The sequence below is a fragment of the Erythrolamprus reginae genome, chromosome 3 (genome assembly GCF_031021105.1).
Source record: "Erythrolamprus reginae isolate rEryReg1 chromosome 3, rEryReg1.hap1, whole genome shotgun sequence".
NCBI classification, from domain to species: Eukaryota; Metazoa; Chordata; class Lepidosauria; order Squamata; family Dipsadidae; genus Erythrolamprus; species Erythrolamprus reginae.
The window spans coordinates 226340887-226393794 of record NC_091952.1 but is presented as its reverse complement, the minus strand read 5'-3'; the positions used below and the strand labels follow the sequence as shown (position 1 = coordinate 226393794).

Sequence of the window (52908 nt, the reverse complement as noted above, 5' to 3'; positions counted from 1 at the left end):
TGAAGTCCTAGTGATTTTCCGGGAGGAGGAATCCTCTTATTACTGTCGATCCTATCTTAGAATATTGCAGTTGCGAGATCTATTTTCATCCAGCTATGATCAGGTGGCTGTTTTTCCATAAGCAATTTCACAAAGCAGGACAGCAGTGGGCACTCATACCTATCCTAACCCAGTGATTTTAACTACACATTCAAACTGTTTATGCTACTAATAATGTTAACAATCACAAGTACATTTGTTGATAATACAGTAGTCCCTCACCTATCGCTTGTGTTACGTTCCAGACCTGGCCGTGATAGGTGAAATCCGCGATGGGGAATTTATTGACTGATAGTACTTATTTAAGTATTTATATTGTAATTGTTTGGTAAGTTTTCATTGTTTTAAGTATTTATAAACCCTTCCCACACAGTATTTATTTTAGATACAGTATTTAAATACAGTATTTACAATTTTAGATATATTTTTTTTGGTGAAAAACTTGCCGATCGAGTTCGGCGGGCTGTTTAAATCTGCCGATCGACTTCCTCAGAAACCCGCGATGAAGTGAAGCCGCAGTAGGTGAAGCGCGGTATAGCGAGGGACTACTGTAGTCTTTTAAGTGTTACCTGACCAGTTCGTAGAAACAGTGCCTTTCCAGTTTATCTAACCACCTTAATTGAATTAAGTTATATAAGTGATGAATGCAAGTAGACTATGTGCAATTAAATATAATAAACAATATTATATTGTTTATCATAATCATGCTATAAAAGTACACTTCAAAGCGTTCTACTTAAAACTGAGAGATTTAATTAGTTCAAGCGTACCATTCAATTAATAAAAACTTGGATTGGAGATCATGCAGTACGCTAAAACATAATGGAGGCATACAATAAAAATAATTGCAGCTAAATTTGTTGGGTAGATCCAGTCAATTGTCAATTGTTCATTAAACTTTGTGCAAAGAGACCATAGCTTTTGGTGTGGGAAACAAATCAGAGAGACATTTACATCAGAAACTGTATTCTTGAATTATAATATAATCTTATAATCTTTCATAGGCTTACTTGAGAGTATGACCTCCTCAAAACATACTGTATTTTTCGGAGTATAAGATACCCAACAGTTGGGAATTCTGTTTTGACTGAAGGCTCCATCTCCCCTTCAGCTCCAAACTGTCAAACTGAATGCATGTCAGAATGCCCAAGGATACAAACAATCCCACACCCCAATCATATTCAGGCTTGACACGTAACTGATTGCACCTAGATTTTAGGGAATGAAATATAGTTTTCATAATTCAAACTATTCATTTGTCTCTTATTCAGAAAAAAAACATTTTTTATTAAAAACATACTTTTGTGAACTACAGCTTTCTTCATCAGATTTAAGGAATGGCTGGACTGTTTTAAATTGGGGCGAATCCAGGATGGTTCCAATTCAGGTTGATTGGTTGGTTGTTATTGCTTTCTTTTTCTTTCTTTCTTTCTTTCTTTCTTTCTTTCTTTCTTTCTTTCTCTCTCTCTCTCTCTCTCTCTCTCTCTCTCTCTCTCTCTCTCTCTCTCTCTCTCTCTCGTTATCCACCTTAAGTCACTTGGTATATAAGACAGTGAATCCAATTGAAGTAACAAGTACCTCATCAATTAACATCATAACAAATTAAAATTAAAAATATATTGTTTGGTGAAAGTGAGAATGTCTGAAATTTGGAAATTTCTGGCGACGTTTCGATGAGGTCCCACTCATCATCTTCAGGCTGGTGTTTCTGTCCTTGTTCTAAGGCGAACACAGTGTTCACCTTAGAACAGAGGTCCCCAACCTTTTTAGCACCAGGGACCGGCTTTAAGTTAGACGAGTTTTCCACGGCCCGGGGGGGGGGGGGGCTTTGGTCATATGGGGGTGGGGTTATGGAGGGGTGGAGCTTAGTGACGCAGCCCTCCACACTTCTCCACAGGGCGGGGAGAATGAGGAGGCTCCTTTGGCGGCTGGGGGCTGCCTGGCTTTGTGATTTTGGCTGGGGGGGACTTAGGAAGGTCCTACTTCTCCCCCCCCAGCCAAAAACTCAAAGCCTATCTGCTGGATACGGGCGATGAGTGGGACGAGCGGCGCGGAAGCCTCTTGCAGCAGCTGCCACAGCCACCGGCTTCGGCACCGCTCGTCCCACTCATCGCCCGTATCCAGCAGATAGGCTTTGAGTTTTTGGCTGGGGGGGGGACTTAGGAAGGTCCTACTTCTCCCCCCCCCAGCCAAAAACTCAAAGCCTATCTGCTGGATACGGGCGATGAGCGGGACGAGCGGCGCCGAAGCCGGTGGCTGTGGCAGCTGCTGCAAGAGGCTCTCCGCTCTCGGGAGAGTTTAACAGAGGCTCTTTGGCTGCCCGGGGCGCGCACATAACCCCGTAGATGGGAAAAGGCTGGATTCTTTCTCCCCATCTCTTCCATTCAAGGGAGGCTTCAATAGACTCAGCCACCAAACAATAATAATAATAAAATCAGCGAGCGCCAACCATAACCCCCCTTCTTTATTTTTCAAGCTCCAGCGGTTCTTTTCTCCTCGCTCCAGAAACTTGGCGATCGCGCCCCACCGTTTCCCCCAACGGCCGCCTCCTCCGTTTCCCCCAACGGCAAGCAATCTAAACGCGGGAAGGGCATTCCGGCGCTTCCCTTCAGCCTCAGAAGCCCCCTCGACGCTTGGTGGGCTGGCGTAGCTACGAACGGGCATCCCCCCGCGAGCGGGGCGGCTGCTGTTCTCTTTTGACCCTCGCCTGGAGAAAAACATGAAGAGAAAGACTCACTTTTCGGCGCGTGTTACGATCCGAGATCTTGCAAGTGGGGGCACCCGCTTCGGATGAACTGTGGCGGCTGGAGGGATGGTTATGAGGGGAGCGAGCGAGGAGAAGAAGACGGGAAAAGGTCTCCGGGTGGCCCCGCTTGGCTCCGTCTCCCTCCACGCAGGATGGGCTTTGGGTCTCCGACGCCCTCGCCCGTTCCCTCAGGAGCGATGAGTGGGACGAGCGGCGCGGAAGCCTCTTGCAGCAGCTGCCACAGCCACCGGCTTCGGCGCCGCTCGTCCCGCTCATCGCCCGTATCCAGCAAATAGGCTTTGAGTTTTTGGCTGGGGGGGGAGAAGTAGGACCTTCCTAACTCCCCCCCAGCCAAAATCACAAAGCCAGGCAGCCCCCAGCCGCCAAAGGAGCCTCCTGATTCTCCCCGCCCTGCCCGACGCCCCACCCTGTCCTGCATAATGTCCTCTGCCGGGAGGGCAGCGGCGCCGCGGACCGGCTGGAAAACCCCAACGGCCCGGTCCCGGTCCGCGGACCGGCGGTTGGGGACCTCTGCCTTAGAACACCAGCCTGAAGATGATGAGTGGGACCTCATCGAAACGTCGCCAGAAATTTCCAGTGTTCGCCTTAGAACAAGGACAGAAACACCAGCCTGAAGATGATGAGTGGGACCTCATCGAAACGTCGCCAGAAATTTCCAGTGTTCGCCTTAGAACAAGGACAGAAACACCAGCCTGAAGATGATGAGTGGGACCTCATCGAAACGTCGCCAGAAATTTCCAAATCCTACACGGGAAGAAACCCGAATATACCAAGACCGCCTGTGAGTTCAACAACTGTTGTCTCAAGCAGACTTTTAAAACCTCATTTTCCCAAAACATTAGTCATGCTATTCATCTGATAAAAGTTTCCTGATTTTTTGCAACCGTAGACAAACAGCTTTTCCTCTAGTCTAGGGGGACTTCAAAAAAAGTAACTTCTCACACTCATACATTGTTAAAATACTCACGTATAAGATTGCCCTGTCAAAAAGCCTGAATGTTTATTCTTGATGTATATACTGTATATAAGTTCATCCTAACAAAATGATTCGCAATTTTAAAAGATCAGACTCGAGGGCTAAAAAAATTTAATTTTTTCTGTAGAATGACCTGCAGATGGCAGCAGCAGAGCGCATACCTTATTGTACAAGCTTTTAAAGTTTTATTGGCTAAAGGTCTAAATGTCTCTCGCCTGCTTATATTTAAAAATGTAAACAATTCTCTTCTTAGCTAAGAAACTGCAAGTAACTAGTCAGTTTTGTTTCAACGGAGATGACTGAATACATGTAAAATTTTACACTTTTACTTCCTGCAGTTTTGCAGCAATTATTCAGAATAGCCCAATACTCCTGATTAAAGAAGATGCATAAGAGAAGATTTTGCAAAATGAAGGATTTTTTTTTCTGCACTAACCAGACTTATCAAACGTTTCCAGGCTATAAAAAACTGGGAAAATCCATAACCCAGGTGCCTTTTTTTGCAGTGTGCCAGAAGTACTCATAAATCTGCTGTCAATGTTTAAGGTTATTTTCATAACAACATGGCAGCTCTTGCTAGGAGAACATTGTGAATCTGTAACTTGGGGACAAACAATTTGTGGGTCCAGGTTTCTGTAATCTCTTCTTACTTTTCCCATCTGGAGGCTATAGGTGGGTTATAGATTGTTTGGCAGCTTCTAATGAACTTTGCAGCCATAATTGCTGAAAATGGACAATGTGACATTTTGAATTTAATCTCCATTGCCCCAATTCCATTCCTGAACCTGAAATAACCAAGATTGCTAGTTGCTTACAGAAAAATAAACATTTTTGGGAAGAGTAACCAATAGAAGAAGAGAAGGCAACATGGAAAGGAAAGTCAGTGTGGTGTTGAAGAAAACAGGTTCAGATTTTATTCGAACATGGAGCTGATGCAGTGGTGGGTTGCTGCCAGTTTGGACTGGTTCTTTAGAACTGGTAGTGGAAATTTATCACCTCTTGCTCCACCGGTCCACACTCCTGAACTGGTCTGTGCATGGGTAGAGGGTCATTTCCGAGTGTTTGTTTACTAACCTCCACATTTAGTGCAGTTAAGACACTGAAAAAGTTACTTTATAACCTGTCCTTGCACTTCCACCCATCCCAGTGTCTCCACAGTCATAGCATCAAGATTTTTACTACCACACTGGGCGTAGCTTATTCAGGACTTTCTTTCAACATCTTTTAGTGCAAATTGGGTGCCCCTAGGGTGGAGCTCCATTTTTGCTACCCCACTGCATGTGTCCGTCTCCCCCTCCCCCCCCGTACGGGCAGCGACCCACCCCTGCATATCATCAACATTTGGGCATGTTGCAATTGGCGGTCATTCACAATCATTGCAGCATGTTGCAGTCACGTGGTGGTTTGTATGCTTTTCAATTGGCTAGTGACAGTCAATGGAGAAGGCAGTAAAATCAGAGACCATGGTCATTTGATATCTCAATAATCATGGGCTTATTTGGGTTGGTGGTCGCTAAGCAAAGACTAAATTCTATAGTAACTGTTTCTACTCCTACTCTCAAAATATCGCTATAGAGCTCTGCACACCAAGACAACTAGACACAAGAACGTTTTTTTCCTGAACGCCATCACTCTACTAAACAAATAACCCCCTCAACATTGTCAAACTATTTACTAAGTCTGCATTATTATTACTCCTAGTTTTTTTCTCATCATTCCTATCACCCATTTCCTCCCACTTATGACTGTATGACTGCAACTTGTTGCTTGTATCCTTAAGATTTTTATTAATATTGATTGTTTCATGATTGCTTATTTGATCCCTATGACAATCATTAAGTGTTGTACCTCATGATTCTTGACAAATGTCTATTTACTTTTATGTACACTGAGGACATATGCATCAAAGACAAATTCCTTGTGTGTCCAATCACACTTGGCCAATAAATAATTCTATTCTAGCATAAAGAGGGTTCCAGGAGAAAAGTGTGTGTGTGTATGTGTGTGTGTAATAAATAGATAACTCACACTTTAATGTTCTATTTTCCTTAAGTTGGGGACTTGATATGTGTTAAATCACTGCACCGGAGACTTCTGTTGATCCATAACACGTTTATTCAATAAAAAACAATGAGCAAGTGTTCTCCTGAAAGGCAACTCCCAACAAGGGCAACGGCTAACCCGTTGCCCTATTTATACCTTTTCTTAAGCGCGGGCTTTCTAACTGACAACCGTTTAACTTTGCCGGCAACTTACATTTAGCCGTGTCTTAACCAATCAGTGAATTTCTTCAATTATTTAAACGAACACAACAATATGTATTCTATGGAGTTTCGAATTTGGATTTAGTACTATGCCTGAACTCACATGCCTCCCCCTGTGTGTTATGTAACACAACAGTGTGTGGTTTAAGAGTGCTGCTTGAAGTTTGAGGGTCCTTTGCATAAGGAGTACAAATCTTTACATTCCTTTTATTAACTTGTGCCTCTTAAATTTTATTGAACGAATCAATTTGTAGTGGCCCCGTCTATCTTCCCAACTTTATAGAACTCTATCTCATCTTCAACTTAACATTATTTCTAGAGCATTTATCCTTCAGGCTGCCTTTTTCCTAATAAATATATTTTGGCCATGTGATGCGGGGGAATTTACTGGAGAAAGCAAATATGCTTGGGAGAGATAGAAGTAAAAGGAAACCAGGCTGCCAAAAAACATGTGGACTGGACACCATCAAAGCTGACACTTGCCAGAGTATAAACAACTCAAAGAAGTAGTGCAAGATTGGAAGAAGTGGAAAGACCTGGCCCATAGAATTACCAAGAGTTGGACATGACTGAATGAATAACATCATCATCATCGCTTAGGGTGGATATAATATGAGTTCTTTTAGCGCTTTATATGCAGGACAAGAAAATGAAACTTTTGAATATTAACAGTTAGCTTGTTTAAAAAGTCTATGATTGCTGATCAGTGGAAGGAACACTGCACACTTAAATCTACGTTGTATGTTTAAGTTTAAGTTTAAATTTAATCAGATTTGTATGCCGCCCCTCTCCGCAGACTCGGGGCAGCTCACAGCAATAACAATACAATGTAAAACAAATCTAATATTTAAGTTAATTTAAAAAACACCACAAATTAAAACCAATCATACATACTAGCGTACCATGCATAAATTTTATAAGCCTAGGGGGAGGGAACATGTCAATTCCCCCATGCTTGACGACAGAGGTGGGTTTTAAGGAGCTTACGAAAGGCTAGGAGGGTGGGGGCAACTGTGATATCTGGGGGGAGTTGGTTCCAAAGGGTCGGGGCCGCCACAGAGAAGGCTCTTCCCCTGGGTCCCGCCAAACAACATTGTTTAGTTGACGGGACCTGGAGAAGGCCAACTCTGTGGGACCTAACTGGTCGCTGGGATTCGTGCGGCAGAAGGCGGTCCTGGAGATATTCTGGTCCAGTGCCATGAAGGGCTTTATAGGTCATAACCAACAATTTGAATTGTGACCGGAAACTGATCGGCAACCAATGCAGACTGCGGAGTGTTGGTGTGACATGGGCATATTTAGGAAAGCCCATGATAGCTCTCGCAGCTGCATTCTGCACGATCTGAAGTTTCCGAACACTTTTCAAAGGTAGCCCCATGTAGAGAGCATTACAGTAGTCGAGCCTCGAGGTGATGAGGGCATGAGTGACTGTGAGCAGTGACTCCCGGTCCAAATAGGGCCGCAACTGGTGCAGCAGGCGAACCTGGGCAAACGCCCCCCTTGCCACAGCTGAAAGATGTTTCTCTAATGTGAGCTGTGGATCGAGGAGGATGCCCAAGTTGCGAACCCTCTCTGAGGGGGTTAGTGACTCCCCCCCAGGGTGATGGATGGACAGATGGAATTGTCCTTGGGAGGCAAAATCCACAGCCACTCCGTCTTATCCGGGTTGAGCTTGAGTCTGTTGACACCCATCCAGACCCCAACAGCCTCCAGGCACCGGCACATCACTTCCACTGCTTCGCTGACTGGACAAGGGGTGGAGATGTAAAGCTGGGTATCATCTGCATACTGATGATACCTCACCCCATGCCCTTGGATGATCTCCTGTTCCATTCATTTGCTAGTTATTACCCCTAATCAAAAGCAATTTACTTGTTTAAATTACCCATCCTACCACCTCTCACAATACTAGACAACACAGTATCAACAGTAGAGACCTTCAAATTTCTAGGTTCTATCATATCTCAAGACCTAAAATGGTCACCTAACATCAAAAACATCATCAAAAAAGCACAACAAAGAATGTTCTTTCTGTGCCAACTCAGGAAACTCAAACTGCCCAAGGAGCTGCTGATACAGTTCTACAGAGGAATCATTGAGTCTGTCATCTGCACCTCTATAACTGTCGGGTTTGGTTCTGCAACCCAACAAGACCGACACAGACTTTAGAGGATAATCAGAACTGCAGAAAAAACAATTGCCGCCAACCTGCCTTCCATTGAGGATCTGTATACTGCACGAGTCAAAAAGAGGGCAGGGAAAATATTTACTGACCCCTCGCATCCTGGACATAGTTCCCTCTAAGCTGAGCAGTGAGCAATCGCTCACTTAAAAATCATCATCAACTCAGAGTTTTTCAATCCTGCCCAGAAGCCGAGAGGGAAAGAGTGAGAGGGAAGGAGAGAGAGAGGAAGAGAGAAAAATAGATAGAAAAAAGAGAGGAAGGAAAAGAGAAAGAAAAAGAATGGGAGTAAGGAAGAGAGAAAGAAAATCAAAATCTAGTTTGAAACTAGCTCAACTATTTAAGTGGCATTTTGATATTGATAGAGTTGCCCTATTATGAGCTCACTGTTATAGACACACAGTACAGTATTTTATTTTGAAATTCTATGAGGCAAAACAGGGTGGGTTTTTTGTTTGTTTGTTTGTTTGTTTATTTATTTATTTATTTATTTGTTTATTTATTTATTTTATATTTCTGTGCCGCCCAGTCCCGAAGGGATTGCCGCTCAGACACTATACTTTTCCGCCCACCCCCCCAAAAAATTAGAGGGAACACTGATCCTGGACAAACTGTTTTAACTCCTACCCTCAAAATGTCACTACAGAGCACTGCACACCAAGTCAACTAGACACAATAACATTTTTTCCCTGAATGTCATCACTCTGCTAAACAAATAATCCCCTCAACACTGTAAAACTATTTACTCTGCACTACTATTACTACTAGTTTTTTCTCATCATTCATATCACCCATCTCCTCCTACTTATGATTGTAACTTGTTGCTTGTATCCTTAAGATTTCTATTAATATAGATGGTTTCCTCATTGCTTATTTGACCCCTATGACAATCATTAAGTGTTGTACCTAATGATTCTTGACAAATGTATATTATCTTTTATGTACACTAAGAGCATATGCATCAAAGACAAATCAACTTACCCCGGAGATTCGCATTATTTCCTCCCTACCGGTTTTCTGGAAAGCCGTTAAGACCTGGCTTTTCTGGCAGGCCTGGAATTAGGATTGAAAGTTAGTATGTATCGTGTTTTTTTTAATATAGTAATTTTTGCACTGTAGATTTTACTGATGTTTTTATTGCTCTTTTTATCAGTATTATATTTATAACTGTTGTTAGCCACTCAGAGTCCATTTTGGAGTGAGTGACATATAAATGCAACAAACAAACAAATACATTTCTTGTGTGTCCAATCACACTTGTCCAATAAAGAATTGTATTGTATTGTATTGTATTGTATTTATTGTACTGTACTCCTCTTCTCTTCTTTTCTCTTCCCTTCTATTCTAATTAGAGCAAGTGGTCAAAAGATGCAAGAAAAATATTGTAAGGTACCTAAAGCAAACTATTTTTGAAAAAGTAAGGGAATCTATTGCTTAGTAAGTAAAACTAGTTCTCCTGCTATCAAGGGCCAGCTAATTCAGAACCATCTATCTTTTTGTAGCCAACTAAGTTGCCTGTACTAGATTAAGTGTTCCTAAGAACTTCTACACAAATGCTCCTAGTTCAGGAATGAACAATCAACACCACCAGTAGGTAGGGCTAGGTTAGGCACATGGGAAGAAGTGGGATCCCCTTTCTTTTAAGCCTAGTTTGACTTCAGATTAGTGTGTTACATACTTCAGCAGGAGGTTGGGTTAACCATATTCCAGTTACAGGGTAATTAGTCCAGGAAGACACACACCACACGATAAAAGGAAAACTCAAAGGTTTTTATAAACAGAAAAACAGAAACAGCTCCCTTTTTAAATGTCAAAGGGATTTTCTGGTACACACAAGGCACAGGTTAAATACAATCCAATTGCTCACCCAATAACTGGGAAATTGAGTCCAATTCTAAAGTCTAGAGAGCCCACACACAATCTTGAACAGCACAAAAACCACGATCTTGACGAAACAATGAATCAGATAAACTGCCATGAGACTAAAACACCAGGCTGCACTTTTATCTGTAGCACTAATTACAGCAGCCCCACCCAACCACAGGTGGCCTCACTTATCTCCTGTAATAATCCTTCAGTTGTTCACTCCTATGCATCACTCTACGCATGTGTGGATGTGTCATTAATTCTTGTTCAGAATCCAGGGACGATACAGATGACTGATCTCCTCCTGGGCTGTCTGCCAAACTCCCCTCTTCCCTGTCACTCATGCTTCCTTGGTCAGAGGAGACTTCGTCGGCAGATTCCATTGGGAGCAAAACAGGCCTGGGGCATGTGGGTGTTTCCCCCACATCCACATCCACATTCCTTGGGGCAGGAGCTGGGCCAGAGCTAACCACAGCAGGGGCAGAGGTAATATTTCCAAGATAATATATGCAAACTCTGTGGATGCAGATTGCTTTCCTGATTGAGATGAATCAACATTGCTTTCAACTCTTGCAAACTCGCAAACTCAAAATGAATGCGAATATCCTATTGGATATTCAAATAGACACTCATTTGGGTGATTCACATGTACACTCATTTGACCCTTTGACTGCTAATGAAGAGAATAGCCCCTCTTGACTGAGTGATGCTATTCATATTTTATGCATTAGGTAACAGTGCTCTGCGCTTGGTATCCGTACTATAATTATATGGGGAATTCCAGGCCGAAATCCCTCTTGCTGTTAAGATAAAATAACCGGGGCTGCCTTTAGTTACCCCAGAGACAATGAAAACAAATACAAGTATGCTGGTACATGTGGAGTCATATAAAAACCAGTCACCTCCAAGAAAGTTTTCCATTGCAATCAGAGTTACCTAACTTTGCTTTTAAAATGCTGGTTAGCATCTGAATGGGAAATCCTCAGAAAATCTAGGGAGTATTGGCAGTCCTTGACCTATAATCGTAATGGAAGCCATATGTCAACCTGTCCCACAAAATTATCTTTTTTTGTGATCTAAATTAGGAGTCTCCAACCTTAGCAACTTTAAGGCTTGAGGACTTCAACTCCCAGAATTCCTCAGCCAGCATGTGCTAGCTGAGGAATTCTGGGAGTTGAAGTTCGAAAGTTGTAAAGTTGCCAAGGTTGGGGAACCCTGGTCTAAAACAATTATTTTGTGGCCATTGTTAAGTTAATATGGCAGTCTTTTCCCCAAAACAGGAAGTAAATGCTGGTTTTTGCAAAACCATTATAAAACATGGCTATGTGACCACAGAACATGCAAAGAGCTGTAGATGCAGCCCGATTGCTGAGCGCTTGATGTTCGGTCATGCGACTGCAGGAGAGCAACTGTGGGAACTTTGAATCTGGGCCATAAGTAGCTCCAAGGTGGGCTAGCAGCCTTCCAGGACAGTTCCCAAGTTTTCATCTGGCCCTTTGGGAAAATTAATTGCCCAGTTTAAAAGATAATAGGTGTACATTTGATTTTAAAAGTTTTAAAATACTGTATACAAGTTTTGGGATCATGCAAAATAATTCTTTTTTTTTTTTGCAAACAATTTTTATGAGAGCTTGCATTTTTTGGAGTTTGTCATTATTAATTGTATTAATAAAATAATGTGGGGGAAAAGGAAAGATTGAGGTTCTCTATCTAAATTCTTGGAAGTCAGTTCTACTATTGATTATTTACCAAGGCTCCTAGAATTCACTCAAGTTAAGCTCCATTCTTGATAGAAACATAGAAACATAGAAACATAGAAGACTGACGGCAGAAAAAGACCCCATGGTCCATCTAGTCTGCCCTTTTACTATTTCCTGTATTTTATCTTACAATGGATATATGTTTATCCCAGGCATGTTTAAATTCGGTTACTGTGGATTTACCAATCACGTCTGCTGGAAGTTTGTTCCAAGGATCTACTACTCTTTCAGTAAAATAATACTTTCTCATGTTGCCTTTGATCTTTCCCCCAACTAACTTCAGATTGTGTCCCCTTGTTCTTGTGTTCACTTTCCTGTTAAAAACACTTCCCTCCTGAACCTTATTTAACCCTTTAACATATTTAAATGTTTCGATCATGTCCCCCCTTTTCCTTCTGTCTTCCAGACTATACAGATTGAGTTCATTAAGTCTTTCCTGATACGTTTTATACTTCAGACCTTCCACCTTGGGATTTCCAGCAATCTCCCTTCAAAATTCTCAACAGGTCCAACCCTGCTTAAATTGTTTGTGATCAAACAGGATCGGCTAGAAGTTGCCTCTTGCAAGATTGCTAATTTAAAAGCAAAGCATTGCTCAGCAGCCAGTTATCTTTGAAAGTCAAGTTCTGAGGAGCAACAGTGGAAGTCAGCTCTTGCTCTGTATTTCTCATTGAGGACTTGCCTAAAATATTTGGCCATGATGAATGCAGGAAATCGACTTCAATTGTTTTCCCAAAGTGCAGTTGGCCTAAACAAGGGGTGGGTTCCTCCTAGTTTGAACTAGATCCGCCCGAACCATTAGCGACCTGTTGGTACATAATTTAGGGGTCACAGATCCGTTTCTGTCTCTGCTGGTTTGTGTGTTCCACCATCTTTTTGGGGGGAAATGTTGACGATTTTCCATTGTTTGTATGGCTTCTCCTCATTCACTGCTGTGAAAAAACCCCTTCCTGCCCACCCATGAAATAAATACTGACCTTTATTTCTTCAACTGAAGCACAGCTTTGTTTTGGCCTGAAACCATCTTTGAGTGTTCTGCTTCGGACCTAACTGGATCAGAACAAAGAAGCACCTACTCACAGAAAATTCAAACAAAACACCTCTATATTTAAAAATGATTTGTACAAAACAAGGTCAGGCTTTTAGTCCATGTTGGCAGCATTCCTGGGAAAATTGTTTAATAGATAAGGAATGGACTGAGGCCAGGAACCAAATCTAATTTAGACATTCCTCCGTCTTCTAATGTCATTCAAACACACACTCACGAATCTTCAGGTTTTCCTTAGACAGCTGTATCTCTGCACGATGGAAGGAATAACAGCAGTTTGCCAGCAAAGCATTTCTAGAACCCCGGATCTAGAATCTCCACCATTACAAACGTTGAAACTCCACACCTCTTTCGCCATAAATCCTCACTTATACACTGTCTGGGTGTGGTCAACTGTTTCCTAGAGAAATTCACTGTCTAGACTTTATTTCATAGAGATATCACCTTCTAGAACTTTTCCTATAAAGATATTCCTGTCTGCTTCACGACCTTCTGACCCGGGCATCTAATAGGGGCTCCTGATCCCCAATGTCTCTCTCCTCCTCTGAGTCAGACATTACCATCTACAGTCTCTGGTGGTTTCTCAGGTTTTGCAGGTTCCAATTCTCCCTTACTCTCACTCTCTGACTCAGCTGTCAAGAACACTGGCCTAGAGTACCAAAATGGACCCGGTTCATCCTCCTCAGAATCTGTGGCTAACTGAGCTGGTCGGGGGCCACTCAAAACACTGAGCATGCACAGAAGTAAAATTGCAAGAACGGATGCGGAGTGAGAGCGCAAGAGCAAAACATTACGATGCACATCAGTAGCGAAGGTAAGCGGAACCCATCCTTGTGTCTAACCCTATCAAAGGGTTCTTAATTTCAGATTATAATATTTTGGTCTCATTCAGAGATTTCTTTTTAATAATTCAGGGTTACAGTGACAACTTTATACCTTTCCCTCAAAGAATAATGGTTCATTCAGAATCATGCCTTAAACATGATCTAAGTATTGCCCACAAGATCATATGCTGCAACATCCTGCCTGTCAACAACTACTTCAGCTTCAACCGCAATAACACAAGAGCACCCAACAGGTTCAAACTTAATATCAACCGCTCCAAACTTGACTGTAAAAAATATGACTTTAGCAATCGAGTTGTTGAAGCATGGAACTCATTACCAGACTCCGTGGTGTCAATCCCCAACCCCCAACATTTTCCCCTTAGACTTTCCACGGTTGACTTCTCCAGATTCCTTAGAGGTCAGTAAGGGGCGAGCATAAGTGCACTAGTGTGTCTTCCGTCCCTTGTCCAATTGTCTCTCCTATATTTTATATATCTTTTCTCCCATCCATATATCCTTTCCTCTACTCTTCATTGATGTATTCTATTCTCATATCTCTTCTTCTATCCCTTCCCTGATATTTACTACTACACGTTTTTATTCTCCTTAACTTTCAATTTGTATTGGACAAAATAAATAAATAGATAGATAGATAGATAGATAGATAGATAGATAAATAAATAAATAAATAAATAAAATGGATAAAGAATTGTAGAAATTGAGGGATCTTCATTTGAAATGGAATTAGAAATAAATATAATCTCAGGTCCATTGTTGAATATACCTCTGAATGGAACTTCCTACAACAAAGCTGTGACATGTGAATAAGATGGCCATGGATAATGGCGGAGTTCATATTTTATGAGTTGCCTGGTCAGGATCGCAAAAATCTGAAAACCTGTAACTGATTCCAAAGGAGTATTTGAATTTTAAACTAGGTCATGTTTCATCTTGTTTTTTCTAGCCAGGAACTTCCTACAACAAAGCTCTGTCATATGAATAAGATGGATGAGTTGGTCATGGATAACGGCGGAGTTCATATTTTATGGCTTGCCTGGTCAGGACCACAAAAATCTCCCTGAAAGCTTGTAACTGGTGCAAAAGGAGCATTCGAATTTTAAACTAGGTCATGTTTCATCTTGTTTTTCTAGCCAGCAACGCCAACTGTCTAATATTTACAGTTTGTGGGATTATTCAAACAAACATTCTGGCAAGATAGCGGCCAGTGTGAGCCCATTCCGCACACTACAGTAAATCTGTAGCTGGAGTTTCCCAGATGCTTCCAGAAAAGGAAGGTGAATTTCTGCTGTCAAAATACCTTGCACTTGGCTCCCCCCCCCCCCCTTTGAGTGCTAAAGAATCAGGGAGAAAAGTTACATGCGAAATAAAAGATGGAATTAAAACGAGGAGGCAGTTTGAATGGAGTGATAACATTTGCATTCGGATGTGGCTGCCTCAATCGCTTGGGCTTGCACAGGGGTGGGTTCCGCTTTTTATCGCTGCCAGTTTGCTGAGTGTGTGTTTTGCTGCGTGCTTTGTTGTGCATGAGTGCACAGTTCAGAGTTAATGGAACCTCCATAGGAACATAGAAGATTGACGGCAGAAAAAGATCTCATGGTCCATCTAGTCTGCCCTTATACTATTTCCTGTATTTTATCTTAGGGTGTGTTGTGGTTAGCTCTGGCCCAGCTCCTGCCCCAAGGACTGTGGATATGTGGGGGAGACATCCACATGCTGCGGGCCTGTTTTCCCCCCGGTGGAATTTGCTGATGAAGGCTCCTCTGACAAAGAAGACATGAGTGACAGGGAGGAGACAGCTCAGAAGACAGTGTGGCAGACAGCTCAGAAGGAGATCAATTATCTAGCTCCTCCTTCGATTCAGAACAAGAGTTAATGATACAGCCACGCATGAGGAGAGCGATGCATAGGCAACAACAACTGAGAGATTATTATCAAAGAAAATGAGGCCACCTGTGGTTGGGTGGGGCTGTGGTAATTAGTGAGGCTGCTATAAATAGCAGCCTGTGGGTTTGGCCATTGTGGAGGATTATCTGATCCTTGTGTTTCATGACTGCTTTGCTGACTTTGATCTTTGTGCTCTGATTTCCCCCCGCTTTGTAACTAACCCAGAGCAAAGTGTATTTCACTTTGTGAAAGAAGAAGGACTGTGAATTGCCTCACAGCTGCAAGCTAAGTATCACAGAACTGATAAGGGACTTGTACAAATTACCAATTTGTTTGGAGACAAGTGCTCTTTGCTATACAAAAAGAGTGCTCTGTTTATTTGCATTTTCGGTATAAAGAACATTGTTTAGAATTTTCAAACGTGTGTGTGTGTCTGAAATTGTATCTGTGCATTTTTGGGAGGATTCTACCAGAGAGCTCGACAGAACAGGGTGGATATATATTTATCCCAGGCATGTTTAAATTCAGTTACTGTGGATTTACCAACCATGTCTGCTGGAAGTTTCTTCCAAGCATCTACTACTCTTTCAGTGAAATAATATTTTCTCACGTTGCTTCTGATCTTTCCCACAACTAACCTCACATTGTGCCCCCTTGCTCTTGGGTTCACTTTCCTATTAAAAACACTTCCCTCCTGAACCTTATTTAACCCTTTAACGTATTTAAATGTTTTGATCATGTCCTCCCTTTCCCTTCTGTCCTCTAGACTATACAGATTGAGTTCATTAAGTCTTTCCTGATACGTTTTATGCTTAAGACCTTCCACCATTTTTGTAGCCCGCCTTCCATGTTGCATATTAAGCAAGTAGCAAGGAAAGCAGCCGCAGAGCGGCAATTCAATCTGCTGTCCCTGAACATCTGGACTTTGGAAGCAGAGATAAAGGGCAGTATAACACAGGGCAGTAGTGGCCCCAGTACAGCATCCTGGTAGTGAAAATGGAGCTGCACATGAAGGTCCAGCTATCTGCCCCAAGACTACGGCCGACACGCATGCGTGTTGACATAAAATTCGGCTTCTGCCCATGCACCGGAAGCCAAATCCTGCATGAAGACGAGTGCGTGAGGGAGATTTTGGCGGTACGAAACTGGCAGTAACCTACCACTGGCTTGGCTGCAATGTTAAAACCAAGAGAGGATAATGGACAAGAGTTTACCTGGTGTTGGACTTCAATATCCACAATTTACAGCTACCACAAGAATAAGGAGAATTGTTTAACCCACTTGGGAGCTTACATCTTGTAGAACATTATTCAAATAGACTTTAATACCTAGTTCAGCCTATATTACATGATTCTAAAGCAGTGATTCTGTATTTGTATTTATTAGTTTGCCAAACATGTAAACAAGATAGCAGGTATTAATATAAATATGAATATGAACAAAAGAAATGAATACAAATAAATGGAGACAGTAGGACAGGGAGGGCAAGCATGCTGGTGTATTTATGCACCTCCCTTTACAGATCTTTTAGGAATGGTGTGACATCCAAGGTAGGCAGTAAAAGTTGAAGCTGTGAGGACTTGAGGATGTAACAAAATAATATTTGTAGTAATGTTAGCTAATTAGTTAATTAACATTGTAGTAATTTGTAGTAATGTTGGATACTTTATTCCCTAAATAGTTCATGTAATTTACAAAAAAACAGTTTGTGTAAATAATTTTGCACAGTCTTATCCACTTATATCTACAGATGTCATTGAATTATAATTCCCATCATCCTCACTGCTATGGGCAGGGATGGCAACACTTTTGATCTAGAGCAGAAGTCTTCAAACTTGGCAATTTTAAGACTTCCAACTCCCAGAATTCTCCAGCCAGCATAGCTGCCTGGAGAATTTTGGAAATCCACAAGTCTTAAAGTTTGAAGACCTCTGATCTAGAGTCTTGAGACATCTGGGTGGTAAAAGTCTGAGTGAAAGGATCATATAATTGGTGACGTAGTATAGTAAGCCTCTGTATTCAGTAGCTGTAAAAGTCTGTTTAAAAAGGGTAATTACACGATATGCTTTGGGATGTTGATAAATGTTGAAACAATTCCTGGCCAATTTTTGGATTGCTGAATTTTAAACAACAGAGGTTGAAGTTGAAGACAAAGAATTAGTATCTAAGCTTTATCTCAAGTTTTCTTACTACTCTAATTTTATTATCCCAATTCTTACTGTTCCTGTATTGTGCAAATAGTCATGACAAATCCTATTATTTCAGTTTGTCAGGAGCGATTGAGGTTGATCCTTAGTATCTGGGAAATTATATTGCTATTGTATATTGATTTTGTTATAGTATTTATTAGAAACATAGAAACATAGAAGACTGACGGCAGAAAAAGACCTCATGATCCATCTAGTCTGCCCTTATACTATTTTCTGTATTTTATCTTAGGATGGATATATGTTTATCCCAGGCATGTTTAAATTCAGTTACTGTGGATTTATCTACCACGTCTGCTGGAAGTTTGTTCCAAGGATCTACTACTCTTTCAGTAAAATAATATTTTCTCATGTTGCTTTTGATCTTTCCCCCAACTATTAATAATATCTTGGAGGACCATAGATCACTCAGAACAAGAAAGGTTTCTACTAGCTAGGAGGATTCAGAATGATACTACTGTATACTAATATTCTGCACAGAGGTGATGTTGACAGGCAATTCTGATAAAGTGTAGAGTGACCGAGATCAAGCCAACAATAATGGTTAAGAATAGATTTCCCCATTGTATCAGTAAATCTTTGCAGAGTTGGCATTTTTCAAATGTTTTTGAAGTTAAAAGTTGGGATGGTTTCTTCATTCTAGGCAGGGTTTCTGAATGCAAATCCTGGATATCCATATCAACACCATTTTAGGTGTATTCTACAACCGAGTGAGTATGTTTGTGTTCGTACCACATTAATCTAGATTTAATGGAATTAAGTCTATCATAACATTAGTACATTTTTCTGGGATTATGCAGAGTACTTCACAGTTGGATTTAAGGGAAGGAGAGGAGTGTATGTAATCTTAAGAAACAAAGTGATGCAGCCAGGGGTGAACTTCAGCACGTTCTGACATTTTCTGGAGAACTGGTACTGGAAATTTTGAGTAGTTAAGCTCTGGCTGGCCCCAGAGTGGGGTGGGAATGGGGATTTTGCAATATCCTTCCCCCAGGAGGGGGGGATTTAATTAATCTATTATTTGGATTTCTAGGCCGCCCTTCCCCAGGGGACTTAGGGCAGTTTACAGCATAAAAAGAACACAAAATTGACAATATGAAATCCTAAGTCCAGGAGGGAAGTGTTTTTCATAGGAAAGTGAACACAAGAACAAGGGGACACAATCTAAAGTTAGTTGGGGGAAAGATCAAAAGCAACATGAGAAAATATTATTTTACTGAAAGAGTAGTAGATCCTTGGAACAAACTTCCAGCAGACGTGGTAGATAAATCCACAGTAACTGAATTTAAACATGCCTGGGATAAACACATATCCATCCTAAGATAAAATACATAAAATAGTATAAGGGCAGACTAGATGGACCATGAGGTCTTTTTCTGCTGTCAGACTTCTATGTTTCTATGTTTCTAATCTAAAAGCTACATTTGAGAATCCAAATAATTAAAACCAACTCTTAAAACCCAAGACATTGAAAACCATTCAACCAACATTCATCTCATCAAAGTCATAGTGTTTGGCAGGAGCAAGGTATCAGCACTCAACGGCCCCAGGCCTGCTGACAAAGGTGTGTTTTTAAAACTTTTCGAAAGGCCAGGAAGGTGGGGGCAGTGCGAATCTCTGGGGAGTGTTGGTTCCAAAGGACCAGAGCTGCCACAGAGAAGGCTCTTCCCCTAGGTCCTGCCAGGCGACATTGCTTGGCTGACGGGACCTGGAGAAGGCCGACTCTGTGGGATCTGACTGACTGCTGGGATACATGAAGCAGGAGACAGTCCCGCAAGTATTTATTTATTTATTTATTTATTTATTTATTTATTTATTTATTTATTTATTTATTTATTTATTTATTTATTTATTTATTTATTCTTTGTCCAATATACAATACATATGGAAGAGAATAGACATTAAGTAATATATATGATGATAGAAAGTAAAAAGAAGAGAAGTAGATGGGAGGGAGAGAGTATATATGATATAAGAGATAAGGAGAGAATATATATAGATATAGATATAGATATAGATATATAGATATAGATAAGGAGAGAATATATATGACATATGAGATAAGGAAAGACAATTGGACAGGGGACGATAGGCACATCAGTGCACTTATATATGCCCCTTACTGGCCTCTTAGGAACCTGGAGAGGTCAATCGTGGAGAGTCTAAGGGAGAAGTGTTGGGGGTTGGGAGTAGTCTGGTCCCAAGCCATGTAGGACTTTATAGGTAATCACCAACACTTTAAATTGCACTTAGAGACCAATTGGTAGCCAACGCAGCACACGGAGTGATGGTGATATATGGGTATCCCTCGGTAGGCTCAAGGACTGCTCACGCGGCTGCGTTTTGGACTAGCTGCAGTCTCCGAAAGTTCTTTAAAGGTTCTTTAAACATCCTTTAAAGATTTTGCAATATCCTTCCCCCCAGGAGTGGGGAAGGAATGGGGATTTTGCAATATCCTTCTCCTGCCATGTCACCAATCCACATCAGACAGAACTGGCAGGGGAAAATGTTTGCATTTCATCCCTGGATGCAGCTGTTTTACGGTGTTGGCACAAGACTAGGGATCCCAGACTGAAATCCCCCATTGGCCAAGGAAGTCTAATTTTGCACATATTAACATGTGCAAGTATTTGCCAAATATGATCTCTCGTCTGATCTATTTGACAGGACGGTTGTCATTTTCAGGGTGGACATACCACACATGCAGCCTTGAGTTTGTAGAGAAAAAGCAAAACGCAAATCTAAAATAATAATAGTGTGTGTGTGTGTTTGCTGACAAAAATGATTTCCATTTACACAGAGTTAGATGCTACTTGGGCAGCATCTGGCAAGATTACTATGGCTTGCCATTTCCGCCTTGCTAGGCCTGAGAGAGAATGACTGACCCAAGGTCATTCAGCTGGCTTTGTGCCTAAGGTTGAATTAGGCTTCATAAACTCCTGGTTTATAGTTTGATGCCTTCACCACTACACCAAACCGGTTCTCTGTGGCATCTTTTACTAACGTTCAAATTGAACATTCATTCCATAACTGGTAAACATACAGAGTGATGTTTACCATTGTCCATTCGTGGTTATTAGCTTTTTCTGAAAATACATCACTTTTTAAACAAAAACAAAACTGAGAGCATATGCACCAAAGTCAAATTCCTTGTGTGTCCAATCACACTTGGTCAATAAAGAATTCTATTCTATTCTATTCTATTCTACTCTCTACTCTCTACTCTCTACTCTCTACTCTCTACTCTCTACTCTCTACTCTCTACTCTCTACTCTCTACTCTCTACTCTCTACTCTCTACTCTCTACTCTCTACTCTCTCCCCTCCCCTCCTCTTCTCTCCTCTCTTCTCCTCTCCTCTATTCTATTCTAAAACCAAACTTCCTTGTTTCCAAAATTCTAAGGGATAGAAATGAGGGTTGTGCAGATGTACCTGTGGGCATATTTTTGGAGAGAGATAGGTAACAAAGAGACAATTCACTGCGAAATAGAGGGAAGGAAGATAACTGGCAATTTTTCTGATTTAATATAGGAACAGGAATATATCCGTTGATTCAATATATCTGATAGGAAATAATATATTATTTACTATATCTGATAGGATATATTAAATATCTGTGATTTAACATATCGGATAGGAACAGGAATTGGGTAGAGGGTTAATGTTGCCTTCTCTCTGCTTTTGTATGTGTATAGCACAGTATTAGCCTTGAATTATTTCCTCACAAGGACATAATTCTGGGCAAGCCATGGCACCCCTGGCAGTTTTCACTGTTTGGGCGTTGGGTGCGTGCCTGTAACAATACTCACAATGTTTTAAGCACTGGCATCAGAGAACGTCTTTATTAGACTATTGGTTGAATGACCGGGTTTTCCCCAAGTTTTTAACACTATTTCAGAATCAAAATGTCACATGGTGTGTCTGGAGGGAGTGCCTTTAATTTTACTTAGATTTTAACAAAGAGTAACAAAGAAAACTTTATCAAAGTGCTGTTTTATATTAACATTCCTTGAAATCACCAGATTTTCTCTTGCTTTGGTAGATACTGAGAAACTCAGCTTTCTTTTGCTGTAGTTTGCATTTCTATTGCCTTCATTTAAATAAAATAAAATAAGTGCTTTGCCCTACTTTTTAAAAAATAAGAATAATCTAGGATTGGGCCTTTGAACTGCCCTGTGTATGCTCAGTTTTGCTGTTCTCCAAATTCACTGCAATGCCACCAAAGAGCTCTACACTAGTTTAGCATACAGCCTGCTTGAGCCTGCTTGCTGTTGGGACTGATACTAAAAAAAGTGACTGTGTCTAATGTTTTTATTTTATAAAAGATACAATTACAAGATGATTCTTTCCAATTGCTGCCCTCCAGATGTGCTGATGTTCAACTTCTGTTAATGCTAGCTGGCCTGGATAAGGCCTTTGAACAGAACAGAGGAGAGCAGAGCAGAGCAGAGCAGAGCAGAGCAGAGCAGAACAGAACAGAACAGAATAGAATAGAATAGAATAGAATAGAATAGAATAGAGTTTTATTGGCCAAGTGTGATTGGACATACAAGGAATTTGTCTTGGTACATATGCTTTCAGTGTACATAAAAGAAAAGAAAAGTTTGTCAAGAATCATAAGGTACAACACTTAAAGATAGTCCGGGTACAAATAAGCAGTCAAATCATATTAGGAACCAGTCAATATAATTTGTAAGGATACAAGCAACAAAATTAGTCATACAGTCATTTGTGGGAGGAGATGGGTGATGGGAACAATGAGAAGATAAATAGTAGTGCAGACTTAGGGAATAACTTGGCAGTGTTGAGAGAATTATTTGTTTAGCAGAGTCTACGGAGAGGGGGGCATACAAATCTAATAAATAAAATAAATAAATAAATAAATAAAAAACTGTTCTTGTGTCTAGTTGTCTTGGTGTGCAGTGCTCTGTAGTGATGTTTTGAGATTAGGAGTTTAAACAGTTTGTGTCCAAAATGTGAGGTATTTGTAAATATCTTCTCAACCCTCTTTTTGACTCGTCCAGTATACAGATCCTATAATAGGTGAAATTGACAGATTATAAATCTGAGAAAGCTACTTAAATGGTTTTTTTGGGGTGGTGGCGGCAGAAAAAAAGAAATTAACAGGACACTATTCAATAGCCTATAAAGATTAGGAGGGATGATAGTTTGGAGTTAGATGATATAAGTGCCGGATTGTTACTAGGAGATCAAAATATTTTTCCATCTATCTTGAAACAGGACCAGAGTTTATGGTGGTGGAGTCTTTAAAGGCTACGATCTCTATTATATCATAAGGCTGGACGAGGTTCCCTGAATTATATCTGTGATACATTTGACTATTTATTGTCTGACAAAATTGTTTAAAATGAACTGAACTGTGTTTCTAAAGTATCTGTTGTTAGCTTGGGCAGCAGGGTGATTCCTTTTCTAATTCCTAATTATAGGATCATAAATTGCTTCAGTTTTGAGCATTATAACCTAAGCTTGCTTACCTTAGAGTGTAAATCAAAAGTTTGTTTCAATGACAGAAATTAGTAGCAATGGTTAAAGTATCAGGTTTGGATTGAGGAGAACGGAATTCAAGTTGCCGCTCACTGGATGGCTGTGGGCCATAGTGTCCTTCTCAATACGCCACACTCTACAGAGTTGTGGATATAAAATTAGTGGGAACTCAGTTACAGACTGAATATAGCGAGAATCTGGATGAAACGCACAACATAAATGCAATAAATAATGCCTGTTGGCTTTTAGAGCCATACGTTAAAAGGAAAAAAGAAGTGGTTCAGAACAGTTGGTGGCATTCACATCACAACTGTTTGTTTTTTAAAAAAAATATTGATTTTATTTTATTTTATTTGTCAAACATGTATAGGATAGTAGTTTGTGTAAACATAATGTAAGTAAAAAATAATGATAAAAAAGGACAATAGCACAGGGGTGGTAGGCCCAATGGTGCGCTTATCCACGCCCCTTACAGACCTCTTAGAAATGGGGAGAAGTCTACTGTAGACAATCTAAGGTTAAAGTTTTTGGGGTTTGGAGAATAAATCACAGAGTCAGGTAGTCACTCTATTGCTGAAGTCGTATTTTCTGCAGTCGAGTTTAGAGTGGTTTACATTTAGTTTGAATCTATTACATGCTCGTATATTGCTGCAGTTTAATGTGAAGTAGGTGAAGGTAGTTCTCTCTTCCTCCCTCTCTCTCTCTCTCTTCCTCCCTCTCTCTCTCTCTTCCTCCCTCTCTCTCTTCCTCCCTCTCTCTCTTCCTCCCTCTCTTCCTTCCTCCCTCCCTCCCCCTCTCTCTTCCTTCCTCTCTCACTCCCTCTCTCTCTCTCTCTCCTTCCCTCTCCCCTCTCTCTCAGGGTGTGTGGGTGTGTAGGTGTGTGTGTGAGAGAGATGCCTTTGACTCATCCATGACTCCTGATGATTACACATACAACTTCCTGAAGTTTTTTTTAGCAACACTTTTTGGAAGTAATTTGCCATTGCCTTCATCCCAAGACAGAGAGAGAGAGTGACTGGCCCAAAGAACAACAAAATATTTCCAAAATATTGTCTTATAATACTGTTACCCTGAGATACTTGTTACTGTGACAGCAGGTTATCAAGCCCACGCCTAACCAAAGGGTTTGGGTTGATTAGTTTACGTGTCTTGTAACGCAGCCAGTTCTAAAGTGATTAAATGATGTAATTAATTGCCCAGCATATCCTGTTTCCTCTTCTATGTGATCTTTGCCAGATTAAAATATTGTTCATTACACTATTTGATCCAACCAGAAGTTGATTGGTCTAAATTTTTAAAAAAGTTAGCCACATTTAATAGGCATATGAGTCCTTCGGGATTGCGCGGCATAGAAGTCGAATAAATAAATATCAAATTTGTTATTGTTTTGTGGCTTTTACTCTTTGATTTACCAGACTGCTGCTAGTTACTGTAAAATGTACTGTGTGATTGACTAATTGTTATTTCAATTATTTTAGTGATGATATAACTAGCATATAATCATGTAATTGTCAATATATTTATCTGATTATTCTTATATTAATTAGATTGACTAAACAAGCTATGCTTGTTTACACTTGGATTGATTTTTTTTTCCTTTTTGGGGACTGTGCCTTTACATTGCTCTTGATTCCTGGTGACTGTTTGGAAAGTCCCTGCAGTTTTGTCGGCAAGATTTATAGAAGTGGTTAGCCATTGCTTTCGAGCCAAAGTGATAGTTCCAATGATATCCGGTGGTAGGAGTGAAATTCAGAAGGTTCTGACAAGTACGTGAGAACTAGTAACAGAAATTTTGAGTAGTTCAGAGAACTAGCAAGTACCACCTCTGGCTGGTCCTAGAGTGGGGTGGGAATGGAGATTTTGCAGTATCCTTCCCCTGCCACATCCTCCAATCATGTTCTCAGAACCGGTAGGGAAAATTTTTGAATTTCACCCTGCCCAGTGGGCTTCGTAGCAAAGGTCTAGAATCCATAGCCTTTAAGTTTCTAGTCTTGTGCCTTAACTACTATGCAAAAACAGCTTTCATATTCTGCTATGTAGCTTCTGCTCCGGCAATCTCACACTACTCACAAGAGCCTACAAAACTTTTGCCAGACCCATCCTTGAACACAGCTCATCTGTCTGGAACCCATATCACATCTTGGACATCAACATCGTTGAAAGCATCCAAAGATATTTCACCAGAAGAGCCCTTCACTCCTCCACTTGAAACAGAATACCCTACGAAAATAGACTAACAATCCTGGGTCTAGAAAGCTTAGAACTACGGCGCCTAAAACACGATTTAAGTATTTCCCACAAGACCATATGCTGCAATGCCCTACCGGTCAATGACTACTTCAGCTTCAACCGCAACAACACAAGAGCACGCAAACTTAATATTAACCGCTCCAAATTTGACTGTAAAAAATATGACTTTAACAATCGAGTTATCGAAGCATGGAACTCATTACCAGACTCAATAGTGTCAACCCCTAACCCCCAACATTTCTCCCTTGGACTATCCATGATTGACCTCTCCAGGTTCCTAAGAGGTCAGTAAGGGGCGTACATAAGTGCACCAGTGTGCCTTTCGTCCCCTGTCCAATTGTCTTTCCTTTATCTCATATATCATATATATTTTCTTCCTTTCATATATCTTCTCCTCTATTTTTACATATTATCTTTATATTTATTATTACTTCATGTCTATTCTCTTCCATATGTATTGTGTATTGGACAATGAATAAATAAAATAAATATTGTTAATTGTTTGATTTATATCTCATATACCCTCCAGGAATGCAATATGAGGTATTGCAGTCCAATTTTAATTACACCACAAGAAATCTTTAGGTTTGACCCTTGATTACCAGTTTCTCATATCCTCATTGTTATTGTTTTGGCTAACTGAGACAAGTCAGTTCAAGACTAATTTCTTCGCTTGAAAATATTTCTCCTGTGGGAGACTCCCTATATAAAGACAGCATATGGAAACATTCCTTAACTATGTCTATTCAGCCAAAAGAATTAGGGTATGCCTGGATAATCATTCTTCTGAGTCTTAAAAATTCTTGGATTTGTGCCATTGTCCAAACACTCAAAGAGTTAGTTCTTATTTATGGCATTTTTTTCTGTTCCCCTAAACGTCCAGCACTATTATTGGTACTTTCAGTTTTCATCTAGCTAACACAGTTTCCTAAAACGTCTATTAGTATGGTTTTGTATTTCTTGGCTATCTCGCAAAGAAATCTGAGATGCCTATATCTATCTCATGCACATTTGTTTGGACTTTAGCAAATACGTTTTGCTTGAATTTGTTTTGAAAATCTTCCTAAAATGAAATTACGGTACACATGGTCAAAACACATGCTGTGTATCATGAAGTTGGACTTGGTGTGTTGTGTGAACCCAACCAGTGAAATTTATTTCAGAGCCAACATGCCTAGAATCAAGATATAAGTGAGAAGATTCCTTTCCACACTGTATCTTTACCAGTTCATAGCAGGCTTTCTCACAATAGGCATTAAAACTTTTCCTTTCCTTTCCTTTCCTTTCCTTTCCTTTCCTTTCCTTTCCTTTCCTTTCCATTCCTTTCCTTTCCTTCTGGCAAGCAAAGTCAACGAGGAAATCAGATTCACATGTTACTAACTTAAAAATTGCAGTGATTCACTTAACAGCAGTGGCAAGAAAGTTTGTAAAACGGGGCAAAATTCACTTAACAAATGTCTCCCTTAGCAGCAGAAATGTGTGACTCAATCGTGGTCGTAAATTGAGGACTACTTGTATACGTCTTTGCCCCGAGTCTTCGGAGAGGGTTGGCATTCAAATCTAATTAATTAATTAAATAAATAAATAAAACAAGTCTACCTAAACAGGTATAATAACAGGTTTGGTTATGATTGGACAGTGGTGGTTACCCTGGGTCACCTCACTACTAATGCTTGAGTGCCCGATTGGACCTGCCCGCCACTCTGTTTCTTTTATAGTCAAAACACTCAAGTGTGAGTCGTGCTTTTAACTTAATGTGCAAGTTGACGTTCTCCCAAACCCCCATCTGTAAACGGCTGCGTAATTTCTGGAAATGGTTAGTACAATTTCCATCTTCGCCTCCAATGTATCCTTTAATTGCTTAGCGACCCAAGTGCTTGTAAATGTCTTGCCTCTTCTGATGCAAAGGTTGTCCCTGTCCAACACTGGAAGGGGAAATCATTAAAGAAGACTCAGATTAACAGAAAGTGCAGAACAAGACGATCCAGCTTCAAGCCAGCCAGGAGATCTCTGGGAAGTTGAGCACAGCCAGAAATACAGCCAGCTACAAAGTTCCCAGTAGTCAAAAAAACCGAGCACCCTTTGAATAATATGATTCCTTAGCATAGCACAAATCACCATGAGTGACTGTGAAAGGGATCTTGGAGTCTTAGTGGATAACCAGCTAAACATGGGCCAGCAATGTGCAGCAGTGGCTAAAAAAGCCAACACAATCCTAAGCTGCATGAACAGGGGGATACACTCCAAGATCAGAGAGGTAATAATACCACTCTATAAGGCCCTGGTCAGACCGCACCTGGAGTATTGCATCCAGTTCTGGTCACCACACTTCAAAAAAGATATAGAGACTCTAGAGAGGGTGCAGAAAAGAGCAACTAAAATGATAAAGGGACTAGAAACCAGGTCATAAGAGGAAAGGTTGCTGGAACTGGGCATGGATAGTCTAGAAAAAAGAAGGGCTAGGGGGGACGTGATAGCTGTATACAGGTACTTGAGGGGTTGCCACAGAGAAGAGGGGGACACACTGTCTTCCAGGGCACCAGAGGGCCGGACGAGGAACAATGGTTGTAAACTGACCAAGGAAAGATTCAACCTGGAGATAAGAAAGAATTTCCTGACAGTGAGAGCGATCAACCAGTGGAACGGCCTGCCAGCGGAGGTTGTGGACTCCCCAACTTTGGACACTTTCAAGAGGAGATTGGACTGCCATTTGGCTGGGGTGATATAGGATTTCCTGCTCAGGCAGGGAGTTGAACTCGATGACCTGTAAGGTCCCTTTCAACTCAAATGAATAAATAAATAAATAAATAAATAAACGAACGAACGAACGAACGAACGAACGAACAAACAAACAAACAAACAAACAAACAAACAAACAATGGGCTGCGTCCCCTCAGAGAGGATGCTGAGCAATGCCAGGGAGGGCCATGTGACCCTGGGGAAAATGTGTGGTCCCTCTCCATCAATTCGTGGAGTGTTTTCCCTGTTGCACGCTGCTTCCGAGCCTGGAAGAGAAGGCGGCTAGGCGGAATGGGGCAGCTGTGTGGGTTATTGTTGTTCTTTATTTTATTTATTTTTATTTATTTATTTATTTTGTCCAATACACAATAATACACAATGAAGGTAATAGAGGACACCTTTGAGGAAATAGAATTAGAGAAAGAATAGAAGAGAGAGTATAGGATAAAATAATCAATGAGAGAATAGAAGAAAGACATAGGGATAGAAGAGAAGATATATGGGATATAGGAGAGACAATAGGACAGGGGTCGGAAGGCACTCTAGTGCACTTATGCAGTCCCCTTACTGACCTCTTAGGAATCTGGAGAGGTAAAGGGTAAAATGTTGGGGGTTAGGGGATGATACTACGGAGTCCGGTAATGAGTGCCACACTTCAACAACTCTATTACTAAAGTCGTATTTTTTACAGTCAAGTTTGGAGGCTGTTAATATTGAGCTTGAATCTGTTATGTGCTCTTGTGTTGTTGTGGTTGAAGCTGAAGTAGTCATTGACAGGCAGGACATTGCAGCATATAATGTTGTGGGCAATACCTAGATCATGTTTAAGGCGTCTTAGTTCTAAGCTTTCTTAGCAGGCGTTATGCCTAACTGAAAACAGGCTCCACTGAATTCAGTGTGACTTACTCCCAGGTAAGTGAGTAGAGCAGCCTTCACCAGCCAAGAGTTTGGTTGCAGTTTAAAATAAGTAAAATAATAAATATTAACCCTAAAATTCCATTGGGGCCCAGACAGGGGTGGGCTGCTAGCCAAAACGCTAAATTGGGCTCACCACCGTGGCTCGTGAGTCCTTACAGGGATAGCATAATTTTGCTTCTGCACCGGTGGAAATAGCAAAATCGATTGTAGAACCGTAGGTGTGCTCATGTTTCGGCGAGGACTTTTTTGCTTCCGCGCATGCCGAAACACGGGTCCACCTGCGGCTCTGTGTGCGATTTTGCAATGGTGCAGAAGCAAAATTGCACTGGCCCTGGAAGTACTCATGAGCCCAATTTAGTGTTCCAGCTAGAGCCCACCCCTGCGCCCAGATCAGCGAGTTGGAGGGGGTGCAAAATCTTTACTTTTTCCTGGGGGTGTAACAGAAAATAATTGAAAAGCACTGGCATAGCATAACCTTTGTCTTAACCCTTCCCCCCTTACAGTTTATTTGCTGTAAGAGTTTATTTACAAATAACAAGAGCATTTAAACTTGTATACGGCCCCATTGTGTTTTATACACTACAGCACTCTCTGGTTGGTTTACAGTGTAAGCCTTATTGGCAGATTGGCCTCAACAATCTGGGTAGCATTGCAGATGCTTAAACAGATTTATAATAAATATAGTATATAACTTTTGTAAATTCATTGGATGATCACCTGCTCTATAAACCAGATTTAATGAGCAGCTACTGTAGTTTGATATACCATATTAGAGTGCTTTCTAGCTTCATATAGTCTTCCACCTACTAACCTTATAGGCTCCCTACACCCAATTAATGCTCTTACCCCTTATTTTACATTCTTGTTTTCTATATATATCTTTAGTTTCTAAATAATGTATCATTTTCAGGAAGTCTTTGTTTAGTGACTGCAATTAGGACTGGCAACTTGGCTGTTAAATGAAGCTAAGTAAAAACTGTGACTGTGCTTAATGCTACTTCAGCTCTCCTTTGCTTTACATACAGGATATGCAGAGGCTGAAAATGTGTTGATTGGTTGCAAAATTAGTTTTTCGTCATCATCCCAACTACGACTGGTCTCTGAACCAGGAAGTCCCTAAATAAGGAGTATCTAAACAGCATCTAGACTTCCATAACTTTTTATACTTTTATTTCTACTCTTTTGTATCCTTTATGTTTTTCTAATGACTGTATCCCATCTTCCTTATGCTGGTGTATGACCATAATAAAGATTTAATGCAATTTGTAGTTACCGGTAATAAGAATTGCAGAAAAAACAATTATAGCCAACCAGCCTTCTATTATTGAGGACCTTTGTACTGCATGAGACAAAAAGAGGGCTGTGAAAATATTTACTGACCCCTTGCATCCTGGACACAAACTGTTTCAATTCCTACCCTCCAAATGACGCTATACAGCACTGCACACTAAGACAACTAAACACAAAGAAAGTTTTTTTCATGAATGCTATCACTCTGCTCAACAAATAATTCCCTCAACATTGTCAAACTGTTCACTAAGGCTGCATTACTATTACTATTAGTCTTCTCATCATTCCTATCACCCATCTCCTCCCACTTATGACTGTATGACTGTAACTTGTTGCTTGTATCCTTATGATTTATATTAATACTGATAGTTTCATGGTTGCTCATTTGTGCCCTATGACAATCATAAGTGTTTTACATCATGATTCTTGACAAATCTTTTCTTTTATTGACACTGAGAGCATATGCACCAATGACAAATTCCTTGTGTGTCCAATCACACTTGGCCAATACATAATTCTTTCCCATCCCATCCCATCCCATCCCATCCCATCCCATCCCATCCTATTCTATTCTATTCTATTCTATGTAAATATTTTGAGATTAGGATGCATGCAGATGCCCAAAGGCAACTATCCTTATCATCCCAATGGGAATATTGTGGTCAAAAGATTTTTCTGCAAATAAATAAGATGCCAAAGACTGAAAATTTGTTTTGCAGTACATCACTTTCCCAATATTATTTTAAAATAAAGTTAAACAAATGGAGCCTCGAGGTATTTCTGTGTAAATAGCTTGCCTATGTGATTTCCCCTACAGCACCAGAATAGAATAGAATAGAATTCTTTATGGGCCAAGTATGATTGGACACACAAGGAATTTGTCTTTGGTGCATATGCTCTCAGTGTACATAAAAGAAAAGATACATTTGTCAAAAATCATAAGGTACAACACTTAATAATGGTCATAGGATACAAAAAAGGAACCAGGAAACAATCAATATTAAAATAAATTGTAAGGATACAAGCAACAAGTTACAGTCAACTTCCAGGCAATTAAGATTCATGCAACATTGCTCGCTTTAATGAAACCAGAAGGATCCAAACAGATGGTTCATTTCACTGGCAGTCCACCCTCCATCCCAAGAAAGGAGTTGTGTGCATGCGTGCTCTTCTCTTGCAAAACTGGCTCTTAAATGCATAATGAAGATTTAAAGAAGAGCAGAAGAAATAAACTTAACCACGCGTCGGTTACTTTGTTAGCATCAGTAACTTCTCTTCTCCCCTCTCTCTCCCTCCTCCTTCCCCCTTTTCTGCATGCCTGCTTCCGTACAGATGGGGGCTGTCTCTTGGGTGGACAGACCAGTGACGTCACGGAAAAGCCCTGTCTCTGATCAGATGGGCTTAATATAAACCAGGTTTGTTGAGAAAGAATGAAGGGAGGCAGTCCTTGAACAGATGAGGGATTTTCATGTGGGAGATTTGCCTGGCGTTCCATACTTTGAGAACTAAGGGAGTTTGGTCAAGATCATCACCTGGCTGCAAACAAAACAACCATCCAGCAAGGTAGTAGTGTGTGTTTTTTACCAAGAACAAATTAATAAGCCGCCATTTAAGCACCAAAGCAGACTTGTATATAGAGAGCAACAAGGGTGGTGGTGGTGGGGGGGGAGAGTTAATTGAAACAGATAAAGTTGCATCAGAACTAGCTTGTATTTCTTCACTGAACTTAGATTATTAGTTGTCCAGTTGGTTGTACACAGTGAAAAAAAGACTAGTTATAGAAAAGAATGTGATTCTGTTTCCAAGAGTGATATTTTTGCCTGGAATGAGATACTATTCTTGTGTGGGAAAGTTCTTGTGCGCAGAGCAGGAAATGGAGAGCCTTGTTTTTGTGTGTGTTTTTCTGCATGGCATTCCTTTACATCCCATGGCATCTCAGGTTTGGGGCTTTTGCAGGGAGTTGCAAATGACAGAGAAGTGTTTGCATCTTAAATGAAAAGTAGAACATCATTTGCTACTTTGCTTGCATGGCTTAGCTTCCAAGGTGGTGGGATTCCCATTCAGAGGACTGAATGAGGGACCAGTTGCTCACTTTAAAAGAGAACTGCTCTGCGAACACTGCTCTTAGATTCACTTTGGAAAAGGACCATTAGCCTTCTCTTCTATTCTGCCTGTTAGCTTCCAAAGGTGTCATGTCAGCTGAGAAAAAAACCAAGAGCCAGGCTTTAGCCTGAATAAGCCAAATGTCTAAATTAGCTGTCATGACCAGAACTTTATTTATTTATTTTGTCCAATACGCAATGAGGGTTTTAGTGGGTATATATCTATATACACATAGTAAAATACATGATGAAGGTTATAGAGGAGATACTCATAGTAAAATATATCTAAGAAAGAATAGAAAAAAATATATAGTAATAGAACATATCAATGAAAGAATAGAAGAAGAGATATAGGAATAGAAGAAAGGAATAGGAGATATAGGAGAGCAATAGGACTGGGGCCGGAAGGCACACTAGTGCACTTGTACTCGCCCCTTACTGACCTCTTAGGAATCTGGATAGGTCAACCGTAGATAATCTAAGGGTAAAATGTTGGGGGTTTGGGGATGACACTATGGAGTCCGGTAATAAGTTCCACGCTTCGACAACTCCGTTACTGAAGTCATATTTTTTACAGTCAAGTTTGGAGCGGTTAATATTAATATTAAACTGGTGAGCATCAAGGCAACTTTCCTAAAAATGGTAGCTGCAAATGTTTCTGGCTCTCAAGAATTGCCTTGCAGCATGGCTTCTTACCAGTGCTGAACAATCCATCCTGCAAAGTTATAAACTATCTGTAGGCAAGGGAGGATACTGCTCTTGAGATGAATTACAGCCTTTTACAGTAGAAGGGACTTCTTACACCACAAACATAGTGTGGATACACTTTTGAACTATTTCCTCCCCTACATAGCAATATTTGCGTTGTTAACTGGTCTTTCAAGGGCAAAAGGAAAGAACTTATATAGAAACATAGAAGACTGACGGCAGAAAAAGACCTTATGGTCCATCTAGTCTGCCCTTATACTATTTCCTGTATTTTATCTTAGGATGGATATATGTTTATCCCAGGCATGTTTAAATTCAGTTACTGTGGATTTACCAACCACGTCTGCTGGAAGTTTGTTCCAAGCATCTATATCTCTTTCAGTAAAATAATGTTTTCTCATGTTGCTTCTGATCTTTCCCCCCCAACTAACCTCAGATTGTGACCCCTTGTTCTTGTGTTCACTTTCCTATTAAAGACACTTCCCTCCTGAACCTTATTTAACCCTTTAACATATTTAAATGTTTTGATCATGTCTCCCCGTTACCCTTCTGTCTTCCAGAGTATGCAGATTGAGTTCATTAAGTCTTTCCTGATAGGTTTTATGCTTAAGACCTTCCACCATTTTTGTAACCCATCTATGGACTTATCAATATCTTTTTGTAGGTGAGGTCTCCAGAACTCAACACAGTATTCCACATGTGGTCTCACCAGCGCTCTATACAACTTAGGTATCCTTGTACTGTTTCGTGAAGACTGTTAGATGAGTTAGAGATGATTGCCATGCCTTCTTTCTTCTGTAGCCCCTGGTTGCCCACTTGTGGCTGCAAGGCTACCTTTCAGGAGCACAGGGAGCAGAAACAAAGGATCATCAAAGGTGGCCTTATTGGCCTTATTGGCCTTATTCCTCCAGGTTGCCTGGATTTCTATTAGGTGCTCTCCTATGCAGTAAAAGCATGTCTCTTGGTTGCTTTGGATGGCTTTTTCAGATGCCAACATACTGCCATACTATCACACGGTGGAGGAAACAAACCAGGTTTTGAATTCAAATTCGAGGTAGTTTTCATTGGCGAGCAGTTGTTACAATTCCCAAGCTCTCGGCTGCTTCTTAAGGAATTTTCACTGCTATAAGCATCTGTCTCTATTTTAACTCTTTGAATCTACATTTGGGCAGGGAATGGGACAAGACGCTGCAGCCAACTCACCACAGCCAACGCACCACGGGACAACTCGCTGCGGGGCAATTCAACAGTTCAATTTAATTGGCATCCTTTTTTTAATAGAAACATATAGAAACATAGAAGACTGACGGCAGAAAAAGACCTCATGGTCCATCTAGTCTGCCCTTATACTATTTCCTGTATTTTATCTTACAATGGATATATGTTTATCCCAGGCATGTTTAAATTCAGTTACTGTGGATTTACCAACTATGTCTATGGGAAGTTTGTTCCAAGCATCTACTACTCTTTCAGTAAAATAATATTTTCTCATGTTGCTTTTGATCTTTCCCCCAACTAACTTCAGATTGTGTCCGCTTGTTCTTGTGTTCACTTTCCTATTAAAAACACTTCCCTCCTGGACCTTATTTAACCCTTTAACATATTTAAATGTTTCGATCATGTTCCCCCTTTTCCTTCTGTCCTCCAGACTATACAGATTGAGTTCATTAAGTCTTTCCTGATAGGTTTTATGCTTAAGACCTTCCACCATTCTTGTAGCCCGTCTTTGGACCCGTTCAATTTTGTCAATATCTTTTGGTAGGTGAGGTCTCCAGAACTGAACACAGTACTCCAAATGTGGTCTCACCAGCACGCTATATAAGGGGATCAATCACAATGATTCTATTTCACTATTTCTTCAACATTAGTGTAACTCTTGTCTTGCGGTGAGTTAGCCACGGTGAGTTGTGCCACAGCGAGTTGGCCATGGCAAGTTGGTTGGGGCAAGTTGGCCATGGCGAGTTGTTGTAGACCAGAGATGGCAAACCTTTTTTCCCTCGGGTGCCAAAAGAGCATGCATGCGTGCTGTCGCACAGGCGCGAGTGCCCACACTCATAATTCAATGCCTGGGTAGAGTGAAAACAGCTTCTTCTGCCCCCTGGAGGCCCTCTGGGGAACGAAAATGGCCTGTTTTCCAACTTCTGGCGGGCCCAGTAGGCTCGTGTTTTGTCCTCGCCAGGCTCGAAGGCTTCCCTGGAGGGTAAAAACGCCGGGGAGAGAAGGTTCTTCTCCTGGGTCCCGTGTTCCACCTGTGCCATAGGTTCACTATCACTGTCGTAGACCCTTCAGACATGCTCAGCCGGGGTTTCACTTGTGGTCATCCCCCGTGTCAGGCAGGCAATGTATGCAACCTACTGGTACTTGTGGCGTTCACCATTTCACCGTTGCTGTTTTCCAGTCTCGAAGAGAAAGAGCCATGACCCTGAACAACGTCACCATGCGTCGCAACAGTGCCAGTAGTTGTGGTGCCTTGCAGCCTCAGCAACAGCGTTGGAGTGTTCCAACAGACGGAAAGCATCTGGTAGTGCAGAAAGAGACCCAGGAGGCAAACCGTCAGAAAAGATACACCCTCAGCCATGAAGAGTATTGCCGCGAAAGCTGGTCGTCGGAGTCCTCTGATTCCGTCATTTCCACCGAGTCAGGAAACATCTTCTACCGAGTGGTTCTCATAGGAGAACAAGGAGTTGGCAAAACTACCATTGCAAGTGTCTTTGCAGGTGTGCATGACAGCCTGGACAGCGATTGTGAACTTCTGGGAGGTAGGTGTCTTTGTTCCTTGCCCCCCTTCCCCCAATTTAGTTAAAACATTTTATTTATTTATTTACTTATTTACTTATTTACTTATTTACTTATTTACTTATTTACTTATTTACTTATTTACTTACTTACTTACTTACTTACTTACTTACTTACTTACTTATTTACTTATTTACTTATTTACTTATTTACTTACTTACTTACTTACTTATTTACATACTCACTTACTTACTTATTTACTTATTTACTTACTTTCTTACTTTCTTACTTACTTTCTTACTTACTTACTTACTTACTTACTTACTTACTTACTTACTTACTTACTTACTTACTTACTTACTTATTTATTTATTTATTTATTTATTTGACTTCTATGCCGCCCAATCCCGAAGGACTCGGGGCGGATTACAAAATAATATAATACAAATACAAAAAGATACAGAGAAATAAGAAGAAGTTGAATATAATATCTAAAATTAAAACCCCGTAATAAAAACCCATTGGTATAAAAACAGTCATAATCACATGCATACACACCAATGATATGGCAATGAAAGATGTTCAATTCATGGCCCAATTTGGGTGAGTAGCCTTTGGGAACAAGCAAAAATAAAACACATAAATTCAGAGTTCCTGGTCTTGAAGTCGTAATTCTGTGGCCTCCAGACTGATTTCAGAATGTGGTTCTCTACTAAGGAAGATGGCAGAGTCAGCTGGGGTTTGGAAGGCTCTACCTTTGAGTTTGCATTGCAATATCAACTTAATTTACTGTAATTTTGCTTTCCTTATTTTAATTAATAAACAAACTGAATTCTCATCCTAATGTCCAAAGTATTCAACTAATACTTTAAAAAAAAATTAGTTGAATAATGTATATATTTGTAAATGCAATATACAAAAATGCACGATATAAGGAAAACTTGTTTGTAGAAACTGTGTATGTTAGATTGCAGTGTGTGATCAAATGTCTGACCGAGGCTTTAAGAAATGTATCCCCAATAAATTCAAATGTTATCACAAACGTTAAAAGAAAATTCTCAAGCTCAACAAACCAAATTGGATAAATGTGCAAATGTGAGAACAGTTTAACTTGAAGTGCGATAAATGAGAAACAAAGAGAAATAAAAACTGTTGGGGTTTTTCCCCCTGATAAATCCACGAAAATGCTTATGTTTCAGTTTGGGGTACATAATCTTCCATTAAGATCACGTGTCCTAAAAGCTGCTGATACTTGCTATGAAGGGGTTAATGCTTGTGGACAATTTTCATAAACATTCAACATGTGCAGCATTCCAGCCACTTCATCATATTTTCAGTTGAAGCAAGACACATCATTAATAATGAGTTTTCAAAGGATACACATTATAGAAATGCAAATTAGAATAATGGCATAGAAGCAGTTGATAGGTTTAAGAAACGTATTCATGTGACAAAAGTAAGATTTCTATACATTATTAATAATCCCATTTGGAATATATAAAAAAAATGAGATCAGAAGACAAACTTGGCATTAAAATCGTTTTCTAAGCTACTGTAATTGTCCCAGGATTTGGACAAAGTATTAGAAATGAGCAAAATTAGAGTTTATGTTAAAAAACATTGCAACCATTGCATTCGGTGATGAATTCTGAAATTGCATTTGTCTGTACCTGGTACTATGGAACAATCAACCTCAATGGACCTTTTTCTGAGTAGACATGTGAAGGAATGCACTATTGTAGGGTAACTTTATTTATTTATTGGACTTTTATGTCTAGCTAGAAATGTCCTTCAAAGTCAAATGTAATAAAACATAAAAACATAGAAACATAGAAGACTGACGGCAGAAAAAGACCTCATGATCCATCTAGTCTGCCCTTATAGTATTTCCTGCATTTTATCTTAGGATGGATATATGTTTATCCCAGGCATGTTTAAATTCAGTTACTGTGGATTTATCTACCACATCTGCTGGAAGTTTGTTCCAAGGATCTACTACTCTTTCAGTAAAATAATATTTTCTCATGTTGCTTTTGATCTTTTCCCCAACTAACTTCAGATTGTGTCCCCTAGTTCTTGTGTTCACTTTCCTATTAAAAACACTTCCCTCCTGAAACTTATTTAACCCTTTAACATATTTAAATGTTTCGATCATGTTCCCCCTTTTCCTTCTGTCAGAATTTTAAGGTGGGAACAATGGAAATGAGAACATACTAACTTAAATGAAGTATAAGACCCACTTTCAAATAACCCTGCATTAGAGAAAACTGTAAGAATTTGTTTTTATAAATTAGATTTGCTGAAATTATTTACCCATTTTAGCTTTCCTTAGCCTGCTATCCCCCAGCTGTGTTGGACTACAACCCTAATAATCCTAATCAGTTGAGCATAATGAGTATTGAGTTGCCTTTTGATTAAATAAAAGATAACCCCAATTAATTAGTTTGGAGTTTTTAAAGCATTGTTTGATTTTTTTCCCAATAAGTCAATATTTATATTACAATTCAAATTCTCCTTTCATTAAAAAAGGGATATATAACATATCATATGCTGTACATCCCTCTTCCAATAATTTACTTTTAAAATGGATTTGCTAAAATATAATAATTAATGTCCTATCTTCCTTTTGTGATGGGTTGGCAGCCTAAATAATTCAATAGCACAAGCACTTTATTTATTCCATGAGTAACCTATATTGCAACTTATGGAACTATAGGTGGGATATACAGTATGTGATTCAAAAATATCTCTTCAGAATCTGATTTCTAAATTAATTACACTTGGAACTGGGAGTGAGAAATTTAAGAAGGAAACTAAGATTTTGGGATCTTTTTGCACCATCTTCATTGCAATATGGAACTGGAACTTTTGAGCATTTGTTTTAGAACATAAGAATGTTTGGATTCTGGGAACTGTAGTCCTATCACATCTGGTGGATTTTACAGTTTGGAAAAGTTGTTACAAAGCAGATCACAGGCAAATGAAAGCTTTATCAGGAATTCAAACACCCTTGTAATATCCTTTAAGAAGCATAAGAATATAATAAAAATACAAGGAAGAACATTGGTAATTTAGTCTCTTTTCTATGTCTGTAATAAACTAAATTGATGGATTGATTGCTAATTTGTTGGTATTCTATGCAGGAACAGCCAAACTTTTTCTCAACACCCCCTCCCAATCGATGTACTTTTGCTCCAGAATAAATCTGTCTTAAGTTGTTTGTAGCTGTAATGCCTGCTCACTCATAAATTGAGTGAAAACAAATATTTTCCATTACTAAGCCTAGCTGGAGTCTCCAGGACTGCCTACAGCTCCCACAGGGGTCAAAAGGTCATATTTGCTTAATTTTCTTCCCTTTTTGGATCTTCTTTCTACTCTTCTTGTCCTACTTAGGAGAAAGAGAACTCCAGAAAAAAGTCAACGGGATCATTTTTCTTTCAGCCTTCACCTTTAAAAAAAATATACTACGGAAATTATATAATTCTGGAGCTCATGGAAATGTTCAGATCTTTGCCAGAGTCTGATATAAGAATGTAAGATGTAATAAGTCTCCCCCCCCTAACATTTGTCTGGTGGGATGGCCTGGAGTGGAAAGAACAATCATGAAATATGGTCAAAATAGATTTAGATACCTGTTGATAGATACAAGAGTGAATCTATTAGATTAGATTAGATTAGATTTATTGGATTTATATGCCGCCCCTCTCCGCAAACTCGGGGCGGCTCACAACAATAATAAAAAACAGTACATAATAAAAATCCAATGCCCACCAATCTAATTACAATTTAAAATTAGTAATTTCATAAAACAATCCCAATATATATATATATATATATATATATATATATATATATATATATATATATATATTAAAAAAAAATCTATCTTTTCTTTTATTCTTATATCTTATATATCTTATCTTATCTTATACCTTATATCTTATACCTTTATACCTTATATCTTATACCTTTATACCTTATATATTTTCCTCTACCCTTTCATTGATATATTTTACTACGAACATATTCTCTGTAACCTTCATTATGTTTTCTTTTTTCTTTTTGGACAAAATTAAGTTGGTATTTGTAGAGTATTTATTTCAAATGCAACGGAAAAAAATTCCTGAGATCATTTTTCTCACTGTGAAAGAATCAACTGAAAACCATGCCTTATCTTGTATCACAGTTCAGTCCAGGTCTGAAGTCCAAGCAGTGAAGGGCTACCAAAATTTTTACTACCACACTGTGGGCGTGGCTTATGCAGGACGTCCTGCATTTTCTTTCAACATCTTTCTATGCAAATTAGGTGCTCTGGAATGGAGGTCCATTTTTGCTACCCCACTGTGTTTCCCCCCCATCCAGGCAGCAGCCTACCCCTGAGTCCAAGATACAAAAAAATTATTTATTTATTTATTTAATTCGACTTCTATGCCACCGAATCGCGAAGGACTGAGGGCGACTTACCACAATATAAAAAGATACAAATACAGTGATACCTCGTCTTACGAACCCCTCGTCATACGAACTTTTCGAGACTGAACCCGGGGTTTAAGATTTTTTTGCCTCTTCTTCCGAACTATTTTCACCTTACGAACCCAAGCCGCCGCTGCTGGGATGTCCCGCCTCCAGACTTCCATTGCCAGCCGAAGGTTCTCCTCGCTGGGAAACCCCACTTCCGGACTTCCATTGCCAGCGAAGTGCCCATTTCTGCACTGCTGGGATTCCCCTGCTGGGATTTCCCTGCAGCATCACAAAAACACAGAAGTCTGGAGGTGGGGTTTTCCATGGAGGGGAGGCTCAGGGGAATCCCAGCAGCACAAAAATGGGTGCTTCGACTGGCAAAAGGGGTGAGTTTTGAGCTTGCATGCATTAATCACTTTTCCATTGATTCCTATGGGAAACATTGTTTCGTCTTACGAACTTTTCACCTTACGAACCTCATCCTGGAACCAATTAAGTTTGTAAGACAAGGTATCACTGTACAATAAAAAGAAGTCAAATATAAATATCTAAAACTATAAAGCTCAGTTAAAAACCCACAACTCAAACAATCCAATCAACACACATGCATACCATTCAGTACAATTCGGCGATGACATATGTCAAATTCATGGCTCCCAGGCCTGCTGGCAAAGCCAGGTTTCCCAGCCTTTTGGTAGGCCAGGGTAGGAGCAGTACGGACATCAGGGGAGAGTTGGTTCCATAGAGCTGGGGCAGCCACAGAGAAGGCCCTTCCCCACGGCCCTGCCAACCTGCATTGCTTAGTTGACGGGACTTGGAAGAGGCCAACCCTGTATTGACAGGCAGAGGCCTCTTCCAAATGTTTATTTAATTATGGTAGGGTTTTTTTTTAATGGAATTGAAGAAAACTTCATCACATACTTGGATGGGGGTTCTAGACACTGTATTTAATTTTAATTAAATGTGAATAATATAAAATTGAAAGTTGATTTATTGTAGGCTCATCTCCAAATACTTGTGTGTATCTCCTTGTTGGCTACTCAGACGTTAAGTATGGCTCCCAATGCAGAAAAAGTGTTTTATTTTTAATTTCTTACACACAGCACATTTATTGGTTAAAATGGATAGATAAAATCGAGGAAGTATTTTTTTAAACTTAAAAGTTTACCTAATTATTCCCACCTGAAGTTGTTTAACATAATCTCTTCTTTTTTGATATGGTATTCACAATCAACAGTGTATGGATGATTTATTTAATTTCTGCCAAAGAGAGAATCTTTGCTTTTCTAACCTTTACTTTGCCTAAGATTAAATTCTTAGTTAACTAGTGACAAGGAAAACTAAAAGAATGTCACATATTTTTTGTGTTCTCCATTCTAGAAGACACCTATGAACGAACTTTGCAGGTGGACGGCGAAAGTGCAAACATAATGCTTTTGGACGTCTGGGAAAACAAGGTAGTTTGTCAGGCAGAAGTTTTTATTGTCCTATGTTCATGTGTATATTTTCATTCTGTAATTTTTGATGAGTGAAATATGTAGTTATATAAATGCATTCTTTTTAAAAAGGCCCCTAAAGTGAGCAGCAATCACAGTTAGAAATATTGAAAAGCTAAACTCCAGAGATCCTCTGTGGCCATCAATTACTGCTTGAATGAATTTTATTTTGTGTACAGGGAGAGACTGCACTAAATATTAAATACAATTGTTAGATTATCCCTCCCTCCCTCCCTCTCTCTCTCTCTCTCTCTGTTGACTGAAAGCCTGAACGTTCAAAGTTCTTGAGACCACTTTTGAATAACCAGCTCTCAGTTCTATGATCAGTGATAAATTTGCACGGGAATGAAGAGTCGAGACATAGGACAGTTCAGCACCTTTTATTGAAATCAGCTCGAATTGAAAATGGACTGAGAGCAAGCTGCAGCGAAGCCTGAAACTGTCCGGCCAGTGACAGCAGTTTATTTCTGCCACCGCTACATCAGCCACTCGGCCGCTATGCAAATTTACTCCATATGTCAGTACCTAACAGCCCTCCCCTCTTATCTCGGACCAATCAGGAACCTAAGTCCCATAGTCCTGCCTGATAGTGCTACTGGGCCTGTACGATTCAGTTCGTCAGGAATCTTCGACTGCAGGAGAGATGCCTGTTGCTCCTCCTCTTCCACTTTGTGGAAACATTTGGAATTGGCCTCCAGGTGTGGCAGCTAAACTCTGTCTGTCATCGTTCCCTGGTCCTGGCTGACTTTGCAGTGTTCCGGCAGTAGCAGGTAGAGGTTCGTGCTCCCTCTCTGGGCTTGAGTTTAGGGTTTCTTGGTGTTTCACAGCTAGGGCATGGTCCTTGCCATGGTCATCTGGTTGACTGCCGTTGGCATGTCTGTGGGGCAGAGACCGGTGATTTTTGTGGTTTTCTGCTGCCTCTATATTTACCTAGACTCCCATCAAAGAGGGTCTGGAAGGCAGTCAGGAGTTTGTCCAGTCTGTCCCCTTGGATGTGGTCCAGCCCTGTGATGCCGATTCTGAGACGCTTGAGCCATTCTACTCCTAGCAGAGTCAGTTAGTGGCCATGGATGATTGTTAGTGGCAGCTTCCCTTGGAATTCTTTAAGGCTAATGGGAACTTCTGCCCAGCCCAGTATGCGAATAGGGTTGCTCTGGAAATCATTAAACCTTATGTTTTGCAACTTAGGTTGCTGCCTCATGATGGTGGACATTAGCTGCTTCAGAGTCCTCCAGGCCATAATAGTGAATGCAGAGCCAGTGTCTATCTCCATATCACAGGGAAATCATAATATGCCATAGTGATGAATAATTTTTCTCCTTGTGCTGCATCTGAATGGCCCACAGTATGGTAGAGAATTTTGGTGTCTTGGTAAGCATAGACGTTCCTTCTCCTGCCCCGTTGTTCCCCGGGTCAGTTTGGTCCCTGTCTGCCTGGTACCATGGGTGATCTGGAGGGAAATGGGGGGGGGGGGGGCTGGTACATTGCTGGGTGGGTGGCTCTGCAAGCCTCTGCTATGTGGTCCTGCTTTTGGCAATGGTGGCAAATTGCTTCTTTAAATTTGCACACTGGCCTGGTATGGGCAATGCCCTGGTATGGGCCTCTGGGCAGCCAGGAAAACAGGGCTGACTTTGGTCAAAGTCTCTGGGGCTCTCACCCTTCTTTCCTGTTGGATTCAGTGCACATGGTCATCATCGTTTATAGTTTATGTGGGGTATGTTGTGTGTATGTCTTTTTAAATTATGGGTTTTTAGATATTTTAAATATTAGATTTGTTGTTGTACATTTTTTTATTATTGCTGTGAGCCGCCCCGAGTCTCCGGAGAGGGGCGGCATACAAATCTAATAAATAATAATAAATAATAATCGTAATTGTAGTTCTCTGGAACCTCGGTCTTCCAGTTAATCTGCAAATGGGTTTGATGGAATCTGCTGGTTCTTCAGATGTTGGCTGCAGAGGTGTCAGATGATTTAGCAACCATGTATTTGAAAGTGGCTCATCTCTGAATGAGTAATTTCTTTTGGAGGTTGAGGTCCGTCATGCCCAAGATGATCATGTCTTTCAACATTACCTTCGGGTTAATGAACTTGCACTTGGATGCAAATTCCCAGAGCTTGGTCACAAAATCATTGATCAATTCACATTCTTGTTGTCACTGATGGTAGAACTAGTTTCTGCTGACTATTGGAGGATCAGAGGGCACTTGGTGCTCTTTCAGTGTGGTTTGCAATGTAGACCATGAAATGGATTCTATATCTACTGGTGCCATCAGGGTTTGTGCCATCTTATATATGTCTGTGGCCCCCAATAGGTTAGAAAGAGAGCTCTCTTTCTGTTGTCCAGTAGATCCTCAATATTGTTTGCCTCCAGGAATGTTTGGAACTGAGACACATAGGTTTGCCATTCCTCTGTCTTCAGACTGAAGAAGGCTGGAGCTGGAGACTGTTGGTGTGCCATCCTTTGGTTTGGCTGGAGCAGATTGGATCATGCTTCTAAAGATGGCTGCAGATGCCATGAGGTGCCTTTGTTCTGCTGTCTTCTTCCATTACCCTCATCACCAGTGTTAGAATGAAGAGTCGAGACATAGGACACTTCAGCACCTTTTATTGAAATCAGCTTGAACTGAAAACAGACTGCAGGCAAGCTGCAGGGAAGCCACTTTTAAGGGCTTCCCTGAAACCATCTGGCCAGTGACAATAGTTTATTTCTGCCAATGCTACATCGGCCAATCAGGGGCAGCTATGCAAATTTACTCCATACGTCAGTACTTAACAATACGTCAGGCTGCTATTTTTTCACACAGCACCAGTCCCTGTTGGAGTAGCGTTTTGCAGAGGCTAGCCCACCCAGATTGCTAGAGCAGCTAGCCTGTCTGCCTCAGACTAGGAAACTAGGAACAGTAATCTTGAAGATAATTGAAGACAAGTACTGCAGAGCTTCTTAGGAAAATCTTTATTTATTTCATAGCAAACCTACACTATTTACACTGTAGCTATTTCTCTCTGTACTATGCAAAGTACTCACAAATTTCTATCTACTATTTTCAGTTATAATACTCAGCTACAAGTCTTCAGCCATGATATTCTTCCACAATAATCAGCCAACACAAGCCATAAGCATCATGATATATACATTTGTCAACCAATAAGATTATATTACAATCTGTAGATTCACCGTGACTAAGCAGTTTTACATTGTTAAAGGCATTACATGGCTTACAGTTCTTCTCTCTGCAATTTGGAATATTACATCAGGTAGGGCCCTGATCCTGACAGTCCCTTCCCTGCTTTCCAGCAACTATAAACAAGTTTTTAATTTACTTTTAAGTAGTATTGTTTGAAATTTGGTGCATTGGTGTGTGTGTGCATGGGTGTATATGTAGTTACAATCTTGTATTTTCAAATTTAAAACTACTTTGCTTATCCCTGTTTTAATACACAACTTTGTATAATTAAGACTGAACTCAGTAAGTATTAGAGGTAAAAGTAAAGATGCTGTCAAACTGACTAATTCATGGATCTGTCAGTATCAAACGCAGAAAAAATAATTTGCCATTAACTTGTGTTGGCCAGAAAGCTGGCTAGGTATGGGAACCTCGTTTGAAAAAGCCAATGTCCACATATTTTTATTTTATTTATTTTATTTATTTATTTTGTCCAATGCACAATACATATTGAAGAGGATAGACATGAGTTATTATATATAAAGAAAGGATATAAAAGTCCAATACACAATGAGGGTTTTAGTGGGTATATATCAATATACACATAGTAAAATACATGATGAAGGTTATAGAGGAGATACTCATAGTAAAATATATCTAAGAAATAATAGAAAAAAAGATATAGGAATAGAATATATCAATGAAAGAATAGAAGAAGAGATATAGGAATAGAGGAAAGGTATATAGGAGATATAGGAGAGCAATAGGACAGGGGACGGAAGGCACTCTAGTGCACTTGTACTCGCCCCTTACTGACCTCTTAGGAATCTGGATAGGTCAACCGTAGATAATCTAAGGGTAAAGTGTTGGGGGTTTGGGGATGACACTATGGAGTCCGGTAATGAGTTCCACGCTTCGACAACTCGGTTACTGAAGTAACATAGGATCAAAGAAACACAAAACTCTTTTATTGGTCTACAGAAGAAGAAGAGGATGCTTCTGGCCTTTTGTCCAAGGATCATGCCAAAAATCAGGCACAGTCATTTTCAAACAATTTAATAGAGAGAACAAAAATAGGAGAATCCCTGATTGGTTACAAATTTACATGAGACATGTGTACCAAGCAACCCCCCCCCCAATAATACTCCTTTATTTATTTAATTTTACTTATATTCATTCACTACCTTTATATTGCTTGTATGCTAATAATGAGCTTTATATACCTTTGTCGGGACTATTACTTAAGTTAAATATCATGCTGCCTTATTTTATTCCAGTAATGGATTTGCTTGCAACCTATCTTAGCTGAGTGTCAAAGCTACAACATGTTAGTTAACTATATAAGAGAAATTTGAGGTCAGAGTAAACCCTTCTAACTCTTATTTGTAGGTGTTAAATAAAAGTTACTTCTAGGGGACAAGACACAACTAATAATTCGGGCTAAAGTTAAACCTTATACACTCTTTTATTTATTACTAAGCTATTAAATCATTATGGCCTCAAATTGGAGGCATGCCATAGCTATGAATAAGAGCCACCAAATTTCCACTTCTTCTATACTTCTTGGTTGCTTTGGCCATCCTGCAACCCTGAGATTTCCTGGTAGCTTCCTATTCACTACACTTATCACTTCCCCATTGGGGAAACAGTCAATATTTGCAGTGGTATGTTTTGATCCCTATTGTAATTCTCTGAATTGTTACTACACCATTCATATTGGAAAGTAAGGAGTGACATATGTCTAATAGTTTTTCTGAACTGGTCTTGGTAGTTGCATTTGAAGGAGTCCATTTAACTGGGCTATGGGTTGCAATTTAAGTCCCTATAAACAAATACATGATTGACTTGAGCACATTTAGTAAAGTAGTAGAATCAAGGTCCTTTCTTTCACAGTCCCATTCCCTAAAAAGAGTGTATGAGAATTCTGCTCAAGGAATGGAAAGTGATATGATGTAAACTGTAAAGAGAAAAATATTCCTTTCTGAATGAGTGGAATTCCATCCATAAGCAGAACATTTTCAGGGATTTATAAGGATTATTTTATTAAGAGGAGAGGACACAGAAGCACATTGATGCCACGTTTTATACATGTTTACACCTGGATCCAATTCATGGATTATTTTGTAGACATGCATTGCTAGAACAACAAGGTGTATTGCTAGTGAACACACAGAAATACTTTGGGAATCATGTCAATAATTTTAGCAATATGCAAGTCTTCCATGGTAGCCCATCAGATGCTTTCAAAATTCTAAACATAAAATAGAACCCAGTTAAATTCAATACTACCTGTTTGGATTTGGTGAAAAGGAGTTTTTGCAAATCAAAAGCAAAATTGTATATGCAAAGGACCTTGTAATACAATGCTTGTTTATGAATATGCACAATACATTTAAAATAATAAAAGCTTTATGATTATAGTAACCAGCAGTATTTAATTTTTCTCCTGTAGATGGTGGGCTTCCAGATGTGAAGCTTAAACGTCTGATTCTAGATCTCTTTTTATTTGAGTAGAATGAAAACGGATGGCTCCAAGATCAGTGCATGAAAGTTGGAGATGCATATGTCATTGTCTATTCCATCACGGACCGGGCAAGTTTTGAAAGAGCATCTGAGCTAAGGATTCGGCTCCGCAGAGCACGGCAGATGGAAGACCTTCCTATTATTTTAGTGGGCAACAAAAGCGATCTAGTAAGGCGGCGTGAAGTTTCTGTTTCAGGTAAGGAGCTTTATCATTATTATTATTATTATTATTATTATTATTATTATTATTATTATTATTATTTATTAGATTTGTATGCTGCCCCTCTCCGTAGACTCGGGGCGGTTCATAGCAATGATAAAAACAATATATAATGACAAATCTAATAGCTAAACTCTAAAATAACAATAATACATTTAAAAAGTCTAAAAAACAAGAAACCCCAATATATAAAAAACATACATGCAGTCATATCATACACAGAAAACTACATAGGCGGGGGGGGATGTTTCAGTTCCCCCACGCTTGATGACAGAGGTGGATTTTAAGGAGTTTACGAAAGGCAAGGAGGGTGGGGGCAGTTCTAATCTCTGGAGGGAGCTGATTCCAGAGGGTCGGAGCCGCCACAGAGAAGGCTCTTCCTCTGGATCCCGCCAAACGACATTGTTTAGTTGACGGGACCCGGAGGAGACCAACTCTGTGGGACCTAACTGGTCGCTGGGATTCGTGCGGCAGAAGGTGGTCTCGTAGATACCCTGGTCCGGTGCCATGAAGGGCTTGGATGCCGAAAGAGTGTGGGGACATGCTATCACAGATGCACGAATACCCACACCCATAATTCAATGCATAGGGAGGGCAAAAACAGCTTCCCCGGAGGCACACTGGAGGCTGGAAACTGCCTGTTTCCCAACTTCCAATGGGCCCAGTAGGTTCATGTTTCCCCCTCTCCAGCTGAAAAAGGCTTTCCTGGAACCGGTAGAGGGCAAAAATGCCCTCCCCCATCCCACTGGAGGCTTCCTGAAAGCAAAAAATATGCCCTCCCAGGGCCTCTGTGTGAGCCAAAAATCAGCTGGCTGACACATACATGCATGTTGAAACTTAGCTAGGACAACGGCTCAAGTGGTAGCAGATATGGCTCTGGGTGCCACCTGTGGTACCCTTGCCATAGGTTCGGCATCACTACCTTAGATGCTGCAATTATAGGCATATCTAACATTATGACTCGTTTGTACAAAAGTGATGAGTGGGGATGGTAGATGAATTCCAAAAGAGAATTTATTGACAATACAGATAGTTCTTGACTTGCAACAGTTCATTTAGTGCCCATTTGAAGTTACAACTGAACTGGAAAAAGAGACTTATGATTAGTGATGGGCGAACCCAATGGTGTTCGGGTTCGGCAAGTTTGGATGAACTTTACGCAAAATTCGGCCGAACCCGAACTGAACCTGAACCCGAACAGGGAATCCCTCTCACGAAGAGATTCCGGGGGTGGAGCTTTGACGTCACCGGCAGGTTGCTAAGGACGCCAAGGTGATCACTTCCTGGATTCCATGGAATCCAGGAAGTGATCACCTTGGCGTCCTTAGCAACCTGCCGATGACGTCAAAGCTCCGAACGCTGAACACGACCCCGAACTTTGCCTGAAGTTTGAAAAAATTGTGGGTTCGTGTTCGGCATACTGAACACCGCAAAATTTGGTACAGACCCGAATTGTGAGGGTTCGGTTCGCCCATCACTACTTATGATTGTTTTTCACACTTATGACCATTGCAGCATCCGCATGGTCATATGATCAAAATTCAGAGGCTTGGCAACTGGTTCATATTTATGTCCCAGGCTCGTGAGGATCTTTTTCAACCTCCTGACAAGCAAAGTCAATAGGGAAGTTAGATTTACGATTATGTTACTAACTTAACAACTGCAGTGATTCACATAGCAACGGCGGTAAGCAAGATTGTAAAATGGGGCAAAACTCCCTTAACAACTATCTCAGCAACATAAATGTTGCGCTTAATTGTGGTTATGAGTCAAGGACTATATGCAACGAAGTGGCACTATTGAAACAAATTTCATTCAGGGAGACATTTTATCTTTTAAGTCAGTGTTTTGCTTTCTGGAGGATTCTATTCTATTCTATTCTATTCTATGAATCAAAGTCCACATATCTTAAAGTTTCTAAGTTTGAACAACACTACTTTCTAGTAATATTTTGTCTTCAAATGTTTTCCAGAGGGGCGAGCCTGTGCCGTGGTGTTTGATTGTAAGTTCATTGAGACCTCAGCAGCTGTACAGCATAACGTCAGGGAGCTGTTTGAAGGCATCGTCCGTCAGGTTCGTCTGAGAAGGGACAGCAGAGAAAAGAACGAGAAGAGGCTGGCATATCAAAAGAGAAAAGAGACCATGCCTAAGAAGGCGAGGCGGTTCTGGGGGAAGATTGTAGCCCGAAAAAACAAGAACATGGCTTTTAAACTGAAGTCCAAATCTTGCCATGACCTCTCTGTCCTTTAGGAACTCGGGGGACACATCCCAGACTTTTATCTATCCCAAATCGGCCACATAATCTCCAGAACTGAGAAAAACCAATCTATATTAGATTGGTCAACACAGCTTATCTGGAATCACAACTGTGATTAGTGTGATGGTACATGCCTACAATACAGTAAGCATGGCCTCATGCATGGAAGGAGGAATGTCATCTATAGGTTTGATTTATATGAGCATACTGGATTGGGAACAGCATTTTTATGCTCTGAAAGAACATTCCAAACAATGTAGTGAGAGGAATCTGAAAAAAACCTACAACCTGTTTCCTACGGAATAGTTGCCTTCTTACTAATCAACCAGTTGCTTTTCTTAAGTGTACACTGCTAAGTCTTATTCTTACAATATCATCTGTTGCAGTGGCTGGAGAGACATCAGCAGCACCAGCAGACTAGGAATGCTAAAGCCACCCACCCACCCATTGATGGCTATTGTCATGAAGTCAATACTGTCCCAACACTGCCCCAATTCTAAATCCATTCACTTTCTGCTCTACCTATGTCCTATGTCTGCTCATCTTCCTACCGTGTTTCCCTGAAAATAAGACCCTGTCTTATATTTTTTTGAACTCCGCAATGAGCGTTTGGCTTGATTGCCATGCACTCCAAAGCCCGTTTGGACTTATTATCAGGGGGTGTCTTATTTTGGGGGCAACAGGGTAATTGCACCGTAGCTTTATAGCCTGAGATTCTAAAAGATAAAAGTAGGTAGGCATTGCAGCAGATCTGGTATCAAGTTAAATTCTTTCTGGCTTTTGTATTATTCCATCTCCTTGCCTCCTGGATGCCAGGTTAAAGCATGGCTACCTTTGAAATAAAAGCACATCCATCACAAGTCAGCAATTGCTACAGCATAGCACCATTCAATTCATGAGGACCTTGTCCATTGAAGAGGTAGGGAGAAAATATCGTAACGTGGTATGCCGGCATATGCAGTGAAGGGCTACCAAAATTTTTACTACCACACTGTGGGTGTGGCTTATGCATTTTCTTTCAACATCTTTCAGTGCAAATTGGGTGTTCTGGGGTGGAGCACCATTTTTGCTACCCCACTGCCTTTGAGTCAGCATTGACTGCTGGGGACTGTCAGAAGAAGTCCCTGTATTTTTCTTGGCAGGGTTTTGGAAGTCGTATGCCATTGCCTCCTTCCAAGGGCTGAGAAAGAGTGATTGGCCAAGATTACCCAACTGGCTATGTGCCTAAGGGGGGACAAGAACTCACAGATTCTCAATTTCTAGTTGGTGCCTTAATCACGACACCAAACTGGCACTCCTTAATATGGTAGGGTTAATTATCTGGAGATGCTTATGTTGTTGTGATCCAATACGGAGAATTAGTCTGAGTACCGATAATAAAGAATGTTGGAAATTTTAATTGTGTAATTATAGAATAAACATTTTTCTTATTTCTCTGTAGAGCCATTTAGAATTCCCAAAAACAGCATGTTAAAGCCAGATATACTCAGGAAAGGGGAGGACATTAGCTCACTCATGAAGGGGAATTCCTGTCTGAATTCAGTTCAGTTTTTGCTGTAAATTACTGCAAATCAACTTTTGCTTGTATAGCAATGTTATGGTAGGAATGGTAGATCCTGAGACTGAAAAACTCAAGGGTGAGATGTAAATTTTGAGAAGGTGGATTGCTTCTTAGTAAAAACCCAAAAGACAGTTTGTGCTCAAAACAACTGTTTATATGACATTACTTTTATATTTATTATCGTTCAATTATTAATTGTATTTTCAATAAGTGAGCTCGAAGAAGGGAGAGATGGAAGGACTGTTGAAAATGTAGTATTGAAATATATTTATTAAACAATTTCTTTAGAAAATGTTGGTTTTTGTTACTGTTTTCTATTACCTTTTGGATTGAACAACATTTATTTACATACCTTACAATCAATAAAATATTTCATTGCTTTTGAAATGAAATCTTAAATGTTCTTAAAAGTTTAGTTCACGCAGGAAAATACCTGGTTTTTTTACTTTTATGTAATACAATATGAATATGCTGATCTACCAAAAGTAGCTTATATATTTCTTAAAGATCATAGTGTACTTAATCTTTTGTATTTGTAATTTGTTTCTTAAATTGTGAATGCCCAGTTTACAATTTATACATTTAATAAATAAATACATTTAAACAAAAGTTTTCAGTCCTTAAAAGCAAGTAAGGGGAGCTCCCCCTGTTGAATCTGTTGACTTTCCAGCTGATAAACATAACATACTATGCTCATTTTATGCTGCGAGTTATTTAATTATCACATTTACATTTGTTATCTACTATGACTGCCTGTTCTCTATTACATCTACTCAGCCTAACAGAACAGGAAGGGAGGATATGTTGTAGGTCCCATCTATTAGGGATGTACTTCTGCTGGGTCCCTAAAAAAGGACCTTCGCAGTTGTTCTGTCGAGGTCTCTGGTAGAATCCTCCCAAAAATTCACAGATACAAATGTCAGACACACACACGTTTGAAAATTCAAAACAATGTTCTTTATACCAAAAAACCAAATGAACTAAGCAGTGTTCCCTCTAATTTTTGGGGGGGATGAGCGGAAAAGTATAGTGTCTGAGCGGCAGTCCCTTCGGGACTGGGCGGCACAGAAATAATAAATAAACAAACAAACAAACAAACAAACAAACAAAAAACCACCCTGTTATACCTCAGAGAATT

At 40.1% G+C, this 52908-nt stretch overlaps 1 protein-coding gene across 1 annotated transcript; it reads left to right on the top strand.

Moving 5' to 3' along the window:
• The first annotated feature begins 31935 nt into the window (after window positions 1-31935).
• On the top strand, window positions 31936-52379 carry GEM (GTP binding protein overexpressed in skeletal muscle). The gene is made up of 5 exons (XM_070748075.1): window positions 31936-32105; window positions 35751-36111; window positions 41930-42006; window positions 47724-47928; window positions 49925-52379. Exons 2-5 carry the CDS (start codon window positions 35769-35771, stop codon window positions 50200-50202), a joined length of 903 nt encoding a protein of 300 aa, XP_070604176.1. The 5' UTR covers window positions 31936-32105; window positions 35751-35768; the 3' UTR covers window positions 50203-52379.
• Window positions 52380-52908: the final 529 nt, after the last annotated feature.

Coding starts and splice junctions, on each gene's coding strand:
- GEM (XM_070748075.1), top strand. CDS start 35,769: ATGACCCTGAACAACGTCACCATGCGTCGCAACAGTGCCAGTAGTTGT. Junction 36,112..41,929: donor CGATTGTGAACTTCTGGGAG/GTAGGTGTCTTT, acceptor TCTCCATTCTAG/AAGACACCTATGAACGAACT. Junction 42,007..47,723: donor TGGACGTCTGGGAAAACAAG/GTAGTTTGTCAG, acceptor TTATTTGAGTAG/AATGAAAACGGATGGCTCCA.